The following is a 72,089-nucleotide window of genomic DNA, read 5'->3' on the forward strand; positions in this document are numbered from 1 at the left end:
ACATTTTCCTGAAATATATTTGTATTTTGTAATGTTTACAGTTTTTAATTTACATTAATATGGGTTGAGACCTTACAACTGGGGATTCATAAAGCTGGAGGACTTCAACCAGAAGTTCTGGGTTTTGATGTAGGAAGTACTTGGTGAAATTCTTACAGCCTGTGTTGCCCACAATGGTCAAAATCTATGAATCTATGAAAAGCTCAGATCAGCAATTTCATTTCACAAGGATTAGTGCAAATGTTTTCTTCACCAATGTGTATGTTAATATTTGCATGCTGCTTCTCTTTTACCTTGCATTTCATTTAGAGTATCAACACAGCCAAAATCAACATTTCATTAGACTTTTGTATCAAAAAGTGAAATTGTGAATTTCAAATGATTTTTCAGACCTGTTCAATCTTTAATTCTGAGTTTGCAATGACACCAATTAAATTTAATGTAGTTTTACCTTTCCTTGTGATTACAAGAGATTGTGCTTCTACTGATCTTGTCCTAATTAGCCTTTGCAAAGTCCTCATGCCTGAATTAATAGGAGAAAAATGAACCTTGTCTGGAATTTTCTTCTTTTTGGCATCTTAGCATATTGCTCAAAATTAAGGAGTGCATTACACAGTCTCAAAATCTACTCTATCAGCCTATAAGTTGAAGTCAGAATTACACACAAAATACCAGCATCTTTCTTCTGTTTTCTAGATCTCCGCAGTCTCTCAGCAATGCTGAAATCTGCTTTCAGTGTAAACAGGCTTGCACTGCTGAGAGTCATTAACAAGTCTCCATGACTTTTGCACAGCTTAGAAGAGAGGTAAGAATAACTGCCCAGCCACTCTTCAGGACTTCTGTTCCCAAGGATGTAGCATGACTATGGGGCAGGAGTACTATGCAGTGTTCAAAGGCTGCACCCTTTAGAAGTGGTGATTTCCCTGAAAATTATTCTTATATTTTTGTTTGACCTAGGCTAAATGACATCAACAAAAGTAAACTTCTGAAAATCAGGCAGAGTATTGCTGATTGTTCTACTACTGTAGTGATGTATAATCACTCAACTTAAATGAGTCATGCGGCTCATGGCTGGTTCTGCAGATTGTTGACAATATCCTTCCCCTTGCCTTCAGGAGAGATCTTTGCCTTATCTGGATTCGTTCATTATTCAGTGTCTAAAATGTCACTTGAAGCCTAGCAGGATATAATAGGGCAAGTGGAATAGTCAAGTGCTTAGGTCTGTCCATCGGGAAAGGATTCAATTTATTTTTCTTTGACACCTGGTGCCAAATTTTCAAAGGTATGTTTCTCAACGAGCTAGTTGTGTTCTTTCCCAATAGAGCAAGGTTTTCTCAGGAGGACACAGCAGGTGTGCAACAATTATACAGATTTTTGTAGGTGTTTTCACTCACATTCAATCAAATGCTAATTTTTTTCAGGTAATGCAGTGCCTACCATTCTAGGTTCTGACATTGCCACGTCATCATAGTATTTGAATGTCAGGTTTATAGCTATGAACCAAATAACAAATTAGCATAATTATGCCCAATCTTGGATAACAGTAAGTGGTCTCTGCACTGTAAGTAGACTTTTATTGCTGCTATTTGCTATAGATGGGTCAGCTTAATTTGTAGATTTTCTCTGCTTAATTCTGTCCCCAATCCTTTCTTTCTAATAGCTATTTATCATTCCCCTAGCAAAACAAATGAGAGAAGAGATAAATATAATGCATCCCTCTGAGGCATGCGATAGGAGCTTGTTTCAATCTGACCTTCTGATCAAGATTTTATAGCTCCCTTTTTCATAAATGAAAAGGTCTTTTAGCTAATTAAGAAAGAACTCTTCAATAACTGTACAAAGCTGAAGCATTGATGTAGCTTTTTGCTCTCTAGGTGGCATCTAAGCTCCACAGAAAAACTTTATTTTTTATTGAAATATGACATATTGCAAATGAGACTCTAATGGCTGGAGTCTGTGATCTACTAAGGTCACTTTGTGTTGCATGTGCTTTCCACTTAAAATGGCTGCAGATGGGTAGCGGGGAATTCCCCTTGTTCAGGGGACCTCTCTGCTGGTGGAGGTGGCTCTGCCACCTCCTGTGCCAGTTGTTCCATCCCAGTTACTCCTGCACAGACATCAAGTTCTGCTTCCCTTGGCAGTTTGTTTCAATGGTTAATCACTCTTACAAAAATGTGGCTTTTTAATTTCCAACCACTGCTTCTTGCTATGTCTTTCTTGACTGGATTAAAGAACCTGCTAATGTCTGCTACTTTCTCCTTGTGAAGGTACTTAAACATTGTAATAAAGTCATCTTCAGTGTCGCACTATAGGGCATATTTTCCAAGTCCTCAGATCATTTTTGTGGCTCTTCTATGCACCCGCTCCAATTTTTCAACTTTATTTTTAAAATGCAGACCTCAGAACTGGATGCTGTATTCCCGGGTCAATTTAAACAATACCATCTGATATGCTGCTGCCCCCATGAACATTCATAGTGGCAATTCATAATCATTCATTGTCATTATGAATGGTTATGAACTGCCACAGTGAATGACAATGAACAATCATTGGTCCAGGAAATGCAAGCAAGAATGATTCTATAGCCTGGTGGTTCGGGCACTCCCTTAGGATGTGGGAATACCCAGTTCAAGTCCCTGATCTAATGACTGTTTATAAAAAGTGGAACAGCTTCAACAGGGGAACCAGATAATCCCATGCCAGAATAGCCTAGTGGCTAGGTTGTTTCTTGCAATATGGGAGATCCGAGTTCAAATTGCTTTTCCACCTCAGGCTAAATTGAACTTGGGTCTTCCACATACCAAGAGTATAAGCAAGGTCCTCTTCTTCCCTACCACCCACAACATTTTGTGAATCTAGTCCTCCATTACTTATGTCAAAATGCCCAAAATTGAAATGAAACCTTTTGAGTAGAGTTAAAACTGAATGTATAAGTTTGACATACCTGAAATGTTTCTTTTTTTTTGGTTCAGTCAAAATTATTAAGTGAATTTGTGAATAATCTGGATCAACCAAAATTGCATTTTTTGTCAAGTAAACAATTTGAAGAAAATGTTTGTCCAGTTCTAGTTATCAGTGGCTGAATGTCTGGCATATCCCAAGACAGGGAATACCCCTGTCTTGCGATATGGTATGGGACTCATTCTCCTGGTCTGGTGGTCTATAGATGACACCCACCACAACATCACCCTTGTTTATCTCGCCTCTAAACTTAACTCAAAGACTCTCAACAGGCTTTTCTCCAGTTTCATACTGGAGCTCTGAGCAATCATATCGTTTTCTTATGTACAGTGCAACTACTTCATCTTTTCTCCCCCGCTTATCCTTCCTGAACAGTTTATACCCATCCATGACAGTGCTCCAGTCATGTGAGTTACCCCACCAAGTCTCTGTTAGTCCAAGCATAGTTCTTTGACTGTGCCAGGACTTCCAATTCTTCTTGCTTGTTTCCAAGGCTTCTTGCTTTTGTGTACAGGCTCCTAAGATAACTAGTTGATTGCCCTGCTTTCTCAGTATGAATCAGGAGGCCTTCCTTGTTGCACTCTCCTCTTTGTGTTTCCTCCCGGTATCCCACTTCCCCACTTACCTCAGGGTAAATCAAATCCACCGTGGGAGTGAGTCCCCGACCACCATCCTCCATCTCCTCCTCTTGGGAGTCACGGAACTCCCATCACTAGGACAATGCATCCCAGGCCTTCCGGTTGATGGAGTCTTCTTCTTATGTCTTCCCTCAGATGACTCTTCCAAACCATTCTCTGCCATAGTACCTGTGCAGAGAGCTTGAAAATGGTTTCTTACCCCTATCTGCATTGGGGGTACATGAGTTCTCCTCTTTCTTTTTCTGGAGGTCACATGCTGCCAATTTTCTTCCCCATTCTGCACTGCCCTCTCTGATTCTTCAGCATGCTGTGCCTCCAGTACTAAATGCTGACTTCTATCAACGCAGTGTTGATATTTGGGTCTCTAGTCCTTCAACCTTCTCTTCCAGTATGGAGACAAGTTGCACTTGGTACAGACGAAGTCACTTCTGTTCTCTGGGAGAAAGACAAACATGGCACATCCTGTGCAGGTCACAACAGCTGATCACTCACTATCCATAGTCTTCCTTCTAAGAGCCTCTTCAGATGTTATATTTACTGCTCACAGAAGCCTGAAAGGCAAAAATTCCGTGGGAACTCCCCCCAGATAAACACCCTCTGATTGCTTCTCCTCTGTTCACAGCTCACTCAGGCCTGGTCTACACTAGGACTTTAATTCGAATTTAGCAGCGTAATTCGAATTAACCGCGCACCCGTCCACATCACAAAGCCATTTAATTCGACCTAGAGGGCTCTTTAGTTCGAATTCTGTACTCCTCCCCGACGAGGGGAGTAGCGCTAAATTCGACATGGCTATGTCGAATTAGGCTAGGTGTGGATGCAAATCGAACTTAGTAGCTCCGTGAGCTATCCCACAGTGCACCACTCTGTTGACGCTCTGGACAGCAGTCCGAGCTTCGATGTTCTGACCAGCCACACAGGAAAACCCCCGGGAAAATTTGAATTCCTTTTCCTATCTGGACAGTTTGAATCTCATTTTGTGGTTGGACATCGGGGCAAGCTCAGCAACACCGGCAGCAATGCAGAGCTCTCCAGCAGAGGAGTTCATGTAATCTCTGAATAGAAAGAGGGACCCAGCATAGACTGACCAGGAAGTCTTGGATCTGATCGGTGTGTGGGGCAAGGAGTCTGTGCTTTCAGAGCTGCACTCCAAAAAACGGAATGCAAAGACCTACGAGAAGGTCTCCAAAGCCATGAGAGACAGAGGATACAGGCGGGATGCAACGCAGCGCCGCGTGAAAATCAAGGACCCCAGACAAGGCTACCAAAAAATCAAAGCAGCAAACGGACACTACGGAGCCTGCCACCACTGCCCCACCAGTGACCATGGACTCTGACGATAGGACAGTGTCGACGGACAGTTCCTCGGTGATGTTCACGGACGGGGAAGATGAGGAAGGGTTTGTGGAGGACGAGGCAGGCGACAGCGCTTACAACGCTGGTTTCCCCGACAGCCAGGATCTCTTCATCACCCTCACGGAGATCCCCTACCAACCCTCCCCGGCCGTTAACCCGGACCCTGAATCAGGGGAAGGAGCAGTCGGTAAGTGCTTTAAACATGTAAACTTTTATTCTTAATATTACAGGAATCTGAAGTATGTGAAAAGGAGGTCTCTATATATATGGGGATAGAACAGAAATCCTCCTGGGAGATCTCCACGAAGCTCTCCTGGAGGTAATCGAAAAGCCTCCGCAGGAGGTTCCTGGGGAGAGCTGCCTTATTGGGTGCTCCATGGTAGGGCACACATTTCCGCGCCAGGCTTTCATGAGGTACTCAGGGAGCATTGCCTCCCCGAGCACGGCTGCATAGGGCCCTGGTTTGTGCTGGCTTTCACGCAGCATGTGCTCTCTATCTCCTTCAGTGACCATCCTCAGGGTGATCTCGCTCAGAGACTCCTGCATCTAATTAGGGGAATTACTGTAATGTTATGCCTGGTCCAAAGTATTTTTAAAAAAATCTCCGGACAGACGGCGTAGCAGAGACTCAGCACGCTGCTGCATGACAAGCGTAACAGAAAGCCAAAGAATCACATCGACGCTCCTGGAGGGAGGGGGGACTGAGGACGCAAGGTATCCCACAGTTCCTGCTGTCTCCAAAAAGCATTTGCATTCTTGGCTGAGCTCCAAATGCTTCTAGGGTCTAACACAGTGTCCGCGGTGGGTCAGGGCATAGCTCGGCAATTTATGCACCCCACCCCACCCCCAGAAGTGAAAGGGAAAACAATCCTCTGTTGACTCTTTTACGTCACCCTATCTTTACTGAATGCTGCAGATAGATGCGATGCTGCAGTACTCAACACCAATATCCTTGCTCCCCGCCCCCTGCCATGGGTGGCTGACGGTACAATATGACTGATATCCATCGTCATCATCAGCCTATTGGCACATGGGGCAGTGCAAAAGGATTGGTAACCATGCCGACTAGCATCCGTTAGGTCGATCAAGGGCACCTGCTCCTAATTTTTCCTGGTAGATGGTGCAGTATGGCTGGTAACCGTCCTCATCATAGCAACAGGGGGCTGAGCTCCATCAGCCCCCACCCTTCATGTGTAAAGAAAAGATTCAATTGCCCCTTGACTAGCAGAGAGATGCTGAGCTCCTCTCCTCCACACTCCTTAATGTCCTGTCTGGACTATCATAGCAGCTGGAGGCTGCCTTCCACTCATTTCTCACTAACAAGTCACTGTGTCTTATTCCTGCATTCTTTATTACTTCATCACACAAGTGGGGGGACAATGCTATGGTAGCCCAGGAAGGCTGGGGGAAGAACGGAATGAACAGGTGGGGTTGTTGCAGGAGCACCCCCTGTGAATAGCATACAGCTCATAATTTATGCAGGATCTGACACAGAGCAGCTGTGCTCTCTGGTTCTCTGATACAGTGGTTCTCTAGTACACTTGCCCATATTCTAGGCCGGACTGATTCTATTTTTAGATACCAAAAAGGAGGGATTGACTCAGGGAGTCATTCCCAATTTTGGCTTTTGCACCCCTGGCTGATCTCATCCAGGGGCACTTATGACAGCAGCAAATGGTGCAGTGCAAAAGGACTGGTAACCATGATCATCTTATTACCAATTTATGGTATGGTAGATAGTACAGTATGGCTGGTAACCATCTCTGCTGTCATACAAAAGCAAAAGCATGCTGCTGTGTAGCACTGCTGGACCGCCTCTGTCAGCGGCATCTAGTACACATACGGTGACAGGAACAAAAGGCAAAACAGGCTCCATGGTTGCCACGCTGTGGCGTCTGCCAGGGCAATCCAAGGAAAACGGGCTCAAAATGATTGTCTGCCGTTGCTTTCCCTGAGGAAGGGATGACTGACGACATTTACCCAGAACCACCCGCGAAAATGGTTTTTGCCCCATCAGGCACTGGGATCTCAACCCAGAATTCACAGAGACAGACTAGACTGTGTTCATTGTTCGCAAAAATGTATCTTTGCAAGGAATTCACTCCCTTTTCCCATCACACAGCTTCGACTGTCTCCAGACCTGCCACAGCATCCCCCTCACAGAGGCTGGCAAAGATTAGGCGGCGAAAGAAAAAGACACGGAACGAGATGTTCGCTGAACTTATGGGGTGCTCCCGAGACGAGGCAGACCAGCAGAGCCAGTGGAGGGAGACCCTCTCTCTGTACCAGCGCTCACACAGCGAATGGGAGGAGAGGTGGCGTGAGGAAGACAGCAGGCGACTCAAATGCTGCTTGGACTAATGAGGGAGCAAACGGACACGCTCCGGCGCCTTGTGCATGTTCTTCAGGACTGCAGGCAGGAGGACAGAGCCCCCCCTGCAGTGTATCTGCAACCGCCCTCCCCCGCCACAAAGTCCCATACCCCCCTCACCCAAAATAACCAGAAGGAGGGGCGCCAGGGGCCGTGAAAACTGTCACTGCACCCCAGCAGAGTGCTCAAGTACCCAAAAGCTCTCATACCCTAAATGTTGAGAAGTCCTTTCCTTTTCACCTCACCCAAGCCCCCGTCCCAGTTTCATCCCCTAACTGGCTAGTTGATAATAAAAAATACTTTTCTGTTAATTACTGTTTCCGTCATGTTCTTTTAGAGGAGACTGTGTTGAAGGGGGGGAAGGGGGTTGGTAATTGGACAGGACAATCACCTTTACCAGGGTACAGACACGGGGGCAGGATCAGCAGCAGGTCACACACACAGTGCAGTCAGTAGGCACCCTGGTCAGTATGGGAGGTGGTTTCCAGGTTCTGTGGGGGGGGGGATGTGACTTTGTAGCGGGGGAGGGGGGTTACAGATCTCATGGGGGGTACGTGACTTTGTAGCGGGGGAGGGGGGTTACAGATCTCATGCAACGGTCCCTGTCCTGGACCACAGAGCCACGCAGCAGAGGAATCTGTATCCGTCCTCCCCCGCCGTAAGGCCACATAGCCCCCGCACACAGAGTCCCAAAAAGGAGGGATGGCAGGCTCCATTGAAACAACCAGTCCGGCACTGCAGACTGCTCTGGGAGCAGGAGCCTGTCATTCCTCGAGTTTAGAGGAGGTCTTTACATCACCGCACACCCTACCCAGCACAGTCCGCGTCCCAGTTTCAACCCTTTAACGCAAAGTCATCAATAAAGAAACCTTTGTACAGTTACAGTGGAACATGTATTTTATTTTTAAACGTGTGTTGGAAGTGGGGGAAGCGGGGTGGACGGGGTATGTAACTGCAGATGCTAGTCAACAGTAACTTGGTAAAGAAACAGGGGCAGGCTCAGCTTCTCTGTAAAGAAACTGAACAGTCACAGGTCACGCTGCTCACTGCTCGCTGATACTTGAAGAGTTCCTTGTCGCTGTGCAAGGGGCATGCATAGGGCTTCACGAGCCAGGGCATTAGCGGGTAGGCTGGGTCCCCGAGGATCACTATAGGCATCTGCACATCCCCAAGAGTTATTTTGTGGTCCGGGAAGAAACTACCTTCCTGCAGGCGTCTAAACAGAGCAGAGTTCCTGAAAACACGCGCGTCATGAACTTTGCCTGGCCACCCGACGTTGATGTTGGTAAAACGTCCCCCATGGTCCACCAGTGCTCGCAGCACCATTGAAAAGTAGCCCTATTTCTCTGCAGCTGACTGTGGAAGAGGTGGACGATAAAGTGCGAGGAGTTGACAACGGCCATAACTGCAGCAGGCTCCGTGCTCACAGTGCTGTGGCGCCCATGCTGTCACTGAGCAGAAAAGTGCACGAACAGATTGCCCACAGGCGCTTTCGGGGAGGGAGGGAGGGAGGGCGTGATTGACGGTTCAATGATGACAGTTACCCAAAACCACCCTCGACACATTTTCCCCCAGCATGCATTGGGGGAAATCCCAGAATTCCAATGGGCAGCGGGGAGTGCGGGAACTGTGGGATAGCTTCCCACAGTGCACCGCTTCCAAAGTCGACGCTGGCCCCGTTACTGTGGACTCACACAGTCGAATTCGTGTATTTAGTGTGCATACACAAATTCGACTTCATAAGGTCGATTCCACAAATTCGACTTAAGTTGATTCGAAATAGTCTTGTAGTGTAGACATACTCTCAGTTCGCAACTTTTAGTAATTACAAAAACAGCAGTATGTGCATGGATTGCTCTACTGTGACTTTGTAAATTGCTACAGGTAGGCTTTCCTATGCATTGTGAACTATTATGTAGATTTTTTGGGATAGGAATTGTTTTAGCTAGATACTGAGCCTTTTGGCTCATACAGGTGATCAACAGTATAGATGACTTGATCTCTGAAATGCATATTACTTGGTATTTGTTTCTAATCCAGGAGATGTGGACAATCTATTTTTCATGGCATTCCACTTTGGGGTAGATAAATGACTTCCTGGGTGTGACCTTGATGATTCTGTTTGAGGATGGTTGTTTTATTACAGAAATGGACCATGTGTTGGTAAGTGTACTTCAAAAAATTCAAACATGCTAACATTTGTAATTTCAAGGACTCTTAAAAAAACAAGGCAGATTAGAACTAGATTGAAAAGGTCACAATAAAGGAAAAATCCTGACACAATCTTAATTGACTGTCTGTGACTCCATCATATTACTCATTTGGCTAGATCTGCAAAAATATTCCTCACTATAAGAATTTTTTTGTGGACTCTTAAACAAATATATTGAAATAGCACAAACTTGAGCTGTGACCTTATGTTTAATTCTCTTGCTTCAAAATTAGTCCCCAAACTTATATTTTGCATATTCAAAGTCTAAATAATCTCTTATTTACAGAGTACATAGGAGATGTCTGTTCAGCTGTTAGGGTACATGTGGGTGAATATTTTAGTTTTGTTTTGCATATCATTATATTAAAACAAAGTTGAAAATCCCTAGGTTTCTCAAATATACTTGCATCAGAACATTATAATTTAAGATTACTGAAAGTTGTAGGCTTCAGCGAACTGAAATTTCTGAAGGATTTATCTGTACAAGAATGTGCATTAATTTATGGATACCAATTATCAGATGAAAAGTGGTAGCTCTCAGTAACTTAGTACACTGGCAACCAGCATGTTTTTACGGTAAATTCATTATTAAACCTTCATTTTTGAGCTTATTGGCCCTAGAAAGGTTTAGATGAACCCTCTTGATCACATTGCCAAAAAAAATTGTTAGTAACTCTAAAAGAAAAGCCACAAGCTGACGGTAGAACACTTACAGTGGTAAGTTTATTCCTACTAAATGTATGTGAACTTGACGTATGGGTAAATGTAGACTTGCAAACTGACCCGTGCGGCACCTCCTGCTGGTCTCTCAGGGAATTAGCTCTTTTTCCAGCTCTGGGGTGCCCTCTTCAGGCCAGTGATCTGCTGCCTTTTGGCCCCCTTGTCCCTCCCAGGACCCAGTGCCCCTTTATCTGGGGTGCTGCCCCCTGTCAGTATCCCACCAATCTGGGTCTCCCCTCCCTGGAGAACCCCTAACCCACTATCCCCACTTTGCCTCAGTTTGGGCTACTTCCTAATCTCCATCTAGCCCCCATTCACTGGGGCAGACTGCAGTATCAGCCACTCATCATAGGCAAAGTGGTTTGGACCTGCTGCCTTTGCCTACCCCTTGGGCTGCCCCCTGCAACCCCCAGTACCTGTTGGCCTTATGCTAGGCTGCAGCCTGAGGCTTTCCAGGCAGGAGCTCCCCAGCTCCTCTGCCTTTCCCCAGCCCTGCTCCACTCAGGTACTCTGTGGCTAGCTCCCTGCAGCCAGGCCCTTCTCCCTCTACAGGCAGAGGGAGACTGTTTGTTGCTGGCTTCCCTGGCCTTTTTATACAGGCCAGCTGTGTCCTGATTAGGGTGTGGCCCAGCTGTGGCTGCTTCCCTGATCAGCCCAGCTTTTAGAGCTGCAGCTTTCAAGGCCTCCCAGGCCGCTTTTTAAACCCCTCAGGGCAGGAGTGGGTAATCACCCTGCTACAGTAAAAATCAAATTGGAAAAAATACAATTTGTAATAGTACCAGAAAAAAGAGCAAATGGGGTTGCAGGGGGGCTGACTTTCCTCTTATGTACTCCACTGGAAATCAGGCTTTTCCAGTTTTCATTAACTGTTTGTCCATTGGTGCCCAACCTTATTACACATAGGTTGACCAGATAGCAAGTGTGAAAAATTGGGAGGGGATGAGGGATAATAGGTGCCTATATAAAACAAGGTCCCAAGTATTGGGACTGTCCATATAAAATTGGGACATCTGGTCACCCTAATTACACAGGAGGGATACATACACCTAAGTGCAACCTTGTGTGGGCCAAACAGATTCTACATATTTTAATAACATTTTAAGTCTTCTGTATGGATTTATATTTTAAGTTCAGCTTGTTTCGTATGTGTTATATAGGTTGTATCTCTGCACAATCTTGGATGTTTACATACTTGTGTCAACTAAAATGATGTAAACATGACAACAAAATGCAAATGAATCAGGCGTTAGTAAATTGTTTTGAAGCAGGCTGAGGGCCTTGTGAAATGCTCTGTTGGGCCACGTATGGCCTCCAGGCTGTAGGCTGGGCACCCCTGGCCTACCCCTGGCCTAGAACATTCCCTAAAATTTTGGAATTGATTGGGTTTGGTGGGCAAAGCTGATCATGTTACAAGCAGATGGACAGAGAAATGCCAGTGAGCTGAGTGTAGGGCTCTGTCAACCTCAGCCAACTGTAACTTAAATTTCCCCCCAAAACCCCAATTAATTAAGCTGCCACTGAGCTTTGATTATAGTATTGTTATATTTATGTGTGTGTGTGTGTGTAAAATATATAACATAGAATGGTTCTTGCAGCATTCAATTAACTTGTCACAGTATTTCTGCAAAATGCCATCAGAGTCTGAGGCATTCTATTTGGTTGCAGAACCATGTGAGCTAACAAACCCCATCCAGTTGGATATTACACCCACACACAGACTTCTTCTCTTCAGGCATCAGTGTATTTTGGTGCACAAAAAAATATCCGTTAGCAGCATTTGCCTGTAACAGGAGAGAATCCTTCCTTCATCCCAAGAATGGATGCAGGCCTGTCTCGAAGGGGATAATAGAAGCTATTGGGGGCAGGAGGGCGGGGGATTGGAAGCCCACTTGAAGACTGAGGATTCACGCCCAGTGGATTGGGAGTGGCATTGGAAAGGCCATCTTATGACTTCTTTTCATGTTTCATGGGCATCAGTGGCAGGCTGAAGAGCAGTTACTCTGAAAGCCTATAGAATTGAATAAAGATGCAATTCTTTCTGCAGAAACATCCCTTATGGCCAGAATATCTGCTGTTATAGACACTGGATCTCAAGTGACTATTATATTTCAGTCATTCTACCAACAGATGCTTAGGCATCTGCCTATACAGCCACTGACTGGCCTTGGTCTGTGTGGCCTCAGCATGGATGAATACCCCTAAGAAGGGTATGTCATAGTGAACCTGGAATTCCCAGAGGAGGTTGCTGGGGTAAGAGAAGAGGTAGACACAGCTGCCTTAATATGCCCTGACCCTAAAGGGACCTCTGATGTGTCTGTGCTGATAGGGACCTACGCCAGTCTCTTCAAGGTACTCAAGCATTACTGCAGATGACGTGCTGGGGACCAGTACCTGAATACCCTGAGGATCCATACGTTTTGTGCTGAAGCCTATAGGAAAATTGAGAGTGCTAAAAAGGAGCTATCTGAGCTACTGACTGGGGCACTGAAGTACGTGGGCACAACCCCCTTAGTAAGGCTGGAGTAAGAAGTGCTTGTCATGAGTACCAGGCTAAAAGGCAGTAAATGGGCATTAGCAATGGTAGAGCAGCTGGTTGAAGGAGAGCTCCCGGAAGGAGTGCTGGTCCCCAGCAGAGTCATAACCCTACCTGCTGAAGCCCAGGAAAAGGTGACTATACTGATTGCTAATGAAACAAGTCGTGATGTTGTTGTGAAGCAAGGACAAAAGATAGCAGACCTCTTTGAGCTTGAATCAATTGCAAAACCCCAGTGTGAAACTCAAGTTCCGATAATAGACCCAGCAAAGTTTGACTTTGGAGATTCACCATTGTCTGAGGAGTGGAAAGATCGCCTGAGGAGGAAACTTCATGAAAAATCCAAGGTGTTCTCACTGCATGAGTGGGATGTGCAAAAGGAGTAGAGCACAACATAAGACTACATGACTCTCGACCTTCCAGGGAGAGATCTAGGAGGATTGCTATCTCCGAGATGGAAGATATGTGACGTCATTGTCAGGAGTTGGCTGCAAATCGCATCATTACAGAGTCCCACAGCCCATACGCCTCATCCATTGTGGTGGTTTATAAAAAGAATTGGAAAATCTGGATGTGTATTGACTACCGCACCCTAAACAGCCATACTGTGGTTGACCAGTACACTATGCCTTGAGTCCAAGATGTCTTAGATTGTTTGCTGGGAAGCCAGTGGTTCTCTGTGTTGGATCTTCAGAGTGGATACTACCAGATCCCTCTGGGTGAAGAAGATAAGGAGAAGACAGCCTTTATCTGCCCATTAGGGTTTTATCAGTTTGAACGCATGCCTCAAGGGATTTCTGGAGCACCTGCCACATTTCAACGTCTTATGGAGAAAGTTGTGGGAGACATGAATTTACTGCAAGTGTTAGTTTATTTGGATGACCTGACTGTGTTTGGAAGAACCTTGGGGGAGTATGAAGAAGACTTCTTAAAGTGTTTGACAGGTTGGAGGCCTATGGACTGAAGCTTTCAACTGACAAATGCCAGTTCTGCAGAACCTCAGTGAAGTATGTGGGTCACATTGTGTCCCAAGAAGGTGTGAGTACTGATCCTGATAAAATAGAAGCACTCACTACATGGCCATGTCCAAGTAACTACAGAGAACTCAAGACCTTTCTTGGGTTTAGTGGCTACTACCGCAGATTTGTGAAAAACTATGCTACAATTGTAAAATCTCTGAATGATCTTACCAGGGGACACCAGTCCAGCAAGAACAAATCTAAGACCAAGAATAAGGAGAAGTCCCCAAAACCTCCTGTGCAGAGACACTATGGCTCCTTCAAACCACTTGGGCCACGGTGAGATGAGAGATGTGAAAGGGCTTTTCGAGAAATCATGACTTGCCCAACTCATGCTCCAGTCCTAGTCTTTGCTGACCCAAGGAAGCCATTTATCCTGCATACTGTTGCTAGTTTGGAGGGTCTGGGAGCAGTACTATACCAGGAAGTGGAAGGCAAATGTAAACCTGTAACCTTTGCCAGCCAAGGACTATCTGACAGTGAAACTCGCTATCCCATCAACAAGCTGGAGTTCTTGGCCTTGAAATGGGCCATCACTGAGAAATTTCAAGACTACTTGTATGATGCTCAGTTCCAGGTGTGGACAGACAACAATCCACTGACTTATGTGTTAACAAGTGCTAAGCTGGATGCTACAGGGCAAAGATGGGTGGCCGCTTTGGCTAGTTATGACTTCTGCGTTCAGTACTGATCAGGGAAAAGCAATGTATATGCAGATGCATTGTCCAGGCACCTGCAGGCACCGGAAGTTTCTGTGATACCCATGAATGGAGTGAGAGCTATTTGCAGTGTGAGTCGTCAAGAGCCAGAGGCCTGTGAGAGCCTTCATGGATGTGTTGCAGAAGCTCTGGGCCTGCCCCCTGAAAGTGTGCCTTCTGCCTCAGTTAACTATATTGCGTCGGACCAATCTCCGTTACCCGTGCTCAATGTGGCTGACTGGCTAGAAGTCCAGGTGCAAGATATTGACATTCATGATACTCTACTTGCCAAAAGGGAGGGGCGAAGCCCAGCTGTGGTTGTGCCACCTAACCCAGAGGGTAAACTACTATTGAGAAAATGGACCAAACTAAAACTGATACAGGGAGTGCTACACCGAGTGACCATGGACCCGTTACAAAAGCAATGAGCACAACTAGTGCTGCCAAAAGAGTACAGAGCCCTGGCCATGAGGGCCCTGCATGATGACTTTGGACATTTAGGGATGGAGAGGACCCTGGAATTTATTTGTAGTAGGTTCTATTGGACCCGGATGGCTGAAGTTGTTCGCAGGAAATGTAAGACATGTGCTCAATTTGTTCAGAGGAAAACTCTGCCCACGAGGCTGCATATCTGAAGAACATCACCAGCAGCAAACCTTTGGAGCTGGTGTGCATTGATTTCTTGTCTTTAGAAGTAGACGAGGAATGTCGGGAACATTTTAGTAGTGACTGACCATTTTACGCAGTATGCACAGGCATAGCCCACATGTGATCAGAGGGCCACAACTGTCGCTCGAGTATTGTGGGAGAAATATTTCTCAGTTTATGGATTCCCAGCTCGGATACACTCTGACCAGGGATGGGACCTTGAGAGTCACCTTCTGAAGGAGGTGCTAAGGATAGCAGGAATTAAAAAGTCTAGGACAACGCCTTATCACCCGCAAGGTGACCCTCAACCAGAGAGGTTCAATCGAACCCTGTTAAATATGTTGGGGACTTTGCGACCAGAGCAGAAGGCAACCTGGAGCCAGCATGTGGCATTTCTGGTGCATGCCTACAACACCACAAAGAACGATGCTATGGGAGTCACCCCATAACTCTTGATGTTTGTGCGAGAAGCAAGGTTACCCATATATTTGTGCTTTGGTGTATCAGAGGATGGAGATAGTTATGGAACTCATCAGCAATATGTATTCCGACTAAGAGAAAAGCTGCGGGATACTTATCACTTAGCTATGTCTGCAGCTCAGAAGAATTCAGACTGCAACAAACATCAATATGATGCTAGGGTGTGTTTGCAGGAGCTCCAGCTGAGGGAAAGAGTCCTGCTGCAAAATTCGGGTATTGCTGGCAAACACAAGATTGCTGACAGATGGAAGGCAATACCTTACCTGGTGATGGAAAAGCTGGGAGATCTACTGATCTACAAGTTCAAACCTGAAGTGGGTCCAGGGCAAATAAAGACGGCTCATAGAAACCTTTTGCTCCCTGAGGGTGAATTGGTGGTAGGCACACCTTATGAGATGGGCCACAACAGGGCAACCGGCAGAACAAAAGTGCTAGACCAAAGGTGCCATCCAACATGGACAGCGGGCCCCCTGCAGCTAACCTACCCCTATTCAGCACATCTGAGAGTGAGTCTGAGGAGGAAGACATGATCATGGTGTATCCTGGAATGGAGACAAGATTTTAGTCTCGATCAGCTGAACCAAGAGAGAGCTCTCCCTCCTCAGCTCTAAACCCCATGGCATAAGTATTTAGTCCTGTTTACAGGAACCCCCTGTGATGACACACACAGGTTATTGGACAGTGCAGACATACAGGTGGAGTGTGTCCTGGGAACCTTAGACTGTCCACTGTTAGTACCAGGAATGCAGGGGTCTATCCCAGTAGCTGAGGGACCCTCAAAGGAAACCTCTCCATCCGTCACTCAAGAGGACGTCCCCCCTACCCCTGCAACAGAGATTCTCAATAGATGGGACAGGGTAATAAGACCAGTAAAACGGTTAACTTATGATGCACCTGGGGTGATTAATGAGGAGCCAATACATTTAGCACACAGGCTTGTGGAAGCCATAGTGGGCTTCCTGAGGCCCTTTGGAGGGAACCAATAATAGGGAGTGTGATTTGTCGGGACAAGAAGTTCTTGGCTGGGGGAAGGATGTAAGCAGAGTCAGAATGAGCGCTACCCTGACATCTGGTGGTGAGCTGTGGAAAAGGAATTCAGGGGCTGATCTCATTTGCATGGGCACACCCACTCTGCCTAACATGATGGACTGCCTGCCCAAATGGTCATTTTGGCTGCTGGGGGATCTCTAGTCTCTTTGTTATTGGGGCAGGAGTAATAAAGGGTTGTTATCCTCATTATGTGAATCAAGGACAGTAGGACTGTACTTGGCATTGTATGATGGTGGGACTTGCCCTCAACTAAGCAGCACTCACTAGGCAAGGGACATGGATTCCAAAGCCCAGTGAACTGACAGAGGCTGGGGATAGGTATGTGTACCTGGTGGTGTGGACCCCTTCTAAGGGTCCTAAATGGCACTTTGATGACACCTTCTTTCTTCACTGTATAATAACAAAGCTAATTTTGACTCCATTAGGAGTCTTGTTACATGCTACATAGCTGAAATCACTGATACCTAGGTCTAAACATTAGATCTACTTTGGGCTAGTGGTGCACCAGCACTAAGGATCCCCTACTGCCAGCTAAACTCACTGAGAGCTGAAGGCACTAAAGAGCTGAAGTTACTAAGAGCTGTGGTAAGGGGGGGAGCTGAAGACAAGCTGGTGAGTGGCTACCAGGATGGCTAGAGGAGAGGAGTGGAGCAGATAGCAGGGCGGCTGGCAGAAAGCAGAGCAGAGTGGATAGCAGGGCAGCCGGCAGAGAGTAGAGCGGAGCGGATAGCAGAGTGGCTGGTGGAGAGGTGCAGCTGGCAGTGAAGATTGCTGCAGAACCCCATGGAGAGGCGTGGCACTCAGCCGTCAACCCAAGCAGTGGAGCATGTAGAATGACCCCCATATTTCCCTCCACTTCCACCCAGGCTGGGAGGTAAGCTCTGCAGATGAACTTCTGAACTCTGGGGGCTGCACTGACCAAGGTCAGAAACTGTGGGTGGGGGTGACTGTTGGGTTGCTGGACTTAAGACCCTGAGAGGAAAAGGACACTGCCAAACTTACTTGGGGGTGGGTCTTTTGCTCACGGTTTGTGTTATGAATCCTGTTTGTGGTGTTTCCCCAAGATAATGCTGCATTGTTTCCCTCCTTTATTAAAAGGCTTTTGCTACACTCAGACTCTGTGCTTGCGAGAGGGGAAGTATTGCCTCTTAGAGGCGCCCAGGGCGGTGGTATGTAATTGTCCCAGGTCACTGGGTGGGGGTTCGAGTTTTGCATTGTGTTGTTAAAACGGAACTCCTAGATACTGAACCCGGCCCTTGTTGCTGCCAACTCTGACAGGCAGAAGGATTACATTTAGGTTAAGAACATAAGAATGGCCATACTTGGTCAGACCAAAGGTCCATCTAGCCAGCATCCTGTCTTCTGACAGTGGCCAATGCAAACAGAAAGGTAGTTATCAAGTGATTTATCCCGTGTCACCCATTCCCAGCTTCTGGCAAAACTGAGGCTAGGGACACCAGCTCTAGACATCCTGGCTAATAGCCATTGATAAATGTATGCTCCATGAATGTATCTAGTTCTTTTCTTAATCTTATTATAGTTGTGGCCTTCAGAACATCTTCTGGCAAGAAGTTCCACAGATTGATGGTGCATTGTGTGAAGAATACTTCCTTTTGTTTGTTTTAAACCTACTGCCTATTAATTTCATTTGGTGACCCCTTGTTCTTGTGTTATGAGGAGTAAATAACACCTCCTTATTTACTTTCCCCACACCAGTCATGATTTTATAGACCTCTATCATATCCCCCCTTAGTTGTCTCTTTTCCAAGCTGAAAAGTCCCAGTCATTAATCTCTCCTCAAATGGAAGCAGTTCCATACCCTTAATCATTTTTGTTGCCCTTTTCTGAAACTTTTCCAATTTCAATATATATTTTTGAGATGGAGCAACCATATCTGCATGCAGTATTCAAAATATGGGCATACCATAGATTAATATAGAGTCAATATGATATTTTCTGTCTTATTATCTATCCATTTCTTGATGATTCCCAGCATTCTGTTCATTTTTTTGACTGCTGCTGCACATTGAGTGGATGTTTTCAGAGAGCTATGCACAATGACTCCAAGATCTCTTTCTTGAATGGAAACAGCTAATTTAGACCCATTATTTTATTTGTATTATTAGGATTATGTTTTCCAATGTGCATTACTTTGCAGTTATCAACACTGAATTTCATCTACCATTTTGTTGCCTAGTCTCCCAGGTTTCTGAGATCCCTTTGTAACGCTTCACAGTCAGCTTTGGACTTAACTATCTTGAGTAGTTTTGTATCATCTGCAAATTTTGCCACCTAACTGCTTACCCCTTTTTCCAGATCCTTTATGAATATGTTGAATAGGACTGGTCCCAGTACAGACCCCTGGGGGACACCACTATTTACCTCTCTCCATTCAGAAAACTGACCATTTAAAAAGGTTGGTTTAAAAATTCTATAGAAAGCATACACTTTTATTAAATTCTTTGCGAAAAATCCACAAAGGTATGCAAAAAGTTAAACTGTGTTTTTAAGTGTATGTAATATATACATATATGCAGTATTGCAGGTATGTATAGGATGCAGAAGGATCCAATTAATGGGATAAATTGATAGTGTAATGTTTAGGTGATGCCTTGCTATATTATAGCTCCCTTTTTTATACCCAGGGAAGTGAGATAGGTGAAATTTTCAAATGTAGACTCCAAAATTGTGCTTGTAAAATGAACACATTGTGTATTTGTACAAACCAGATCCATATTTTGATAATTAAATCAGGTACTCACAGTAGAGGGATATTTACCAGATTGAATGTACAGGCTTTGCATGCGTAAAATTTGTGTACAATTTGTTGCTGGCCTGAAATTTTGCCCTGTTATGTCAGGATACTGAAAAAGACAGTGTAGCTCCTAGTTCCATTGGTTTGGATGATGTGATATTTGAAAACAGTAAAGTTAGAGAGACAAATACCATTAATTTAACCTTATACTTCTTGCCTTTCATTCCTTGTAGTTTGTAGTGTTGCTGTAGCAGTGAATGGTTCATTCATCTATATACTGTGTTCCTTAAAATTATTAAATTATTTTGTTTCCCTTTGGGGAGGGAAAGAAAACAGTATTAAAAGATCTAAAATGTTTGAGGAATAACAATGTTATCTACATTAACATTGTCTGGTCATCAAATCATAATTTTAGTTTGCGATTTGTATTGTGACTAATACTTTAGAGGAAAAGCTGCAATGAGAGATGGTGAAGTACGCAGAATATCATCAAGTGAAGAGGTAAGTCTACTCCTATCTAGCTCCATGCATTGTGATCACTTTCATCTCTTCTTTGTACTGGCAGAAATGAAATAAGTGTTCTTTATAAATTAACTGAATATGAAATATATCAATGGTTCTGGAATTAGTTTTATCAACCATTTTCATTGATTAGTTGTAAATTCAGACCTCTTTTGCTCATTTTACCTTAATCTTTGTGAAGCATTTAAGGCAATTATGAGCTCCCTCAGGACCAGTAGCTTTCAGTGTCTTGGATCAGTGCTTTCCTCCTTTCCTCCCTGCCTTTTGCTGATGCATACCAGATTACCTTTAGACTCACCTCACACACCAACAAAAATTGCCTGCAAAATGAGGTCATGAGTCTCCCAGGGTATGTCTACACTACAAGAGTAGTTCGATTCAACTTAATTCGAATTTGTGGAATCGACCTTACGAAGTCGAATTTGTGTATCCACACTAAGGACAGTAATTCAACTTTGTGATTCCACACTAATGGGGCCAGCGTCGACTTTGGAAGCGGTGCACTGTGGGAAGCTATCCCACAGTTCCCGCAGTCCCTGCTGCCCATTGGAATGCTGGGTAGAGCCCCCAATGCCTGCTGGGGGAAAAATGTGTCGAGGGTGGTTTTGGGTAACTGTCATCATTGAACTGTCAATCACATCCTCCCTCCCTCCCCGAAAGCGCCTGCAGGCAATCTATTCGTGCACTTTTCTGGTCAGTGACAGCGCGGACGCCACAGCACTGCGAGCACGGAGCCCGCTGCAGTTATGGCCGTTTTCACCTCCTCGCACCTTATTGTCCACCTCTTCCACAGTCAGCTGCTGAGAAATCGGGCTACTTTTCAATGGTGCTGCAAGCACTGGTGGACCATAGGGGACGTTTTACCAACATCAACGTCGGGTGGCCAGGCAAGGTTCATGACACGCGTGTTTTCAGGAACTGTGGTCTGTTTAGACACCTGCAGGAAGGTAGTTTCTTCCCGGACCACAAAATAACTCTTGGGGATGTGCAGATGCCTATAGTGATCCTCGGGGACCCAGCCTACCCGCTAATGCCCTGGCTCATGAAGCCCTATACAGGCGCCTGGGACAGCGACAAGGAACTCTTCAAGTACCAGCGAGCAGCGAGCAGCGTGACCTGTGACTGTTCAGTTTCTTTACAGAGAAGCTGAACCTGCCCCTGTTTCTTTACCCAGTTACTGTTGACTATCCTCTGCAGTTACATACCCCATTCACCCCGTTTCCCCCACTTCCAACACGTGTAAAAATAAAATACATGTTCCATTGTTACTTAAGAAAGGTTTCTTTATTAATGACTTTGCGTTAAAGGGTTGAAACTGGGACGCAGACTGTGCTGGGTAGGGTGTGCGGTAATGTAAAGATCGCCTCTGAACTCGAGGAATGACAGGCTCCTGCTCCTAGAGCGGTCCGCAGTGCCGGACTGCTTGTTTCAACGGAGCCTGCCATCCCTCCTTTTTGGGATTCTGTGTGCGGGGGCTATGTGAGCTTGTGGCGGAGGAGGACGGATACAGATTCCTCTGCTGCGTGACTCAGCGGTCCAGGAGAAGGACCGCTGCATAAGATCTGTAACCGCCCTCCCCCGCTACAAAGTCACATCCCCCCCCCCACAGAACCTGGAAACCACCTCCCATACTGACCAGGGTGCCTACTGACTGCACTGTGTGTGTGACCTGCTGCTGATCCTGCCCCCGTGTCTGTACCCTGGTAAAGGTCACTGTCCTGTCCAATTACCAACCCTCTTCCCCCCCTTCAAACACAGTCTCCTCTAAAAGAACATGACAGAAACAGTAATTAACAGAAAAGTATTTTTTATTATCAACTAGCCAGTTAGGGGATGAAACTGGGACGGGGGCTTGGGTGAGGCGGAAAGGAAAGGACTTCTCAAAATTTAGGGTATGAGAGCTTTTGGGTACTTGAGCACTCTGCTGGGGTGCAGTGACAGTTTTAACGCCCCCTGGCGCCCCTCCTTCTGGTTATTTTGGGTGAGGGGGGTATGGGACTTTGTGGCGGGGGAGGGCGGTTGCAGATACACTGCAGGGGGGCTCTGTCCTCCTGCCTGCGGTCCTGCAGAACATGCACAAGGTGCCGGAGCGTGTCCGTTTGCTCCCTCATTAGTCCAAGCAGCGTTTGAGTCGCCTGCTTGTCTTCCTCACGCCAGCTCTCCTCCCGTTCGCTGTGTGAGCGCTGGTACAGAGAGAGGGTCTCCCTCCACTGGCTCTGCTGGCTGATGTGGCTGATCAGAACATCCAAGCTCGGACTGCTGTCCAGAGCGTCAACAGAGTGGTGCAGTGTGGGATAGCTCCCGGAGCTACTAAGGTCGATTTCCGTCCACACCTAGCCTAATTCGACATGGCCATGTCGAAGTTAGCCTTCTCCTCGTCGGGGAGGAGTACAGAATTCGAACTAAAGAGCCCTCTATGTCGAATTAAATGGCTTCCTGGTGTGGACGGGTGCACGGTTAATTCGAATTAACGCTGCTAAATTCAAATTAAAGTCCTAGTGTGGACCAGGCCCCAGACCTCTCGTTCACTATGTTGCATTTTGTTCCAGAAGTTCTGTTGATTCCAGTGGTTGGAACAGAATGTCTTACTGGCCAGAGGGCATTTTTATTTGAAAATTTGTATTGATTTTTCATGTTCAGAAAAGTCAATATTTCAGAGTACAAAATCATTAATGAATACCGTGACCAAATATTTTCTATTTAGCTAATGAGGGGAAGAGGCACCACAGCGCTCCAGAGCTGTTCATTCTGTTACTCATGTGATGTACTAAGCTACTATTTAAATTTTTATACCACGCTTGTTACCATTGTATCTCAGAACCTGTATACGCAGACTGATTTCCATCATGAGTTCTTTCCACTCTAAGCAAAACCCTTCTATATGTTCAATGTCTCAGCCTCATTTATAGCATGGACAATGTAGAACAGTGTTTCCATTTTTTCTAATAGAATTCACAGCTTTTCTTTATCTGCTTCCTTGCGGGGGAATTCTATATTACCTTTGATTTTTACCTCTAATAATGTACCAGCTAAATAAATACCTTGTTAGGTAAAACCTTGATGTTGTCAAATAGCATATAATGTTAAATAATAGCTGCAGAGCTGAGTAAGGAATTTAGGAGTCTCTGTGTTCTCAGTTTTGTTTAACCTCTAAAACACTGTCTCCTAGTTTATATTCTCTCTACTAGTCTGTGTTCCTTCCCTATTCCTGTGTAATGTGACATGGTTTCTGTGTAATGTAAATACTTTGTAGCATATTAACATTTATCTGCTGCCCATTTCCAATGCAAAAGTGCCTTCCCCTCTCTTCATCTGCAGGAATGTGAACTGGAGATATAGCTCTCTATGCTGCCCTCTCTTTAAGTAGATTTGGAATAGCTGCTGCAATACTCATTATATAATACAATATTAACACTTGCTGATTACCAGACAACTCTTTATACACCTGTCCAGTTAATTGGAATGAGGAGTGGGAGGAGTCTCATTATGGGTGGTACTTGTTTACTTCAGTCGCACAGCTGCGAGGATTGAAGGAACTTTTTTTTAAAGTAATTCTTCTAATAACTATTGAGCTTGTATAAAAATATTGAGCCAGATTCATACCTGGTGTAACTCCATTGACATCAGGAATGATTTTAGCCCATAGTCAAAAATACCAATGGGTACTATAGTGCATCCAATTGACCCAGAAAAAAGAACTAACGTGACTTAAAATTGGTCCAAATCTGAAACATTTCTATATGACTTTTCATAACTGATACACAGATCTAATTGACTGAAATATCTATATTTAATGTGACCAGTAGTTATTTGTACTGGAGTCTTCAGGCTACTTTTTAAAAAGTTCTTAATTAAGAATAGCTTTTACTCAGCCTGTTTCTTGACTTTTTCCACACAAATTGCTAATTGAAATTGCCTCAATTGTGTGGCAGCAGGAAACATTTGTTCTTCTTTGAGTGATATTCCATATATATATTCCACACATGGGTACACCTGCACGCCATCTGCCTGTGTCCAGAAATTCTTCAAAGTAGTGTAGTGTCCATCGGCCTGCACACATGCAGTAGCTCTCCTCATGCTCCCGACTGAGGGTATAAGAGACAGTATGGAGTGACACCTCCCCAATTTCTTCTTACCACTGCATGTCCTAAGCCAGAATTGTATCCTCCTTCATTTTATTGCATAATTTACAAATAAAACATTTGTAAATAGTTATATTCTTAGATATGTAGTTTGTTAAAGTTTATAGTATAGAGTGTTTCTATTTCCCCAGTTGGGGAACCCCCTCTTTGGCTCCAGGACTATGCTCAGAATTTGAGCATTTAATGTCAGTGGTAGTTTCCATTGTAAACTACATCCATTCTAGAGGACTAAAACATAGGACATTTCGAGCCTTTCTTGAAGGGGTAGACGCCAAGTGCAGCAACTTAATCTACCATATGGAAGTGAGGTGGTTGAGTTGAGGAAGAGTGCTCCAGCATTTCATTGCTTTGAAAGAGGAGGTAGCAAAATTCCTAGAAAATGGGCCAATAAAATTCCCAGAGCTTGAAAATGAGTCTTGGAATCAAGATCTCTTTTTCTTTTGTGATATTACAGCACACCTGAATGATCTCAACATTCAACTTCAGAGAAAAAATCAACTTATATTTCAAATGTGTGCAGCAGTGAAAGCTTTCAAAATGAAATTGAAACTTTTCAGAAGTCAGCTGTCAAAAGGTGAAATGTGTCACTTTCCCACTTGTGCACAGCGTATCCCTCAGCACAAACACGCCGAGTTAGGAGAAAAATACGCAAAGCACATTAATATTTTGATTGAAGAATCTGACAGAAGACTTACTTTGTCTAAAGAAGAAGACATCCAGTTGAAGCTGATTGACGATCCCTTTTCTGTGGATCCAGAGGAAGTGCCACTAGATTTGCAGTTGGAGGTTATTGAACTTCAATGTTCGGCAGTTTACTGAAATAAGCACAGAGAAAGCAGCCTGTGGGATGTCTACAAAAGTCTGGACAATGAAAAATATAAAAATCTTATCGAAGTTGCACTGAAAACGTTCAGCATTTTTGGAAGCACTTACATATGTGAACAAACATTTTCCATCATGAACATGAATAAAAACAAGCAACATTCTTCTCTGACGACCATTTGGAAGACATTATGAAAATATCCACTTCAAAAATGACCCCCGAATACGACAAGCTTGTTGTCGAAAAGAGATGTAATATCTCTCATTAAATTTGCAAGGTAATTATGAAAAGTACAAATGTTTTCTTTCAACGGAATGGATGTTTTTCATTTTTCCATGATTCATAAATTAAAAAAAATAAATTAAAAAAATTGTTTGATTTAATTGAAATTTTCTTAATAAAGTATCCCCCCCAACCTTCCTTTTTGGCCCACAGCTGTTTTGGCGGGCTGGCGCTGGGGAAGGAGGGTTTGTTTCCGTGGGGCCAGGCAGCGCTGTGAGTGGGGTTGTTTCGGTAGGGCGGCGCTGGGGAAGGAGGGGTTATTTCTGTGGGGCCGGGTGGCGCTGGGGGGGGAGTTGTTTCCGCTTAGGGTTGTGCTGGGAGGTGGTGTGTGTTTCCGCGGGGCCAGGGGGTTTCGGCCCTCAACTGTTTTCTTTGGAGTAATATGGCCCTCACCGCTTTACGAGTTGTGCAGGCCTGATCTAGAAGATAATAAGGTGATAAGTAACAGTCCAACCAACCTGATAGCTTTCTTTGACAGGGTAACAAGCCTTGTGGCTGGTGGAGGGGAAGCAGTGGTGGTATATCTTGACTTTAGTAAAGGTTTTGATACTGTCTTATATGACCTTCTCATAAACAAATTAGGGAAATGCAATCTGGATGGAGCTACTATATGGTGCATGCAAAACTGGTTGGAAAACTGTTCCCAGAGAGTAGTTATCAGTGGTTCACAGTCATGCTGGAAGGGCATAATGAGTGGGGTCCCGCAGGGATCACTTCTGGGTCTGTTTCTGTTCAATATCTTCATCAGTGCTTTAGATAATGGTATGGAGAGTAAACTGATAAATTTTGTGGACGATACCAAGCTGGGAGGGTTTGCAAGTGCTTTGGAGGATAGGCTTAAAATTCAAAATGATCTGGACAAACTGGAGAAATGGTCTGAAGTAAATGGGATGAAATTCAATAAGGACCAATGCAAAGTACTCCATTTAGGAAGGAACAATCAGTTGCACACGTACAAAATGGGAAATAACTTCCTAAGAAGGAGTACTACAGAAAAGAATCTGATGGGGTCATAGTGGATCACAAGCTAAATATGAGTCAACAGTGTAACACTGTTGCAAAAAAAGCAAACATCATTGTGGATGTATTAGCAGTAGTGTTATAAGCAAGACATGAGAAGTAATTCTTCAGCTCCACTTCATGCTGATTAGGCCTCAGCTGGAGTATCGTTTCCAGTTCTGGGTGCTACATTTCAGGAAAGATGTGGACAAATTGGAGAAAGTCCAGAGAAGAGCAACAAAAATGATTAAAGGTCTAGAAAACATGACCTATTAGGGAAGATTGAAAAAACTGGGTTTCTTTAGTTTGGAAAAGAGAAGACTGAGAAGGGACATGCAAATAGATTTCAAGCACATAAACAGTTGTTACCAGGGGGGAGGGATAGCTCAGTGGTTTAAGCATTGGCCTGCTACACCCAGGGTTGTGAGTTCAATCCTTGAGGGGGCCACTTAGGGATCTGGGGCAAAAATTGGTCCTGCTAGTGAAGGCAGGGGGCTGGACTCAATGACCTTTCAAAGTCCCTTCCAGTTCTAGGAGATTGGTATATCTCCAATTATTACCTTTTTTTTATTTTTTAGGAAGAGAGAGAAAAAATATTCTCCTCAACCTCTGAGGATAGGACAAGAAGCAATGGGCTTAAATGGCAGCAAGGGAGGTTTAGGTTGGACATTAGGAAAAACTTGCTAACTGTCAGGGTGGTTAAATACTGGAATAAGTTGCCTAGGGAGGTTGTGGAATCTCCATCATTGGGGATTTTTAAGAGCAGGTTAGACAAACACCTGTCATGAATGGTCTAGATAGTACTTAGTCCTGCCATGAGTGCAGGGGACTGGACTAGATGACCTCTAGAGGTCCCTTCCAATCCTATGGTTCTGTGATTCTATGAATATCCTTATTTAATAGGAGGCACTCTAGTTCACCCATAGAATCATACAATATCAGGGTTGGAAGGGATCTCAGGAGGTCATCTAGTCCACCCCCCTGCTTAAAGCAGGACCTACTCCCCAACTAAATCATCCCAGCCAGGGCTTTGTCAAACCTGACCTTAAAAACCTCTAAGGAAGGAGATTCCACCACCTCTCTAGGTAACCCATTCCAGTGCTTCACCACCCTCCTAGGGAAAAAGTTTTTCCTAATATCCAACCTAAACCTCCCGCACTATAACTTGAGACCATTGCTCCTTGTTCTGTCATATGCCACCACTGAGAACAGCTGAGCTCCATTCCAGTGCCATCTTATTAATTAGACTTCTAGCATTTGTATATAAGCACTTAAAAAAATTATCAGTTTTTAGCTGTCTGCCATTACATGATGTAATTGAATGGGACTCTTTTTCATTTGACTGTTGCTCATCAGATCCTACCTGTATTTTATCATCTTCCATTCTCTCCTCTTTACTAGGACATAGGTAATAAAAAAAAAGGTAATAATTGGAGATATACCAATCTCCTAGAACTGGAAGGGACCTTGAAAGGTCATCAAGTCCAGCCCCCTGCCTTCACTAGCAGGACCAATTTTTGCCCCAGATCCCTAAGTGGCTTCCTGAAGGATTGAACTCACAACCCTGGGTTTAGCAGGCCAATGCTCAAACCACTGAGCTATCCCTCCCTCTCTATTAATAGAGAATCTCCATTAATAGACCCTCCTGTAGCAAGGCCGTGGGACACCCCACCGCCCCACTGGGGACAAACCTTCCCCAACCCCGCTGTGGGCGGAGCCACCGGGTGCTGCGCCCGCCCCTCAGAGGTCACGGCACAGACCCGGAAGTATAAAAGCTGGCCTGCAGAACTCAGTAGGGGCCAGCCACCGCAGGGACCAGACGTCTGCGGCGGCGCATGCCTGCCCAGCCAAGCCTGCCCCGCGCTTGCTACCTGGAGGAGGACCGGCCGAGCCTGCCCCACACTTGCTACCCGGAGGAGGACTGGCCAAGCCTACCCTGCGCTCACTACCCGGAGGAGGACTGGCCGAGCCTGCCCTGCGCTCACTACCCAAAAGAGGACTGGCCGAGCCTGCCCCACGCCAGCTACCCCGAGGAAGACTGGCCGAGATCACCCCGTACCGGCTGCCCCGCGGAGGAGCCGAGCCTGCCTCTCACCAGCTACCCCAAGGAGGACCCGAGCCTGCCTCTCACCCACTACTCCGAGGACCCGCTGGACCTACCCTCGAACACTTACCCCCGAGGAGCCGATGGTGATTGAGACCGCCGGTGACACCACAACGACACAGGTACTCAATGAGGGGGAGAGTGGAAGTAGCCCAGGGGTAGCCAACCCCAGTCTGGCTGCAGCACTGCCAGAACCAATGTCAGTGTGTTGCGGCCAGGATCCCCACTGACACAGCAGCAGGCTGCCTGCTGCTGTTAGGGCCCCGGGCTGGAACGCAGAGGAGTGGGTGGGCCTGCGTCCCCCCTGCCACCCCACTTATGGGTGGCAGTCTCCCCCTCTCCCTGATGCTCAGGCCCAGGAGCCTGGGCTTCTTGGGCTTACTTAAAACTGTTGCTGCTCAGCCCTGCCTGAGGGCCTGAGCATATTGACTCTGTGGTTGCTGCCCCGCCCTGACCTAAGGGCCGGGCTTATAACTGTACTGCCCAGCCCTGCCTGAGGGCCTGAGCCTATTGACTCCGGGCCTGTTGCCCTGCCCTGACTGAAGACCGAGCTTCAGGCTATTCGTAGCGAGGCCATGGGACACCTCACCGCCCTGCTGAGGGACAAACCGTGGCCGAGCCGCATTACACCTCCCCTAAGGGATGCCTCTGTCCAAAACACATGCTACACTGCACTGGTCAGCTTTCCCCCAGCCCTCAGTTTAAAAACTGCTTTATGACCTTTTTAATTTTAAGTGCCAGCAATCTGGTTCCATTTTGGTTTAGGTGGAGCCCATCCTTTCTGTATAGGCTCCCCCTTTCCCAAAAGGTTCTCAAGTTCCTAATAAATCTAAACTCCTACTCCCTACACCATCATCTCATCCACGCATTGAGACCCTGCAGTTCTGCCTGTCTAACTGGTTCTGCGCATGGGACTGGGAGCATCTCAGAGAATGCTACCATGGAGGTCCTGGACATCAGTCTCTTACCTAGCAGCCTAAATTTTTCCTCCAGGATCTCTCTCCTATCCTTCCCTATGTCATTGGTACATATATGTACCACAACCAATGGCTCCTCCCCAGCACTACACATAAGTCTATCTAGATAGCTTGAGAAATCCACAACCTTTGCACCAGGCAGGTAAGTCACCATGTGGTTTTCCCAGTCATCACAAATCCAGCTATCTAGATTTCTAAAGACTGAATCGCCCATTACCAATACCTGTCTCTTCCTAATAACTGGAGTTCCCTTCCCCTGGAAAGGTATCCTCAGTATGAGAGGATTCCATAGCATCATCTGGAAGGAGGGTCCCAACTATGGGATCATTTCCCTCTGCTCCAGTTGGATGTTCTCCTTCCCTGAGACTGACACCTCTGTACTGTTGAGGAGGATGAAAGACTGGGGGTGGGAGCACTCTACTGTGTCTCGGAAAGTTCTCATCTATGTACCTCTCTGTCACTCTTAGCTCCTCCAGTTCAGTCACTCTGGTCTCCAAAGCCCATACATGGTCTCTGAGGGTCAGGAGCTCCTTGCACTGAATGCACACTTATGCTACCTATCCATAGGGCAGATAACCATTCATAGAATTATAGAAGAATCATACAAGATTAGGGTTGGAAGAGACCTCTGGGGGTCATCTAGTCAAATCCCCTTCTCATAGAAGGACTAACACCAACTAAATCATCCCAGCCAGGGCTTTGTCCAGCCAGGCCTTAAAAACCTCTAAGGATGGAGATTCCACCACCTCCCTAGGTAACCCATTCCAGTGCTTCACCACCCTCCTAGTGAAATAGTGTTTCCTAATATCCAACCTAGACCTCCCCACTGTAACTTAAGACTATTGCTTCTTGTTCTGTCATCTGCCACCACTGAAAACAGCTGAGCTCCATCCTCTTTGGAACCCCCCTTCAGGTAGTTGAAGGCTGCTATCAAATCCCCCCTCACTCTTTTTTTCTGCAGACTAAACAAGCCCAGTTCCCTCAGCCTATCCTTGTAAGCCATGTACCTCAGCCCCCTGATAATTTTCATTGCCCTCCGCTGGACTCTCTCCAATTTATTCACATCCTTTCTATAGTGGGGGGCCCAAAACGACACACAATAGTCCAGGTGTGGCCTCACCAGTGCCAAATAGAGGGGAATAATCACTTCCCTTGATCTGCTGGCAATGCTCCTACTAATGCAGCCCAATATGCCATTAACCTTGGCAACAACAGTACACTACTGACTCACATCCAGCTTCTCAGCCACTGTAAGCCCTAGGACCTTTTCTGTAGAACTGCTGCTTAGCCAGCTGGCCCCAAGCCTGTAGCAGTGCATGGGATTCTTCCATCCTAAGTGCAGGACTCTGCACTTGTCCTTGTTGAACCTCATCAGATTTCTTTTCACCCAATCCTCCAATTTGTCTAGGTCACTCTGGACCCTAACCCTACCCTCCAGGGTATCTACCTCTTCTCCTGTCATCAGCAAACTTGCTGAGGGTGCAATCCGTCCCATCATCCAGGTCATGAATAAAGATGTTGAACAAAACCAGCCCCAGGATCGACCCCTAGGACACTCCTCTTGACACCGGCTGCCAACTAGACATCGAGCCATTGATCACTACCCATTGAGCCCGGCAATCTAGCCAGCTTTCTATCCACCTTACAGTCCATTCATCCAATCCATACGTTTTTAACTTGCTGGCAAGAATACGGTGGGAGACTGTATCAAAAGCTTTGCTAAAGTCAAGATACATCACATCCACTGCTTTTCCCCATATCCAGAGAGCCAGTTATCTCATCATAGAAGGCAATCAGGTTGGTCAGGCATGACTTGCCCTTGGTGAATCCATGTTGACTGTTCCTGATCACCTTCCTCTCCTCCAAGTGCTTCAAAATAGATTCCTTGAGGCCATGCTCCATGATTTTTCCAGGGACTGAGGTGAGACTGACTGATCCCCAGGTTCTCCTTCTTCCTTTTTTAAAAGATGGGCACTATATTTGCCTTTTTCCAATTGTTTGGGACCTCCCCTGATCACCACAAGTTTTCAAAGATAGTGGCCAATGACTCTGCAATCACATCAGCCAATCTCTTCAGCACTCTCTGCATTAGATCTGGACCCATGGACTTGTGCCTGTCCAGCTTTTCTAAATAGTCCTTAACTTGCTCTTTCACCACTGAGGGCTGCTCACCACCTCCCCATACTGTGTTGCCCAGGACCGCAGTGTGGGAGCTGACCTTGCCTGTGAAGACCAAGACAAAAAAACCACTGAGTACTTCAGCTTTTTCCACATCGTCTGTCACTATGTTCCCTCCCCCATTCATTAAGGGTCCCACACTTTCCCTGACCTTTTTTCTTGTTGCTAACATACCTGTAGAAACCCCCCTTCTTACCTTTCACATCCCTTGCTAGCTGCAACTCCAGTTGTGTTTTGGCCTTCCTGATTACACCCCTGCATGCTTGAGCAATATTTTTATACCCATCCCTAGTCATCTGTCCAAGTTTCCACTTCTTGTAAGCTTCCTTTTTATGTTTTAAAAGAAGATTTCACTGTTAAGCCAAGCTGGTTGCCTGCCATATTTGCTATTCTTTCTGCACATTGGGATGGTTTGTTCCTGTGCCCTCAATAAGGTTTCTTTAAAATACAGCCAGCTTTCCTGGACTCCTTTCCCCCTCATATTAGCCTCCCAGGGGATCTTCCCCCATCAGTTCCCTAAGGGAGTCAAAGTCTTCTTTTCTGAAGTCCAGGGTCCGTATTTTGCTACTCTCCTTTCTTCCTTTTGTGAGGATCCTGAACTAAACCATCTCATGGTCACTGCTGCCTAGTTTGCCACCCACTTCTACTTCCCCTATCAATTCTTCCCTGTTTATGAGCATCAGATCAAGAGGAGAATGGCTCCTAGTTGGTTCTTCCAGTAGTTGCACCAGGAATTTGTCCCCAACAGTCTCCAAAAACTTCCCAGATTGTCTGTGCACTGCTGTATTGCTCTCCAAGCAGATGTCAGGATGACTGAAGTCCCCCATTAGAACCACGGCCTGTGTTCTGGAAACTTCAGTTAATTGTCCGAAGAAAGCCTCGTCTACCATATCCTCCTGGTCCGTGGTCTAAAGCACACATCCACTATGACAGCACCCTTGTTGCTCTCACTTCTAAACTTAATTCAAAGACTCTCAACAGGCTTTGCTCCAGTTTCATACTGGAACTCTGAGCAATCATACTGTTCTCTTACTTACCGTGCAACTTCTCCAGCTTTCCTCCCCTGCCCTGTCATTCCTGAACAGTTTATACCCATCCATGACAGTGCTCCAGTCATGTGAGCTACCCCACCAAGTCTCTGCTATTCCAATCACATCATAGTTCTTTGACTGTGCCAGGACTTCCAATTCTTCCTGCTTGTTTTCCAGGCTTCTTGCGTTTGTGTACATGCACTTAAGATAACTAGCTGATTGCCCTGCTTTCTCAGTCTGACTCAGGAGGTATTGGGTGCAATAAACTGCATAGCCCCAACTCTGTTGCTGGACTTCTACCTGAATACTCTTTTTACTCCTGAAGCTCGTTCCTTTGCTGCTGATTTGTTTTTTTATCAAGGGGTGTTTTTGGTTTAAAGAATGTTAAGTGTATCTAGCCCCCTTCACACTGCCACTCTAAACTTCCTTGCAAAACTCCCCTTTAGCTGTTCCTGTTCTCTAGCTCCTCTGGTTGCTTAGGAGCAGTTTTTTTTTTTAAAGCCCTGGTCTCCTGAGTAGACTCACCCCCTGGCTAAGACAGGGGCCAAAGTGGACCTATGCAATGGCCATGACCTGATAACAGGAACTGCTACAGCATTACATAACATAAGAACGGCTGTACCGGGTCAGACCAAAGGTCCATCTAGCCCAGTATCTGTCTACTGACAGTGGCCAATGCCAGGTGCCCCAGAGGGAGTGAACCTAAGAGGCAATGATCAAGTGATCTCTCTCCTGCCATCCATCTCCATCCTCTAACGAACAGAGGCTAGGGACACCATTCTTTACCCATCCTGGCTAATAGCCATTTATGGACTTAACCACCATGAATTTATCATTGAGTGGAAGCACAGTGGTTTTGTTTATTGCATGGTTGGGATTGTGCTGGGGAATTTTGTGTTGAGTTGTACAGGTGGCGAAGCAACCTTTGAAGATAGCTGGGCCAAGCACCTTGTTTGCAGTCTTTCTCATCTTAGAGACTCATTATAACCAATTGTTGCACGTAAATTTAGCTGTAGAGTCAGGGTGGTGATTGGTTGAGTTATCTCTGATATAACCGTGTTTTAGGAGTCCTGGCATAGATGCATGTCTTATTGTTTTGCTATATGTAGATGGTCTGTCTGATTGTTCTTGGAAGTGATGGGATGCACTCTTAAATCTGTGTAGACCCTTGACTTCAATTTAACCCCAAACATTTGAAGTGGAGTATAATTTCCAACAGGGAGCAGTGAATAACCACTTCCCCACTTCCTTCCTAATCTTTAGCCCTGGTGCTGTGGAGAGGAGATGTAAGGCATGCTGATGGCCTCCTGCATAACTAGTTCCTGGCTGGAGTTGGAATAAGTGACATGGTTGCTGCATGGTCTACTTTCAGGTGTGCAGGCATGTTTTGGGGCATGCCACATCTGCTTTGGCTTTGAACATGTCCTCTTCTATATTATCACTTATGCTAGCCAGGAGTTGTATGTGTATCTTTACTGAGAGATACAGCTTTATACATGGGGCTCAAGTGTCTGAATGATTCTCTGCTGTCTTTCTCAACTGTACTTCTCTACTTATTTGTATGGCGAGCTGGACTTTTGTCCTTCCACAGACAGTTTTGAAAGTCAATCAAGTGTTGTGCTGCAGAACATGTTTGGCTTCCTGTCTCCCGCTCATCACAAGGATTTCTGATGCAGCAAGATTGTTAACATTCTGTTCCTGACACTCAGGGCTCTTTGAGTAAGTGAGGCTTATATTTTACATACGGTACTGCTTGATTCAAAGGCCTTTTTCACTAATTTTAATGTTATTTATTTCTTTAAGATGGAAGAATCAGGATTTAGTATTTCTCTCTTCAGTTGATTTCTTTTGGAAATCCAGAGGTGGTGGTGGGGTTTATCCGGTAACTTTGACAAGCATCCGACAACACTAGCGCAATCCTCCATACAGCTCAATAAGTTATCAAACTTTATGTATTTCAAACTCTGTATATAACTTGGAGCTTAACAGGCCTAGTTATGCTGTTTCATACAGTACTCTAGTGCAATAATACTCTATTTGGGATCTACATGACATTTATTATTGCAACCATGCCTAGACTATCTGTATTCTTAGTGTTGAAAAACACTTACATGGGCTCTGATGTTGCTTAGCTGACTAGCATCCACTTTTTAAATTGATTTGAGTTAGTATGTAAATTCTACCATTTATCTCATAATTCATGTCATGAACACAATGAACATATGATGAGTGGATTGCTTAATTATTAAGATGGGTGGTAGCTCAGAGGCCTCAGGCAAAATATCAAAAACAATGTTTTTAATATGCTGCTGGAAAGAAGACATAAATCTCAGTAAAATGCCACTTCCCTTGTTGTATTCTTGTGAGGCTGCCAATGATTAGTGTCCATTAGCTGATTTACTTTTGGTTGTTTTATGTGCTCAGTTCAGTATGAAGAATGAAGAAACCACTAGATAATCATACTCTTGTTAGGATTCTTGCCACACTTAACAAATAAGGACCATGAACCAAAAATACTCTGATTAATGGTTTCATATCCTTTTATTGAAGATTTAATTTGCCAGGCAATAGCTTTTTTTTCTGATTCATCTGAAAAGCTGATTAGCTGTTTCTTTAACTGCTCAAATAATGCAGATTCTTTTTTTAATCTCTGAATACATTTGACAATCAGGAGACTGCATTTTCCCACTGATTCAATTTTACAATTAAATTAATGGTTTAAAATAGTAATTTTTCACACAATGACATGCAAAGTGTAGAATGATAGCTGAAACAATACAGTTTGTGTGTATTAGCAATGGGCAAACATCAAAAGGTTCAGAGCTTTGTAAGGACTCTCAACAATTTGAGAGCTTCCATTTCCTTTTGATCTCAAAGGTTAAAGAACTGGCTCACCACACTTATTGAAGATCTTTTACTTAGAATTGGGGTCAGTGCACCAGAGAGCTACATTGTGCCTAGATAATTTATATCAACACTTTGGGATGGTATTGACATCAATTGTTTTGATTATATGCAGTGCAGGTAGCTCTGCGTATAGATAAGGATGATCAGACCTTTCCGTTATGAAACTATGATTTCAGTTATTTGTATCTTTGCCAAACTTAAACAGTTCAGGTTGAAAATTCCCATGCTGGATGTCTGCCTCAGGTTGAATTTTTGGGAGGAAATTTTGAGACAAATCTGCAAATTTGGCCTAGCTGTAAACCTTTGAAAAAATTCAGTGACATGTTGTACATGGGCAGGAGGAAAGGTAAAACAAAATGGAGATTAGGAACAAGTGATGGGAGGCAGCAACAGGAGTTGGGAAGCATAGGAGTGGGGAGGAGTAACATGGGCAGAAGCTGGGAATGGGGCCAGAAGTCAGGTGGGGCAGGGAGGCAAGAACCGGACAGGATTGCAACATGGGAGGGGACAGGGGCAGGACATGGGGAGGGGAATATGTGCAGTAGGGGACAGAGGCTGGGGGTAATGGGCAGAAGAGTATGAAACCACTAGAGTACTTTCCCCTACAAAACTGGAATTCAACCCACTAGTCCTAAGTCTCAGTATTCCTTTGCTGATTAGCAAAGCTTGTGTCTCCATCCTTCTGTAGTGGCAAGTCCCTATAAAAGATAACAACCTTCTATTTCTACCAATTACTCCATTAGCTCAAGTGGCGGATCATTTAAAGATCTCAGCTGTTTTGATAATCCATGTGAGATGTCAACATGGTGCCACATATTTCTTTTATTAACTGTAAGTATTTTAAAAACCTAGGAAATTACATTGAAAAAGTTCATTAAAAGGACATTAAGGTTGCAAAATCAAGCATTCAGAAGATAGACTCCAGTTTACAGGGGCAATCTCTACCTCTGCCACAGAGTTCTTGTGTGATTCTAGGCAAGTCACTTAAACCACACTTTTCACATAGTTTTTGTTAATGTAATTTAATATTTCCATTACAGCAGTGCCTAGAGGCCTCAGTCAGGTCAGGGTCCCATTGTAGTAGGTGCTGTACAAACACGGAGAACATAATAATCCTTGCCCCAAAGACTTTACAGTCTGGAAGGCCTAAAAAGGCATGTTCTGTTGTTCTAAAGCTATTTCTAGCTATTATTGTATGGCTATTAAGACATTTTGTTGCCACGCCTGCTTAGAGATGGAGCATGTTAAGCTAATGCCCAGCCCTCCCTTGAAAGAAGTGTTGCGATTGATGCAAGTGAGGGAGTTTTTGGCCTAGCAGACTCTTGCATAAGCTATGTCTGATTACCTCTCTTCATGAACAAGCTTCATAAAGTTCATATGATAGTTTCATTGTTTTCATTTTTGCTGGCATGACTTGTCAGCTCAGTTCTTTATCAGTCATCACAATTTGGCTGTTCTTAACCCAGAAATATACAGAGGTACTTGATCCTCTTAATCCTCTGGAAGTCATTGTGTTCTGCTATGCAAGTGATGAACTACACCATTCTGAGAGGCCACGTGGCATGGCATCAGAGACTCATGGTTTCCCCAGATAAACCCTTCTCCTACTAACTGTGAAGACTGTATGTGGCATGTCATGTTCTGGGAAAAATGGTATAGAGCTAGTGTAACCATAAATCACAATTAACCCTAGGTGAAATTACTAAAATGCAATTTGGCCATTTTCCTTCTTCTTTATGCTCACTTGGCTTTACTGTTGTCAGTGCCAAAAAAGCTCAGGTTTAGAATAAAATGTTACCAGGAATATATGTTCTCATGCTGAAAAGGAGATGGAGAAAAAGCTACTGGGAGAGGGAGAAAAAAGAAAAGCATCATCATTACTTTTTCATTTTGTTTTTGCCATTCTCTTTCCTCACCTCAATTTTCAAAGATGACTGCTGTATTAACATCTTTGTTCAGACTTCCATGAGCACAAGAGACACTTAAAAGCTGCATTGCACTTGGAAGGTAGCTTTTTCAAGTAACCTACCCTCCACAAACCCATTTTGGCATGACCAGAAATGTCCAGTAATCATCAATCCAAAATTCTGGATAGCAAAAATCTCGTGAAATAAAAGTGTCAATATTCTGATGAAGTGTCATGAAAGCACCAACAGTGGTATATAACCATAACTTTAGTATGAAGCTGTTCTAATATCTTCTCATATTGATTCATCCTTCTATAATGCTGAGTGCTGTGCGATTAAAGCCTTATAACATTGTGGGAGAAAAAACGAGTCCTCACTCTGAGGTTGGTTGCAATGTCAGAGGCATATGTCAGCTGTTGGAGGGTCATCTTGAGGTGGAGGGGCCTTCTTGCAGTGAGAAGCATGGGTCCAGGCAGTCAGTCCTTGGCACTTCAGAGCGATGTTGGTAGTTAACAGGACTTGGTAAGGACCTTTCCAGTACGGGGTCAGAGCGGTCTTTTGTTGATGGACCTTTATGTAGACCCAGTCTCCTGGTTCCAACGAGTGGCAGGGTTGCTCAGGATCCTTGGGTAGTGCTTCTTTCACCTGTGTATAAAAAGACCTGACACATTTCATTAGTGCCTGGCAGTAATTAAGCATTGTTTCATCCATTAAATGAATGTCCATCTGGGCAAGGGCCAGAGGGGCACTGCTGGAAGTCGCATTAGGCACCCTGTCAGGATCTCATGTGGGCTAAGTCCAGTCTTTCGGTTGGGAGTGGCCTTCATGCTCATCAATGCTAATGGTAGGGCATTTGGCCATTTTAAGTTTGTTTCTGCACAAATCTTGGCCAGTTTGTTTTTCAGAATCCCATTCTTACATTTCACTGAATTCGTTTACTATCTGTCCAGTAAAATGAAGTCCCACAGTCACTGTTGATATTCACAGGTATGCCAAATCGTGGTACAAAATCCTTAAGCAAAAATTTCACAACAGTCTTGGCATCTGCCCTTCTGCAAGGGAAGGTTTCAACCCAGTTTGAAAATACATCAAGTAAAACTAACACATACTCATAATTACAACATGTAGGCATTTGAATAAAATCAATCTGAATATTTACAATAGGTCCCCAGGAAGGGTGTGCTGCTTTTCTAGCTGTAACTGCTTTTTCAATATTATGTTGCTGGCGGTGGTATTCCAATATTATAGTGCTGACCCTCTTCTCTCCGTGAGCCTACAGGAAAGGCAGAGCAGCACTGTATGTGGCCAACACTATTGCAAGCAGGTATGAGAGGTCGAGGGGAAGAGAAATGAGAAAGGAGCAGAGAACAAATGAATTCATCACTACAACTAATAAACTCAATGCAAAAATAAGAGAACTCCAGCCCAAGGCCAGCTGCTACCCTCCAGGACAGAAGGCGGGGAGGTCCAACCCCACTCAACCAGCTGTGAGGGGGGAAAAAAAGAACCAAGTGAACACGGGGCTGCAAAGATAACAGTTGGACTAGTGAAGGCCAAGGCGGAAAAAACAGTCTTTCGGTGCCGGGATGTTTTGGAAAAGGAAAACAGATTTAAAACTACAAAGATGGAAAAACACCAACTACCAGGCAAATTACTTTTAGGTGCATGCCAATCTCATTAACTGCAGCAATCATCCCCCTCTTTGCTCGAAATAGGGCACTCCAAGAACATTTCTCAGCTTGGCACAGCCTCTGTCACATATATTAAAACCTTAGTATTTCCTGATTGTATCTAAACCACTTTGTATTCCAAGTTGGATAAAACAAGTATCTGCATTAACTCTAACCCTTGTATTTGGTTTTGAACTAGACTGACTTATAGAAAATTAAACAACAATTCTAGCCACAAGATAAACACCACAAGGACATAGACACAAAACACAATTTCTATTGTGCCAGTAAATGCATGGTATGTTGGATTGCTCTTTAGCTGGCATTAGCTTTCTCTAATTTTCTAAAAGACAAAACATATTCCTACCCTTTCTGGGACGATCAGTCATTGTTTAAAATATTTCTTTCTTATGCAAATACCCTTGATTGCAGGCAAGACAGAGGAATTACTCCCATATTTTCACTTTTACTTAAAAGGAATACAATTAACTTTTACCAGAGTTCTGATTGCCTGTTACCTTTAACTCCTATTTTCAAAAACACACAGTAATTCAAAAACACCAACTATTGTAGCCCCTTGGAGCCTAATAGGATTTTAATTAAGTAGCATTGCATATTTCCATTTTCCTCACCCCTTTTACAATATACACTACACATTCTTTTCCTTGACATTCCTTTCATACATTTTGGGTGGTTAAATTCCAATAGACACCCCATATGTTTTCTCTAATCTGACTAAAATGTTCATAGCCAAATGATTTTAATTAAATAGTCTCTTTGCCTGGATTTATTTACAGACATTTCTCTGGAAAAGAGCCCATTTTTCCTTCAGAATGGCTGCAAAGAAACCAAGAATTCTTTCATAACACCTTTTCTTTAACATTTGTACAAAGTTTCACTGCTTAATTCCCTCCAGTAACTACAGAGTTAACTTCTCACTTTCTTTCCTTAAATCGCTTGCTTATTTTCTCAAAATGACACCTCAATCAACTCAGATTTTACCATTCCAATTATTATTTTAGGGATCTGAATTTCCCATGTTTGCATTGACTGCATCCTTTACTTCTGCCACTATGCTTTCAAGGTTTCCAACCCGTTTTCCAATTTTTTCTTTCTGCTCTCTTTAGCAAGGAGGGTGGGCTTCTCAACTAACCCCCACCGCCTTGGTCCTTTTCCTTAACAATATCACTCACAGGGGTCACCCAAATCATTCCCCATGAGGCTTACCACCTGGACAGAATGCATTGCCAATTGGCATTTTAACTGTTCAATTTTTCTCTAGTGGTCAGGTACACATCTCTTCCCTTTTTCCCCAACTCCTCTTCCCTGGTCCTGCTACAGACAGGGGTAGACCCACCTGCACCCCCCCTTTTTTTTTCTTTTTTTCTTTTTATACTCACGGACATGCTGCCTGGGCTGTCCAGGCCTGGGGATAGGAGAGACATAGAGAGAAAGAGAGATGGGCAGGAGGTTATCCTGTGCACAGGTTGAATAGAGGTATGCTGCGAAAATCTCCAACTTGCTTCCACTCTTGGGTTTTTCTCTGCCCTGGGGTCTCTTGGGGTGTCCCTTTCAGAGATCTTTGCTCAGTATTCCAGTTCAGGCTGGCTGCCTGTGGCTTCTTCAGCATCCTCAAACCACACCGGCTCCAGGGTTGCACTGGGTGGCCAACCTTTGCAAATGTAATCTCAGTCCTGTAACTTGTGTTGCCTTTGGTTTGCCTCTGTCTATATTTTTTTCACAGCCAGCTGGGGCTGAAAGCAGTTTTTTTTTCTTTCTCTGTATTTGGCATGGTCTATGTTAATTCTTGACCTTGAATACAGAGCAGCTTTCTCTTTATCTCTGGGCCAAGCTGAATTTTCAAATTAACCCGTTCCTTTCCCCAATAGACAAATTGCTCCCACTATGTATCAGAGGCTTTTGTTAATGTAAGGGTTCCTCTAAAGTATGTGAGTTTAGCTAAATCTCGTATCAGAGGGGTAGCCGTGTTAGTCTGGATCTATAAAAGCAGCAAAGAATCCTGTGGCACCTTATAGACTAACAGACGTTTTGCAGCATGAGCTTTCGTGGGTGAATACTTGCATCCGACGAAGTGGGTATTCACCCACAAAAGCTCATGCTGCAAAACGTCTGTTAGTCTATAAGGTACCACAGGATTCTTTGCTGCTTTTAGCTAACTCTAAGGTACCTTCTAGTGGGAATTGTTTAGATGCGTTATCACACGTGCAATAATTCCAATCTCTAAATGCCTGCAGGTTCTTGGGCCATAGGGCACATACATATAATACACAGGGGTGCCCTTTGGCAATGAGGGGGAATTCTTAGACTGTCCCCCACCCATTTTCCAATCACACACTCCGGGGGAGGCGCCCTGTCTGCTAGCAGCTCATAAATTAGGGAATCTCGGGATGGGGGGGCAACCTGTCTGCTAGGTTAGCGGCTCATAAGCTAGAAAGGATTTCCCTCACACTCCAGGAAATGCCCTGTCAGCTCAGCAGCTCATGAGCTAAAAAAAGATTCACACTCTCTCACTTCCCAGGAAAGGCTCCATTGGGGCCAGTGGTGCATAAATAAGGAAAAATTCCTATCTGCTGGGTCACAAGTTTCGGCTGACCCCCCCTTGCTTTCAGAACTCCCACATTGGGTAGCCCTGGTATGGCTGGAGTCAGCTTAGTCTTAGATTTGGTCAGCGGCTCATACCCAGCCTTTCTTCATTCAGACACACATATTCACACACACACTCTCATTCCCCATATCTAGATGCATCTTTTTTTCTTTCTTTTTTAAACTGAGGGCATCACCACAACCCCTCTGTCCAGACTGAACACACCTATGTTCTTCTCTGAGGGCGTTACCACAACTATAAATTATGGAAGGGATCTCAGGAAATGTGATAAAATGGGAATAAAGAGAGAATAGGAAGAAGGTGGAAATGTTATGGAGCTGTAGGGGAACTCTGACATAAATAATTCTTCATGGCATATTGTGGGATTAATAATAGAATGTAATTATCTACCCTAATGTATGATATCTATTAAACATATTGTGAAATCCTGTCTATCTGTGCATGTAGCAGCAGATATATGCAAAAGTGCTGTATATGTGGTATGATAATTAATATCTGATAATATTTGTATTTTTTGTAGCTGTTATACTTGACTTAGTATATCTTGTGTTTTAGCAAATTTGTGTAATGTGCATAGTTTTTGTGGTTTTAATAGTATTTTTTATATACACAGCTGTGGAGAATAATAGTGGAGTATCTAATTTGTTTGTCAGATTTATGTCCTTGCAATTTGTTCCACAGAGGTTGTCAGACAGTGCAGGAGAGCATTTGTTGTGTTGACCAGCTTGATGCAGTTGTGATTAACAATTTGCACTGCTTTTCAACAGAGGCAGACATTAGGAGTTTGGGTGACTGGACTTACTAGACTAGAGGGGATAGGCTGGCTTGATGGAGTGGGCTCATTTAGGGGGAAGGAGGCTGAACTGGGAGGAGAATGACCTGGAACCTCAATTACTGAGAAAGGGTTGAATGAAGCTGCCAATTGAAGCTCTGCTCCCAGTGACAGAGAGAAAGGCGGGCAGTAAAGAGTGGAGGATGGAGGGGAGGAGAATGACAGGAGATGGACTCTATGATGAACCTGGAAGCAAGTGTTCAGGATGAGGCCACAAGGAAGAAAGGAGACAGAAGAAAATGGAGGGCAGACTTCAGAAAAGCAGATTCTGACTCCTGAGGAACTGATGGGGAGGCATGGATGGGAGAGAAACAAGAGCTGTATGAAAAGAAGAGTTAGCTAGCTTTTAAAAAAGAAAAATCAGAATGCAGAGAAAAAAACATCCTAAATGTCATGAAAGAACAGTGTAGTAACTAAAAAACAAGCTGAGTCTTAAGTGAAAAAAGAGCTCTGTGTAAGGTGAAAAGTAAAAACAATAAAAGGACATACAGACAAGTTGCAGGGAAAAAGAAGAAGGCCAAGTAACAAGAAGAACAGCAGGTGTGTTAAGGACAAGAAATTAGAAGAAAGTTAAGTCAGAAGTCCTATAAGAAAGAGGGCAACAAAGGTAAAACCCAAATGTGGAAAAAGTCAGGGCAACAATAGTGACAGAGAGGCAGCCAAAAGTGTAAAGTAGGAGCAGGGCCTAGAACCAGGCTATGAACAAGGTCAATTTTTTTGCCTCTGCTCTATCCCAGAAGGTCAGCCGAAGGCAGCCAGCCTGGGAGTGGAGTGGAGAAACCTCTGTGGAGAAAGAAGTGGTTCGGGACTATTTAGGAAGAAAATTTATGGTGCTGCAGGGTGGGCTGCCATGTGGAGGAGGGTGGAGTGGTGATCTTTGTTGGAAAGGATGCATGGAATGTGTTGGGAATCTTTGAAAATTCAAGAAAGGGAAGACGGAGGATGCGGGGTGTGAGATGACTTTATGCAATGGATATCGCCTGGAAAATCAAAGGGGAGGGGAGAAGGTCAACCTCACCTCCTCAAGGGTCCAAGTGACAGTCATCCAGGAATCATGTCTGGATCTGGAAGAAATCACTGCACGAGGGGAGAGGGAAGTTCAGGAACAGTCAGCATGGATTCACCAAGGAAGTCAGGAATGGGGATGCCTAATTCCTTCTATGAGCAGTAAGTTGGGTCTGTGGATGAGGGGAAAGCAGTGGATGTGTTATTCCTGTATTTAGTAATGAAGCAAAGAGATATCTCCCACAGTATTTGGTCGAAAGGTGCCAGCAGGTTAGGATGGATGAATGGACTGTAAGGGATAGATAGCTGGCTAGTCAGGTCGTCATCACTGGCTGGAGGATTAGCTGTCTAATGTCTTCAAGTCAGCCAATATAAGTGGTAAGTGTGCTGAGGATGTCATAAGGCTGGATTTTGACAATCACTTCATTAATGATCTGAGGATGAGAAGTTTGCAGAGATTACTAAACTGGGATGAGTGGAAGATATGCTGGAGGATAGGGATAGGATAGAGAGGACTAAACACAAATAGAATGGCCAAAGGAAAGAAACCTGATGAAATTCAACAAGAACAACTGGACCTTCACTTAGGAACACTCAACAAGACTGGGTGCAACAGTTGATGAATAGCTGGCAAGCAGTGTTGGCAAGCCTGCTGCCTTGTTATGGATTGCTGCCAAGCCACTCTGCAGAAGGGTTAACCCCTTGTATGCTGTAACAATGCTGTGGGGGCAAAAACACCATAGAAGCCTCAGCACAGGCCCCAAAGACACCAAGTGCTCAAAGGAAGGGCCAACTAGTGAGAGGCCTCAGGAAGTCAAGCCCAGGGAGAGGACACAGGCCCCTGGTCAACCCAGGTAAAAACTCCCCTCCAGGTGACCATTCCAAAATCTTCTAAACCAGCCCAGCCTGAGGAGCCAAACCTAGTAAAAGCCTTTTAAACCAACCCCTCCAACTAACTCTTCCCTAACCCATTCCAGTCCTTCACCACCCAACCAGTACCACCTTTTCCCTAATGAACAACCTCTACCTCCACCACATCTCTAGACCCACCTTCTTTCCATATCAATCTTCCTTCTCCTCAGCTCTATCCCCCCATCCTTCTTCTCTTCATATCTTAGAACTCAATCATCAGTCCCCTCATTCTTCTCTTCAATGCAGGCTAAACACTCTAGTTCATCTAGTCTATAGAACTTAAGGATAGATCTCCCATTATTTATCATCTAGTCTGACCTCCCACAAGATGCAGGCCACCAAAAAAGACACACCACCCACTGAAATAATTCTCTCCCCTCTCTCCAGCTGGTTGAAGTCCCCAAATCCTGATCAAAAGACCACACCAGCAAATAAACTCCAGCAGTAGCCCTCTGCCCCATGGCAAAAATCCAGCCAGAAACCTCCAGGGCCACTGCCATCTACTCCCCTTGAACTGCCCTCCAGACCTGACCGAAAATATCTATTGAGAACCAATGAGCATGCGGCAAGAACTCCCCAGCCCCCAAAGATAACACTAATACAGACACATCTTCATTGACCCTTATCACCCCAACCCGCACTCCTCGAAACTATAATATCAATCACCCCACCCCATACCTCAACCTCTTCAAACTTTTATCTCCTAAACTTTCCCAATTTCTGAGGTCCGCCCCTTCTGTTCTTTCCCCTGCAAGGTCCTCGGTTCAGAACTCTGATGGTTAGAAACCCTGGTTAATTTTCCTCCCCCTTCTGTCTAAGAACCTTATCCTCTGATTCTTTATATTTCTAATTTCACATTTCCTCTACCGATTCTCTCCATATCTCTATCTCTCCTTATATCTATTTGTTTCCCCTCTCATATCGAGTCAGAGCTCCCTTAGATCATCTCCATCTTTTATTAATCCCATCAAAATGGTGGGCTCCAGTCTTTTCTCAACACAGTTGCTTACATCCATCTCTTTCAATCGACCTTCTCCTCTCTGTTCCAGCCCTCATATGTCCCCATCCTTGCTCGTTGTATGCTTTTGTAATTAATTCATCTACTTTAAACACCTTCTCAAACATGGCAACACACAAATGCATCCCCTTCTCGCCTAGACAGTCAGAACTCTTTCCATCTTGCATATAAAACTTTCCTCCCTCTCATCTTTACCCCCCATACATTCCCCCAACGGCCATCTAACTGCGCCGACTCTCATCTTCTTCCAATCCCTCCTGACTAACTGGTCCTTCTCCTCTGCTAACTTCATCTGTCCTCCTATATCCCATAAAATTAACCTTCTCATTCTTCCTATTCCTACTCAACCTATTGTTCTCCATCATGAAATCACCTCCACTTATTCTCTCCTTCATCCTCCCACAAAATCTCCCAACTCTTGGTTTCCTCTAAATCTATCCAAATCAAAATACTTTTGGTTCGTGTCATCAGTAAACTTTATCAGCTCCCTACCGGACTCCCGTCCAATAGATTGACCATTCCATAACTAACCTGGTCCCGAGGAACTCCCCTATCCCACTCCTCTAGAACTCCCTTAACCAGACTTTACACCACTCCTTTACTTCCCATTTCCATCCAGTTCTTTCTTTCCAATTTAATTTTTTTCATCAAGATCCGTATCCATTACTTCCCATCCATCAGAAATCAATTTACTTACTTATCTTTTAAATCAATATAAGATCCACACATTTTTTTTCTTGTCTAAAAATCTGTTACTTTCAAAGAAGGAGATCAGGTTGGTTTGGTTGACTCTTTATTTTCCTTATTTATTAAAATCATTTTGTCCAATACTACTACTCTTCAAATTCCATATAACTCCATAACTTTCAATCTTTTTTATCCAACTTTTTCCATTACAGATGTTAAACTAATATAGTTTAAGACCCTACAAAACTTTTTTTCCTTTTTCCCTGGAAAACTATTAACTATATTCCATTAACAATCAGTTTATTATTACAAATTGAATTCCATGCAAATTCACTAAAAATTATCGCTTACTAGGCCAATTCCTTTTTATTCGGCTTATATTGTTACTTCCGCTAAGATTTACAACTTATTTCCTTCATTCCTTTAATATTAACTGATGACCTTCATTTTATTCATTAATTTCATTCCCTGACCCTTCATTTCTCATATCATTCCTGCCATGTTTAAGTAGCCCTTCCTTAGCCTTATTTTGTTTAGCTATGAATATGGCTTCTTTTTATTCTTTCTCGCCTTCTTTAGGCTTTCCTACCTCTCCACCTACAGTTTTCTTGTTTTCCCGTCTTCTTATCCTTTCTCTGTTTCTTTTATATGTTTTAATTCTTCTTCTCACCCTCTTTTTCACCTTTCTTTGGCCTCTTCTCTGCCCATCCCCTCCCCTCTGGCCTGTTTCCTTACTTTACCTTTCTCTTAATCACCCTCTGAGACTTGTCACTTCCGCTTTCTGTTTTAATCACTCCCTCTGGTTGGCCTTGCTTTCTCTCTCATGGCTAATCTCCTATGCTACTCCTCTCTTCTTCTTTCCTTTCTTACACCCCTCAACTCCTCCCCTCTGATCACTAAAACAGCCAATCCCCTTCTAAAATCTAGTCTTATTATATATGTCATGTTAATCCCTTTGACTACTCTAACCTTTTTATTTAATTTAGTTAAGTTTTGAAAGATCTCTCCTTTTAACCAGAGATGCAATTTTGTTTATCCTTCCATTTATTTTGAACCAGATTATTTCATGATCACTGAGCCAAGGTTGTCCCCTACAACCATTTCCTCAACAAGGTCCTACCACTGTCACCAAAACCAAATCTAAAATGCCATCCCCTAGTCATTCTCTACTTACTACTTCATGAAGGAATTCATATTATATCTCCTCAGAGAAAAGCCCTTTTATTATATTATTATTCTTAAAATATTTGTCTCCAATCTATCTTAAGCCCCTCTCATCCCATCTTCATTAGTATTTACATTTACTATAGCATTACCCTATCTCCTATTATTATTTCCCAATGATCCCATCCAGTTCCTCTTAGTATTCCAACATCCCATTCCATTAGGAGTTAGTTTTACAGTTTTCCATTTCATTATGTTTTAACATTATCGACATTATCCATTCCATTACTAGTTATTTCATTACATTACAGTTTACCATTTCATTCCATTACATACCTACTCTCCACCTTTACCTTCCATTTTCCATGTCTTTTCCACGTACATCCATACCCTTATACTCCTCCACTCCAACTACAGTTCCATGTTTCCCAATTTTTCCACTATCTTCTATCCCACATCCCAATTCCCCAAAACCTCCTAATTTTTGTTACCCCTTTTATATTTTTGCTGGTTCCTGAAACAATTTTTTGTTTGCTGCTCCTTTTCTCACCCTCCCTTATCCATCCCCAATTGGACTCCATACCCCTCCCACCATCTTATATTGTTCTAGTATCCATCCCCTTCCTTATGTCCAAACCTTGTTTATCTCCTCATCCCGTCTTCCCTGTTTAAATCCTTCTTTTTGGCTTGTTTTTCATATCATGGAGCCCTCCTCCATCTCCCCTCTCCTTCCCTACTCATTGTCCTCCCTTCCCTCTAGAGTCCTCTCCTTCTTCTCCCTAAAGCTCTTCTCCCGTGTGCTCCCAGCCCTGAGAGCCCATCCTCCCTCCCCCCCTCAGCCTCCTTAAAGCCCATCCCCCCCACCCCTCCCCAAAGCACCTCTCTCCTCACCCTCCCTAGGTGCCCTCACAATCTCAGCCTCAGTTGTCCCTTTGTCCTCCCCCTCAAGTCCTCCAGCCTCTGCTCCCTCTGTCTCCAGCTGCCTCTCCCCACTTATTATGTGTCCTAATGTTTTCCTCATTTGGCGCCCTTCGCTGACTCTCGCTGGGCTTTTATCCAACTCCTTCCATCCCTGTGAGGCCTATTCAGTGCTGAATAGACTAAAATGATCAGCCCTCAAATGAACTGGAAATTCTACTATCAATTCCTCCTTTCTGATACCATGCCAAATGCCCCCCTTCTCTACCCCCTTGGGGCATTGCCTACTGTCCAAGTCCCTATGCTGACAGCCTATCTGCTCTACTGCTGTGCTGCCTGCACTCCTCCCAGCTCTGCTCTCCACCATTCTCCTGTCCCAACTTTCCTTAATGTCTTGCTCCACTTCTTCCCAGATCTGGCACCCTCTGGGACCTAATTTCTTGAACCTCCTCTTCTCCTCATCCCTCCCCCTCTCCCTATCCTCCACTATTCTAGTCCTCCAATCATCCCTCCCATTTATATCTAGTCTGAATCCTCCCAACACCATCCTCCTCTTTCCACACCCTCCCAGTGAATCTGCAAATTCCCATTGATTACCTTGGATATCACCACAATCCACCCCCAGCACCGACCCTTGGATCACAGTTACCCTAGACCGCATGCCATCGACCTTCTACCTCCAGAATACCATCCAACGATCTGATCCACCCTTTTTAACTGAGTTCCTCCAATCCAAATCCATCTCCCGAGACTAGATCATCCACAGAGCTAAATCATCCATACTGCTAAAGTCCAGTCCAGAGCCGAAAAGTCCAGAAATTCCATCATTAGGTTGCTCTGTTCATCCACAGAGCCGGTGGTTCCATGCTGGATCACCTTGGGATCTTTTAAGACTCCTTATGCTGGTTCCTAATTGAGACCTTTCCTCCTTGTAAGTGGTCTTTTCTGAGGCTTGAGGTGAGGTTCCTTATTGGGACAGAGGGACTTTTTTGAGGGACTTTCCCATGGTTGACCTTCTTTTCCTTTTTTTTTCAATTCAACTGGTTAATTTTTTTCATTTCATCCAGCCCATCTCTCCAACCCTCTCATGGATTTCCAAAGATGCCTTCAAGAGTACCTGCATCAGGCTCCCGCCTTTTAAACTCTGCACTCTTTAGCTTTTGGCCAGCAGCTGCTCTCCCCTCTTTCCAGCTTTCATGGCAGTCCCAGTTCTCCCCTTTCCACTGAGAGCTGGTCACCTGCCTCCCTCTGCTGCTGCAGAAGACATGGGCAACAAGGCCCTGTACTTGTCTGTCTCAGCAGAGGCAAAACACAGTGACCTTACTTTTCAGTCCTCTGTCCACTCTTCCACTACCTTTCCTCCCTCATCAGCACAGCCCCACACTTCTTTTGACTTTCTTCTCTTTTGCTTCCTACCTTAAGCTCCTAACATCTTCTTCCTAGCAACCCCTCCTGCGCTGCAACTCCAAGCATCACTTCCTTCTCCCCTTGCAATACTGTTTTGCCCTGATACTTGTATTTGCATGCCTGTCCAAGGCTCCAAGCTTGTTTTTTTTGTTATTTAAGACGAGCAAGGATTTCACTGTTAAACCAAGTTGGTCGCTTGCCATATTTACTGTTTCTTTTTCTTCCTACTTCGCCTTTGGTTTTTTTTCCCAATAAGGTTTCTTTGGTTTACAGCTTCTTCAGGACCTGCAATGCCCATCTTGTTTCTCCAGTCCACTCCCTCTTTCTCCAATCCCCATATTCTGTGGGATTCCTGTCTCTTTCTTCCTTCCAGGGTCTCCCTTTCTCTGTTCCTCCTTTCTTCCCTGTGTTTGCTCCTCTACTCCACTTTCTCTTCTGTCAGGTCACTGATCCTTGCTCCCATCTACTCCCTTCCTCTCTTTCTTCTCCTCTGTTTGCAGAAGCAGGTCACCAAGAGCTTTCCCCTGTAGTTGGTTCCCAGAGCACTGTGCACCAGGAAATTGTCCTCTATTGCTCTCCAAAAAACACTGGATTGTGCTCTCACTCAGCTGTATTGCACTCCGCAGCCTGTCGGGTGATTAAACTCACCCAGTGGAACTCGTCCCCTGTGCTGCTGCAACTGGTCTGGCCTGCTAGCAGAATCCCACCAAGTCACCCTGGTCTGGTCTCACACCTCAGACTCCTCCTTTTCATTTCATACTGTTTTTTAAATTCATACCTCTGTTTTTTCTGCAGTTTCATTTTCCTCTTTTCATACACTGACTACCCTATCTCCTTTCTGCTTTAACTCCAAAGCAAACCCCCCATCCCACCTGTCCTCTCCTTATTCCACTACATGTTAGTTTTATATCCATCCATGACAGACCCAATCCATCCAAGTCTCTTTCCCTGACTGTTAGTCATCCCTCCTTGACTGTGCCAGGACTTCCATTGATCATTGTGTGTTCCCCAGTTCTGCTTGGATAGCATTCCTGTATGTCCTCACTGTCTGCTTAACCTTCTAGTCCTCCCCTGCTGCACTCCTCTCTTCCCCCCTCCCCCTCTCCCCCACTTCTCATGCTTCTCCTATCCAGGTCTTCGGTTCTTGGGCTCCTTCCCTGGTCTCTTTCCTTAGCCAGCCCTCTTGCAAAGATGCTCTTCCCTCCTGCTTGCCTCCTGCTCTTCCTTCCTTCTGTGAGGTCCTTCTTGCTCTGCAAGCCTTCTTCTCCTCACCTGTCCCTTCTCTCAAAGAATCACCATCCTTCTCTCCTTCTCTTTCTGGCCCCACGATCTAGCGGTCTTTCCCATTCTTCACCGAGGTCTCTACCCCTACCCTTTTCTCCTCTACTCACCCCCTGCCAAACTCTTGCGGTTGTGATACACCACCACTTTCTTCTTCCTTACTGCCAAGAATGACCTGACGTGAGAAATGACCTTTGCGGTGAGAAGCAGGAAGAGTGGAGAAGCAGGAAGCCGTGTGATGATGAGGAGGAGTGGAGGTAGATAGTCTAATTCTAGCCCAGGGCAAGCAGCCCTCTCAGCTCCCTGGCAAGCAGCACACCTCTCGGTCAGCAACTCAGTGTCCTCTGAGGAGAGAGTCCAGATCAAAGAGTCCCAATCAAGAGCCAATGAGGAGTAGTGGGAATGAGGGGCAGGCTGAGAGCTATAAGAGGGCAGCAGCTCTTCCTTCCAGAGCAGTCTCCAAAACAGAGAAAGAGTGAGAGATGCACCTAAGGAAGAGCAGTGCTGACAGAGGTCAGCAGAGCAAGAGAGAGCTGAGCTGGGAGAGTCACTGAGAGACTGGGAGAAAGGGATGAGATGGAAGGAGAGGGTGGAGGGAGGAAGGAAAGTAAGCCCAGGAAGTAAGTAAGATGAGAGGGAGGAGGGGAGGTGGTAGTAAGTAAGTGTTTGGCTGCTACAGGATCCTCCTGTTGGGGCTGGGTGGGCCTGTCCTTCCTCCTCCTTCTCTCCCCTCCCCCTCCCAGCCTAACTTCCCTACCCAACTCAGAGCTCACTGGACTAACAAAGACTTCTCTGAACTAAGGTGAGCTAAGGAAAGGACTGGCAAGAGCAACTGAGGTGAGAGGGAAGCCAGCGCTGCCAGAAGCTGCTGCTGGGGGAAGGAAGCAGGAGGGGAGAGCTGGCAGAGAGTGGGAGAGGAAGCAGATGCTGTGGTCTGGGAGTGATGTTGGTCTGGGAGTGACGTGGGTTCAACTGTGAAGATGGTGGAGACAGAGTAATGGTGGAGAGAGAGTAATGGTGGAGAGTGAGACTTGAAGAGCGAAGGTGCACTGTTGAAAGAGAGGAGCTCAACCAAGTGACAGCCTACTGTGAGGTGTCTGTCCATCAAATAAGGGCAGAAATCATCAAATATTGAGGGCAGTAACTCCCTATATTTAACTCATGTGGAGTGTTCTCATCGCAGGGAGCAGGGAGGCAAGCCTGGCTAATGGCAGTGTGGACATGGTAACAATGGCTAAAATTGGGGTGTGGGTGTGGGGGTCTGAGTCTGGGCTGTCTGTTCTGCTGCTGCAGTTTAGTGCACTGTCCAGCTGCATTTTGAGCACTCCTTCGAGCCTGCTTTCCTGGCTGATTGGCTGCTGTGGGGCTGTGTGTAGACATATCTTGCTGGAGGCCTCAGAGTGGGCAAGGGGTGGGGAGGGCTTTCTGTATTTGCCAGGCTTGCTAGGCGCTTTGGCAAGCAGCTCATGATTCCCAGGAGCAACCACACAGCTCACACAAATCCCAGGGATAGAACCGATTGCTCCATAACCTTCCATTGCTGATGGACATTGATGATGGACAAGGCAGAGCACCACCTTCCATTCTTTCTCTTGATTGTTCCCTTTTTCTTCTCTGTAGCCCTAAACTCTTGTCTTCTGCTGTGAAACAGATAGGTCTGGAGCAGAGTTAATGTACATAGTAAGAGTTGTGAATCCTAGTAGACTTACTGCACCTTAACCCCTTTCCTGTTTGTTTCTCTTTTTTTTTTAAGCTGCTGCTTTTAGGTTGTCAGCTGTTTGTTAGGGGGCTGTCGTGTGGCAAGGCAATAGGCTGCTGGCAGGCAGCAGTGCTGCATAGGGGGAGGGCATATAATATAGCTGGGTATGGTGCCAGCTGGGGCTTACAATGTGGCATGATAGAGCTGTAAGTCAGAATGCCCAGAGACAGGGTCTGGAGGAGGGGGCTGAGGAGGATTGAGACCTGGAGACCTGATTGGGGACTGGGTGAGGAGGCAGGGTGAGGCAGAGCGACTTACCCTGAAACTAAATGACACTACCCACAATACACATAATTATAATACAGATACCACACCAACAATAACAACCCAAGTGTGGGGTACAAAGTGTGTGTTTGGGGAGTGGGAGAGAGAGGAGGGGGATAGGGGGGAGGCCAAGGTTCCCAAAGGCAAAGGTTTGAAAGGGAAAAGTTTGGCAAGAGAAGAAGAAAAGAATGTCTGGCAAGAGAGGAGATTATGGGAGATTTGAGAGAGTCCCATTTGCTAGAGAGGAAGGACTTCAAGGAGAAAGTTTTTCCTTTAGGGCAGGTTTGATTGAACCTTGACAATTCAAAGACAATTAAAACTTCAAAGAAAAAACAAAAACCCCCAAAAAAAAAAAACCAAAAAAAAGACAAAACAAAAGCCGAGGTAAAAAGCGCCTGTGTGACAGCGAGCTTCTCCTGCCAAGGAGAGAGTCCTGCCAGTGAAAACCCCCAAACCCAAATGAGCAGTGGCAGTGGTGTGTGATAATGTAAGCACTGGGCAAACAGGTAAGCAATGTAAAAGTTGGTTGTTGGGAAAAAGTTTTTGTTGTGAGGATGTTTTTTTTTTTTTTAACACTTCTAAATGACAAAAGTTTTCTCTTTCAATTGCCAGTGTAGACAAAACCTGAGCCTCATTTGGTAACTTGCTCCAGGAAAAGCCTTCCAGTCTAAGTCATTTAGAGTTAAGTCATCCTGAATCTCACAAAAGCATTTTTTTTTTAGACATGCAAGCAATTTTTTTGCAAGCACCATCTGGTTAACTTACTCCCACCCTTTGTAACTTTTGCCCTGTGGTTAGGGGCACTCTTGATGGGTGGAGGCCATGATGTGGACAAAGGATTTGAAATGATTTTTCACTCTCAGGTGAAATTGCTTTTCACTGGTGACTGTGACTGACCACTGGCATTCAGTCATTCCCAGTTCTCTTTTTTTGATGCATTTTTTATTGATCCAAAAGGAAAGGAGATCTTCAAGGAAAAGGATCTAGAGTTATATAGTGTAGTGGTTTGTTCTTAGGAGTCAGAAAGGTCAGAGTTTCAATTCTTCACATCAGGTCTGTCTCCTGTGTGGTGGGGTCTGCTGTGGGTGAGGACTCTAACCACAGGAGGACATTACAGCTACAAGGAACAAATTCCCCCCCAGCTGTCTTGTGTGGGTTTAGACATGTTCAGTGCATGTCTCCTGGGTCAGGCCCAAAAACAAGATGTGTGGGAATGCTAGTTTGTGAATCATGCTGGGGCTTAGGCACAAAACTGCATGGCAGTGTCAGGAGTTAGGTGGCTATGTGCATGCTCAGATGCTGAAATTTAGGTGCCTTGGGGACATTAACAGTGGAAATTTGGTCACCTAGGGACTTTGCCTGCCTCCAGCATTAGGTGGCAGCTGAGCATTAGGTGGCAGCTGAGCAGGTTCCTACAGCTGGTGGCTAGAATGTTCTTGGTGGACTGTCATGGCTAAAGTCATATTCATGACTCTAAATTTCTATTTCTTTCTGTGTGTCCATCCAGATTGGATTGACTGTGTGGGTGCTGAGGGAATTTGAACTGGGGTGCTGAGAGCCATTGAACCAAGAGGATGAACCAAGAGGTGAATGTGTGTGTTGTGTGTGTGTGTGTCCTCCATCCAGCATGATTGGTGAGATGAAATGGATGAAGATGCCTTGCTGAATGCAGCAGCAGACCTCACACATCCTGTAAAGACATGTATCTCAAAAGGGAAAAAGGGAAAAAAAGACCTGAGTCAAAACAACAAACCAAAAAAAAAAAAAATAAGGGGGTCTACTTATCCAAAATTCATAATAATGACTGGCAAGGGCTGACTGGCTTAAAAGCCTGACTTGCAGCAGCAAAGAATTTTGGCTGCAGGGCTGAAAAATGGTTCCAAACTTCTTGGCTTGGGCTAATCCTCAATAGACAATAGAAACTTTTCCTCCAAAACCAGCTACTGTTCCAGACAAAAACAGGGTAACATTTGAAATCCTATGAACTTTTGGGGATGGAGATGATAGAGACTGAGATGAAGTGGTTGTGGTACTTGGGATTTTTTTTATATTTTATTTAGATGGGAATTTGTAAAATTTGTTAGGAGGTTTTTAAAATTTGTATGAAGATTTATATAATGGTTCTGAGCTTTGCATTTTGTTTCGCTTCTAAGTTATCAGAAGAGAACAGAAGTTTGGAGTGGGACAGATGACTATCCCTAATGGTCCTTTGCCCTTTGTCCTTTTTTGTGTGTGCAGCTGCAGTGTCCCATCAGTGTGTCCCATGCATTAGGTTTGGCCAGTATATGGGAACATGATGGGGATGGGGTGGCTGTGACCAGAACCAGAAGGGTAGAAGAAACCACCAGATCATCTAGTCTGACCCCCTGTGTATCACCAACTCCACCCAGCCTCCACACACTAACCCCAGTGACTGAAATGAGACCCAAGTGTGACAGCGCACCAGAGACTAGACTGTTCTGTGCCACAGGCAGAGCGGAGGGATTGTAGTGTGCCAGTACCTGAGCCCTCCCCAATGGCTGGGAAATGGTGACCTGATATACTCCCAAAGCATCCCAGCAAGCAACCCACACACTGTAGAGGAAGGTGAAAAGTACCAGCCAGCCCAGCACCTGAGAGAGAGGATGCTTGATGACACCTCAAACCCCTGACCCTCCCCATCCAATGTCCCACCTCCAGCCATGGCTGTCCCTGATGCTTCCAAGGAAGGAGGTTAAAAAATCTTCCCAGAATACACTAGGGGGGAAATCCCTTCCTCACACCTTCTGGGGGCCAACTGAAACCCTGAAGCATGAGCTTTTAGAAACATAAGACACAAACTGGAAGAGGCACCCAGAGCCATTGAGCCCTGCCCAGCACCATCACAAACAACTGTCATATAATTCCACTCAAATTTGTCCATCTCTCTTTCTGAAAACTAATTAAGTGGTTTGCCCCACAGCTCCCGTTGGGAGGCTGTTCCAGAACCTCCACCCACTGCTGGTTACAGGGACTTGGATTCTCCCATGCTGTCAGTAGAGGGAAAGGGGAATAAGGCTGAAGGAAATATGGGATGAGGCACAGGCATGAATGAAGATGAGTAGTTTCAGTTATGTTAGTTTCAATGTTTTCTCTCAGTGGGTGTGCAAGTTAGTAGGTCCAGTTTCATTGGACTAGAACAGGTGCTCCCAGTTCGGCCAGTCAGACAGGTGGGGCAGTACCTGGGAGCTATAAAAGATCAGGAAAAGAGATCAAGGGAGGGCTGCTGGAGTCCGGAGACTGGAGAAGGTCTCTGGGAAAAGCTGCAGAAAGCAGAAAACTCTCTGCAGGCCTCCTTGGGAAGAACTGTCAGGGAGAGCAGCATGAGGGGTTTGCTGGCTGGTGTGCTCAAATCAGACAGTCATGGCCAAATGGCTTGAGGGGGCTGAAGGCCAGGGAACAGCAGAGGAGCTTACCTGCTGACATCTCCGGGGCACAAGAGCTGGACCAAGAAGAACTGAAGGGTCTGGGGGAGTGAGGAATGCTCACTTGGCAAGGATGCTCCTAGTAGAGAGGCTGTGGGGGCCCTGCTGGGAAGAGCAGGGTTGTACTGCTGCTAGAAGGGCTGGGGTGGCTGTCCTGGTACAAGGACAGGAGAGGACTGTTCTGGAGAGCTAGGGGGTGGTGAGCAATGCCAGGACTGTGTGTTGCAGGCACTGTTGGGACTATGATGGGGGAATTCTTGAATGTGGTTGTGGAGAAATTTGTGGTGGTTTATGTGCACAGGAATTTTGTAATAAATGAACCCCACAAGGGGCTATATTTATACTCACATGCTTTGGACTATTTATGGGGACTCAGAAGGGGGAAAACTGAGGCATACAGTCAAACCCTCCCCCCCCCCGCAAGATGCTGATGGAGTTTGCCACCAGCCTCCAATCCATCTAATGGATGAATTCTCCCCGGCCCAGATTCTGGACAGCAGCTGGCTGGGTGATTGACAGAGGGGGCCTATAATACTGTTGATCAGCACACGTTGCTCATGCCCTATAGACCCAGTATCCAGGCATGGACTTTGGAGACCAAGAAGAAGGCTATCACAAAAGCCTGGTCGAGCTGGGGGAAGATTGCCACCCACTTGCTGTGCTTTGATTACCTATAACCTCCACTTGGATACTGGCCAGAAACAGACACAAATGCCTCCGCAAGCCTGGGCGGACATAACATTGCCCCTTGCCATGTGAGACACAGAAGCAGCCTGGCAGTAAGTGGCTCAGCTTCCATGGCTGGATTCTCTGCTCTCCTCCTAGCCTAAGGGATGTGGATAGCAGTGGATGTGCTATTTCTGGACTTTAGCAAAGCTTTTGATACAGTCTTCCACAGTATTCTTGCCAGCAAGTTAAAGAAGTATGGGCTGGATGAATGGACGGTAAGGTGGATAGAAAACTGGCTAGATGGTCGGGCTCAACGGGTAGTGATCAATGGTTCCATGTCTAGTTGGCAGCCGGTATCAAGTGGGGTGCCCCAAGGGTCGGTGCTGGGGCCGGTTTTATTCAATATCTTCATTAACGATCTGGAGGATGGTGTGGACTGCACCCTTAGCAAGTTCGCAGATGACACTAAACTGGGAGGAGTGGTTGATACGCTGGAGGGTAGGGATAGGATACAGAGGGACCAAGACAAATTAGAGGATTAGGCCAAAAGAAATATGATGAGGTTCAACAAAGACAAGTGCAGAGTCCTGCACTTAGGATGGAAGAATCCCATGCACTGCTACAGACTAGGGACCGAATGGCTGGGCAGCAGTTCTGCAGAAAAGGACCTAGGGGTTACGGTGGACGAAAAGCTGAATATGAGTCAACAGTGTGCCCTTGTTGCCAAGAAGGCTAATGGCATTTTGGGTTGTATTAGTAGGGGCATTTCCAGCAGATCGAGGGAAGTGATCATTCCCCTCTATTCAGCACTGGTGAGGCCTCATCTGGAGTACAGTGTCCAGTTTTGGGCCCCACACTACAAGAAGGATGTGGATAAATTGGAGAGAGTCCAGCGGAGGGCAACAAAAATGATTAGGGGGCTGGAACACATGACTTATGAGGAGAGGCTGAGGGAACTGGGATTGTTTAGCCTGCAGAAGAGAAGAATGAGGGGGGATTTGATAGCTGCTTTCAACTACCTGAAAGGGGGTTCCAAAGAGGATGGATCTAGACTGTTCTCAGTGGTAGAAGATGACAGAACAAGGAGTAATGGTCTCAAGTTGCAGAGGGGGAGGTTTAGGTTGGATATTAGGAAAAACTTTTTCACTAGTAGGGTGGTGAAGAACTGGAATGGGTTACCTAGGGAGGTGTTGGAATCTCCTTCCTTAGAGGTTTTTAAGGTCAGGCTTGACAAAGCCCTGGCTGGGATGATTTACTTGGGTTTGGTCCTGCTTTGAGCAGGGGGTTGGACTAGATGACCTCCTGAGGTCCCTTCCAACCCTGAGATTCTATGATTCTATGATCCACTGGTTGAATTATCCAAACCCTTGGAAGATCTGCTAAATCAAAATTGCTTTATATGATTGTTTAAAGGTCTTAATGTTTATCCCTGTGCAATGAATGAGTGAGACTTCCTTTTGCCTACCCTCTGCCAATACCCCCTCCTCCCCCAACACCCCTCAAACTTTTTTTATTTTTTTGTATCTGATAAAGCTACACCAGAAAAATCTCATCCACATGAATGAGAGCATTCATGGAGACATCAGATGAATGATATGAAGTAAAACAGATGATATCTAGGGCTCTGAAGAGGTTCGCAGCATTGTTCAAATGGCTTTATTTTTACTTTTCAAAATCTAATTTTATAAAGAAAGGCAGATGTGACGAATAAATGTCATAAATCAAAATGCAAGGAAATCAATAGGCTAGGATGGTAAACGTTACTGTAAACTTCCTGGGGATGACAATTTTTGGGGAAAAAAAACCTCAAATACAGTTTGGGAATTTTTTTGGTCTGGAGAGTTTATCTAAATGCAAAGCAAGCCTTTCTGTTCTTTTTGTCTTGGGTGCTAATTTTGAAATGTTTTGAAAGATAGAAAAATCAGTAGATTTTAGTAATCAAAGTGTTCAGAGTAGTCTTGTGAATCTACTGCATTACTCCTTTCAGTGTATGTTCCAAGTGTCAGAAAAGCTGTCAAAGAAGAAAGTATATGTTGAAGGTTACATCAGGCTGAAGTGTGTAAGTATTTTCCTAGTTGGCATGGCAAAAGTATTTTTTTCTCTTCCATGATTCAGGTTTTATATTATGTATTAATTCATCCTATATTTCTAGGTAGGGGCTATCTTCTCAATTGCTATTCTGCCTAAGAAAAATGAGTGAGGAAGTATTTATTTCCACTGCAGGGTCCAAAGTTCACATTAAGGACTTATTTAGATAGAAAAATACTATTTTTCCTAACTTATTTTCTACAATGGAGTACTTAAAACCAGAACATTTTCAGGGTGAGTTAAAGGGCACTCAGGGCTGAACCCATTTTACAAAATGATCTGTCCATATCTGATCTTTCAATGCTTGTCTTCAAAGTAAACCTGCACAACACCTTCAAAAGGAGAGCCTGCGAACGTAAATTCACAACTCTGCTAGACACCAAAAAACAAGGATCTAACTGGGTTTTATGGCTCATTACAACAATTTGTAACAAGCTACACTGCCTGCTACCCCAAACTCTTTATGCACAATAATCTAACCCCCAGTTGCCCACTTAATTTCAAGTGACCACCTCCAGCATAACACTTTATCCCAACTTCTATTTACTGCACAGACTCTTCTTCCTTCCCCAGACCTGAAGAATAACTGTATACCTTGAAAGCTGGTACCCTCCACCACCACAAGTTGGTCCAATAAAAGATATTGTCTTACCTACCTTGTCTCTACAATATGTGTTCATTTGGGGCAAGATAATGTAGGTGCTCAAGTTCACATGCCCATAAGTGGGACTCACCTTTCAGAAAACAAGACTGGTGCTATTTCAGTGAGATCTACACAACAGCAGTATTTGTACTCTGGAGTTCCCACTCTGGTTCTACTGAGGGATAGCTCAGTGGTTTGAGCATTGGTCTGCTTAAGCCCAGGGTTATGAGTTCAAGCCTTGAGGGGGCCATTTAGGGATCTGGGGCAAAAATCTGTCTGGAGATTGGTCCTGCTTTGAACAGGGGTTGGCCTAGATGACCTCCTGAGGTCCCTTCCAACACTGCTATTCTATGAAGAACTCATAAAGAATGCTCTTTCCAAAGCTGAAACCATTGATTGCAAAACAAAACCTGAAAACGTAGTGACTTTTCTATTTTATTATAAGACAGGAGGAATGTGTAAGAACCCCGTAGTGGGATAATCTGCCCCCAAATTAAATCTCATCCAATCCATAATAGAGATTAGTTTAAATTTGGAAGCATGAGGTTTCATTAGCCTTGACATTTTTGCTAGCATTAATTATTCTACTTTGGATATTCTTGATATCCCTATAAATGCCCAATATCTCAGTGCCTTCTTATAGCAATACATTCCACAGTTTAATTACACATCGTGTAAATATATACATAAATTTATTTTATCAGTTTTTAATTGGCCTTGGCCACATTTTAATTTCACTGAATGGAACTTTGTTCTCCCTATTTATCTTCATTAGACTATTCATTATTTTATATACTTTTATTCTTCTCCTTTCTAAGGTAAACAGTCCTCGACTTTTCTGTCTCTTCATAAGAGACTTCTTAATGCCTTCCCTCCAGTCATTCTAGTAATCCTTCTTTAAACCGTCTTTTATTCTGCAATATCTTTTTTTGAAATGGAGTAACCAGTACTGTACATAATAGCCAAATGCAGCCACACCATTGACTTACTTAATGGCATTATCATATTCTCTGTTTTCCATTCCATTCCCTATTCATCTAAATATCTTGTTTGCTTTTTTTTACCACACTTGCACATTGAGCTGTGGTTTCCATTGAGCTGTCCACAATTCATAGATTCTACAGCCAGAAGGGACTATTGTGATCATCTAGTCTGACCTCCTGAATATCACAGGCCATAGAATTCTACAAAATAATTCCTAGAGCAGAGCTGTTAGAGAAAAATCCAGTCTTGATTTCAAAATTGTCAGTGATAGAGAATCCACAATCCTTGGTGAATTGTTCCAATGGTTAACTACTGTCACTGTTAAAAACTTATGGCTAATTTCTAGCCTGAATTTGTCAAGCTTCAACTTCCAGCCATACGGTAGTGTTATACCTTTCTCTGCTAGACTGAAGAGTCTATAAGTGCCTACGTGGGGAATAATGGACTGTGATAAAGTCACCTCTTAACCTTCTCTTTGTTAAGCTAAGTGGATTGAGCTCTTTGACTCTCTCCCTATAAGGCATGCTTTCCAATCCTTTAATCATTCTCAGGGCTCTTCTCTGAACAGTCTCCAATTTATCAACATCCTTCTTGAATTATGGTGGCCAGGTCCCTTAACTGAGTGAATCAGTTAATTTAGAACGTGTGAATAGTTTCATTTTTTCCATCCAATGTGCATTACTTTGTATTTATCAACACTGAACTTTATCTGCCATTGTATTGCCCATTTATTTATCTAGTTCCCTCTGCATCTGTCTTCTCTGATCCATACTAACTGAAATAACGGTCATCTGCAGACTTCCTTCCAGACCATTCATAAATGTATAAAACACAGGATCCAGTATAGAAACTTGAGGCCACCATTGTTCACTTTTTAACAGGATGACAATTTAATACTTTGTTTCCTATCACTAACCAGTTTTTTGATTCTTGGCAATACTTTGTCTGTCATGACCACCTAGTTTTGTTAGGAAACTCTCATGAGGGAGGGACCATGTCAAAGACCTTTTCAAAGTCGAAATAAATTGTGTGAACCAGTTCTGCTTTACTTGCTGCTTTGCTGCCACAGTCAAACAATTCTAGTACAGTGTAAAAGGAGCTGATGGAGCAAATGTCTGATTCTCTCCAATAAGACTGAGTGCCCTGAACTGAGGAGCTGACTCTGCAAATCCTGACTCCCTGAAATAGTTCATATCCCACCAGAAGCTCTTCTGGGCCAAATACTAATGTTTTTTAATATATTTTACTCAATTGAAGTCAATGGGAGCTTTGTCTGAGTAAGTAAAGGTGGGTGGAGAGAAATCAGACCAGCTGGAGCCTTGCCCAGAGCGAATGCTCCTCATGGGAAATCTCCCCTAAGGTGGGGTCTGAGAGGGTGACTGCACTGTATGGCAAGCGCTCCACAAACATGGAGTCTATGCAAGAGGAGTGCATGTGTTTGGGGAACACACTATCTCTGCTAAGTTTAACTGGAAAAGAGAATAGACTGGCTGACTTGTTTTCTCTGAGGAGCCTCCTCCTCTCTGGGAATAGTTTCAGTGGCCAGGTACCCCTGGTAGTGAGCTTTTTGGAACTGCAGAGGCTCTGGTTGGGCCCTTGGGCCTGTTCCATGCATGGAGACACTCTGCTTGGGAGCTCCTGGATATTTCCTTCCCTTGAGCTTCTTGCCATGGGTTTTCTACACGAGGGTGTCCTTGCAGGCTCAGCATTCAGGGGTTTTCCATTGACAATGGTGGAGCTGCATGTGTGAATTAAAGGGTGCGCACCTGGGTAGACCTAGACAGGAGTGGCCCAGTCAGATGTGGGTGTAGATTCAGTAGCTGCTGTTAACAGCTGAACATCATCTCAAACAAGAAATCTCTTTGCCTGGAGCTAGAGAGAAAGCACTGATTGCCTCATTAACAGATTCAATCCTAAACCATAAAAAGCCAAAGTCCTAAACTGCCTGAAGCTTGACTGATCCTGCCATAAACCCTTCTCATATGTATTGTACTTACCACTGGCCGTATGGATTTATTAATGTAGCTATAACTCAAAGTGACACTGTAATATACTAATATAAATCTCTGGGATGGATATTATGCAGGCTACATAGATGTAAAAATCAGGACATGTTCTGAAAGAGAGCTTTTATTGTTTAGATGTGCCTGACTACTGCTCAGCGTGTTTTATTCTTTTGTCACCCTCACCCAACCCCCACATGCTGGATGATGCATCTCCATGCTAGTAGTGGTGCAGTGTGTTTGTTGTTTGATTTGATATTTGCGTACAGTCTTTTAACCAGCTATGCATCTGCCTTATAGTAATTTCATCTAGACCACATTTCCCCAGGTTGCTTATGAGACTGTCATGTGGGGTTTGTCAAATGCCTTACTAAAATCAGAATGTATCAGGCCTACTGCTTCGCTTCATCCACTAGGCCAGTCAAAGAAGGAACTTAAGTTAGTTTGGTATGATTTGTTTTTGACAAATCCATGTTGGCTGCTATTTATAAAACTTTTATACTCTGGGTTAGAAACTGATTGTTTAATAATTGGTTCCTTTATTGTTCCAGGTACTGAAGTTAGGTTGACTGTTCTATAATCCCCCAGGTGCTCTTTGTTCCCCTTTTTAAAGATAGGTACTATGTCTGTCCTTCTCCAGTCTTCTGGGACCTCACCCATCCTCCAGAAGTTCTCCGAGATAATTGCTAACTGCTCTGGGATTCAGAGTAGCAGCCGTGTTAGTCTGTATCCACAAAAAAAACAGAGTACTTGTGGCACCTTAAAGACTAACAAATTTATTTTAGCATGAGCTTTCGTGAGCTAAAGCTCACTTCTTCGGATGCATAGAATGGAACACACAGACAGGAGATATTTATACATACAGAGAACATGAAAAGGTGGAAGTATGCATACCAACAGGCAGAGTCTAATCAATTGAGATGAGCTATCGTTAGCAGGAGGAAAAAAAACTTTTTGAAGTGATAATTAAGATGGCCCATAGAAGGTGTGAGGAGAACTTAACATAGGGAAATAGATTCAATTGGTGTAATGACCCAACCATTCCCAGTCTTTGTTTAGACCACAGTTAATAGTATCTAGTTTGCATATTAATTCAAGTTCAGCAGTTTCTCTTTGAAGTCTGTTTTTGAAGTTTTTTTGTTGCAAAATTGCCACCTTCAAGTCTGTCACTGAGTGGTTAGAAAGGTTGAAGTGTTCTCCCACTGGTTTTTGAATGTTATGATTCCTGATGTCAGATTTGTGTCCATTTATTCTTTTGCGTAGAGAAAAATGCTCCTATAATATCATTTTACCTTCAGCAAGCATAAAGTTACTCACAAGACATGAGACAGAGATACAGGTTATAACATCAGGTCAGGGGTCAATGGTCAACAAATGAATTAATCCAGTTGAAGTTATTTATATATAGTATGGTTTTCCTGTCACTGCCACAGACAGCAGCTCAACACTAAGTGTGTGTGAGAGAGAGAGCATCTAGTGCATGAATTCATAGAGCAACCCACTAATGTACCACCAAGTCCCATACGAGATCCATCTGAGCACATTGGCTTGCATAGCACCGTTATGGATGCAGTAACAGTGGTCTGGTGCAGATAGCACTTTGTAGTGGGGATGCTCCACCCACATTGGTTATCCTGAGTTAATGCTGCAGTGAAAACATACCCACATTGAGGGGCTGGGAAGCAGTACATAGAAAGATGGTGGGCTCAGAATAATAGCCGTATGTATCCATGAGATAGTTTCTGGATTTTTTTAGTCTACTTTATATGATGTGACTGAGATTGGCCAGGAAGAATAACCATGTGGCTCAACCCAAAATCAAACTCTGTGCTCTTCAAGTTTCCCTCCTGACATCTGTACAACTTGCAGACTAGATCCACAGGTGCTGATGGGAGGTGGAGAGGACAAACTCCACCCCATTGTGAAAGTTTGGTGAAAGAGGAATCTCACCAGTATTTCCTCACCCTGGGTTCCTTATGGCAGTATTTACTGTGGGAGACCTGGCCCCAAATCAAGTAGCTAGTTTTTTAATTAATAAATTAAAACTTTGGGGTGCTAAGAGAATGCATGTGATGCAGGGATTAGTCTCTGGTTTTACTGATTAGTGTGGAAGAATAACACAGTCTTCGCTCTTAGGTTGGTTGCAAGATGTCAGAGGCAGTTTATTCTCAAGCAATATTGCAAGGGGGAGAGTGCACAATGGCAAAAAGATAAACAATTAAGGCAAGCATGTATACCTTTTGTTATATACAGTAATGATCAAAAACTGCATTTTGTTTATACATATTCCTTCCTGATATCTTACTTTTCTCAGCAGTTCTTGCTATAGTCTGTATTCCATTCTTATTTAACGCAAAGTCAAAACAACCTCTCTTACAGTTCTTTTCCACTTGCCCAGGCCCTGTCTGGAAGTCTCATGTTATTAGCTGTTAGAGTTATAAGAACGGCCATACCGGGTCAGACCAAAGGTCCATCTAGCCCAGTATCTGTCTACCAATAGTGGCCAATGCCAGGTGCTCCAGAGGGAGTGAACCTAAGAGGCAATGATCAAGTGATCTCTCTCCTGCCATCCATCTCCATCCTCTGACAAACAGAGGCTAGGGACACCATTCCTTGCCCATCCTAGCTAATAGCCATTTATGGACTTCACCACCATGAATTTATCCAGTTCTCTTTTAAATGCTGTTATAGTCCTAGCCTTCACAACCTCCTCAGGTAAGGAGTTTCACAAGTTGACTGTGCGCTGCGTGAAGAAAAACTTCTTTTATTTGTTTTAAACCTGCTGCATATTAATTTCATTTGGTGACTCCTAGTTCTTGTATTATGGGAATAAGTAAATAACTTTTCCTTATCCACTTTCTCCACATCACTCATGATTTTATATACCTCTATCATATCCCCCCTTAGTCTCCTCTTTTCCAAGCTGAAGAGTCCTAGCCTCTTTAATCTCTCCTCATATGGGACCCTCTCCAAACCCCTAATCATTTTAGTTGCCCTTTTCTGAACCTTTTCTAGTGCCAGTATATCTTTTTTGAGGTGAGGAGACCACATCTGTACACAGTATTCGAGATGTGGGCCTACCATGGATTTATATAAGGGCAATAATATATTCTCAGTCCTATTCTCTATCCCCTTTTTAATGATTCCTAACATCCTGTTTGCTTTTTTGACCGCCTCTGCACACTGTGTGGACATCTTCAGAGAACTGTCCACGATGACTCCAAGATCTTTTTCCTGCTCATTGTAGCTAAATTAGCCCCCATGATATTGTATGTATAGTTGGGATTATTTTTTCCAATGTGCATTACTTTACATTTATCCACATTAAATTTCATTTGCCATTTTGTTGCCCAATCACTTACTTTTGTGAGATCTTTTTGAAGTTCTTCACAGTCTGCTTTGGTCTTAACTATCTTGAGCAGTTTAGTATCAATTAGCCTGACTCTTGCTCTTCCTAGAAGACTAAGATGTCTGTGCTTTTTTCCACTTCCACATTAGTTTTGAGAGAGGACATTAATTTTAGGAAAATAAAAATAATACTTAGCCTTGAGCAAATCTAGCTGCACAGGCTTTGGGGGAGACATCAGGGCATTTCTCTGCAAGCTCAATTCTGAGATTTTCTTGGTCTTGTCTTTACTTCCGGCTAAATCGGCACTGCTACTATTGATACAGTGGTGTCAATTTAGCGGGTCTTGAGAATACAAGCTAAGTCAATGGCAGAGTGCTTTCCTGTCAGTGTCTGTACTCCACCTTCCTGAGAGGTGGAAGGTAAGTCAGTGGGAGAGCATCTCCCGTTGACATAGCACGATGTAGACACTGCTGTAAGTCAACCTAAGTTATGTTGATTTCAGTTTTGTAATTGAAGTAGCATAACTTAGTTTGACTTACGGGCTGGTCTACACTGAAGCTGTTATTAGCTACTCTCATGTTGTCTTAAAATTGTATTGGGCCTGACTCTGCTTCTGTTTACACTGGTGTGATTCTGTTGCTTTTGCTTTTGTCTCAGCTCTATGTTGTGCAAGAGGTTGGTAGCTGATGATAATGGTCCTTTCTGAACTGCAAAGCATCTGTGATAAAGCACAATGCCACGAAGCCCCATTACTGATCCAGAAATATGCGCACGTGCTAAAGCCACAACAGCCTTCCCAGCCAGCTTCTCAGTGCCATGTGGCACATGGTCAGTCTCCTCACTGGCTCACCAGTTTGCTGGACCTGAATATTTCACCTTGCTGGATCATGGGTAGCAATGCACCATATGCCACAGCACTTGATAGCTCAGCCTGGTTCTTACAACATTTATTTGTGCCTATATGATTCCACTGCAGTCCACAGACTACTTGGAGAAATCAAAACGAGCTCAGGGGGTAACTAAGAGCCTAGTTCCTGACCATGCACCTACTGAAACCACTGGAACCAGTGGCATATTAGCCACTTGGCAACAGGGCCTATGCCCAGGGGCCCTGGCCAATTGGGGGGCACCCAGAAAATTGGGTGCCCCCATGTGCCAACCCACTCAACCTGCCTGCCCAACATTCCTGCTGAGGAGCGGGGTCAGGGTGTGGGGGTTTGATCTGCTCTGCCTGCCCACCCAGCACTCCCGCTGGGGAGTGGGGTCAGGGCGCAGAGGTTTGTTCTGCTCCGCCCACCTGCCCAGCGCTCCTGCGAGGGAACGGAGTCAGGGCACATGGGACTTGCCCTGCTTTGCTCGACCCCCCCCCCACCTGGCACTCCTGTCGGGAAGGGGGAAAAGCCCCCAGGCGCTGACTCCGCTCCCCAGCAAGAGTGCCAGGCAGGTGGAGCAGGAGGAAAGAGTGGGGAGGGGCCCCCACTTTCTTTGGCCCAGGGCCCCACAAACTCCTAATCTGCCTCTGATTGGAAGTTATGCCACTTGCTCGAATATCAGGTGGTTCATGCCTTGATCCTCTAACCCTTACTCTTGTGAATAGCCTTGTAGACTCAAAGACCAGAAGGTACCTTTATGAACATCTATTCTGACCTCCTGCATTACACATGATAGAGAACTACACCTAGTAATTTCTGCATGAAGACTATATAGCACATCTTTTGGAAAGAGATCTCGTCTTGATTCAAAGGCTTCAAGTGATGGAAAGTCCTCTGAATCCCTAGGGAAGTTGTTCCAATGGTTAATAACCTTCCCTGTAAATGTGTACTTAGATTATTTCCAGTCTGAATTTAACATCAGCTTCCAGCCACTGGATCATGTTCTGCCTCTGTTTGCTAAATTAAAGAAACCTTCACTAACAGAAATCTCTTCCCTGTGTATGAATTTGTAGATTGTGATCTAGTCACTTCTTAATCTTTTAATGGATAAATTAACCAGAGAGCTTCATAAGACTCTCACTATAACACATGTCTTCCCAAACTTCAGCATGCATGCAGTACAGCTTTCCAATGTTTCAGTATCCTTTTTAAAGTGTGGGGGCACCAGAACTGGATGTGATATGCTAGTAATGGTTTCACTAGTGTCTTATACACAGGTAATACCACCTCCCTACTCCTACTTATATTATGTTGCTTATACGTCCAAGATTCTTTGCACTCTGAGGCCATGTCTACACTATAACTGCTACAGCAACACAGCTACAGCACTGCAGACTCTATTAACACTGTGCAGACACTTCCCCCGTTGTCAGAAGATGTTTTTCTGTTAATGTAGTTAATCTATCTCTCCGAGAGGCAATAACTAGATTGACAGAATAATTCTTCTGTCAACCTAGCTGTGTCTACAACAGGGGTTAGGTCAACCCAACTACAGTTCACAGGGCACACAATTTTTCACAACCCTGAGCAATGTAGCTAGGTTGATCTAAATATATTCCAGGCCTTAGCAACTGTATTGCACTATGAGCCCATGTTCAGTTGGTTTTCTACCATTACACCTAAGTCCTTCTGAGTGTCCCTGCATTCCAGGATGCTGCCTCCCATTTTGTAAGTGTGACCTATAGTTTTTGTTCCTCCTAGATGTATGTCTTTGCATTTGGTTATATTAAAATGCATATTGTTCAAATGAACCCATCTTATCAAACTGATCCAAGTAATTCTGCATTATTGACCTGACGACATTGTTTGCCACTCTACCAGTTTGTGTCATCTACAAATTTTACCAGCAATGACTTTCTATTTTCTTCCTGAGTTGATAAAGATATTGAATATCATTGAGCCAACAACAGGTCCCCGCAGGACCTCACTAGAAATAGCAATACAGGAGTATGATTACTTATTCTAAATTACTTTTTGAGATTTATTAGTTAACCAGGTTTAATTAATTGTATATGGTGTCATCATTCCAGATCTCCCTTGTACTCCTTCTTGCAGGCAGGTGTTGTGTTGTGGGAGAGTCCTTACTTGATTTTTGTCTCACTTAAGGTATCAACAAGTCATAGAATCATAGAAGATTAGGGTTGGAAGAGACCTCAGGAGGTCATCTAGTCCAACCCTCTGCTCAAAGCAGGACCAACACCAACTAAATCAACTAAATAATTCCAAGTCCAGACAGTCTGTTAGATGCTAACAAGCACCCCTTTTTGCAGGGCTTAATTTTTTAACAGAAAAGTCAAAACTTTCACCCCAACATTTTAGCTGGGTGACCAGGTTGTTGTGGAGTCCATTTGTCCCCGACCTGAGACCAGTGCTCACTCTATCCACGCTTTTGCCTAGGGGTTCTCTTGGTTCTGGGCTTTGCTCCTGGTGTTTGGCCTCTTGCCTTAACCAGAGTAAGATCCTTCTCTGCAGTCGTGGACCGGGAGATCTGTCCACTGTGACTCTTCTCCAGGGACAGCCAGTGAGCCTTGTCAGGCTGGGCTTCTGGCCAGTCTCTGGGAGGCCCTTGGCTGAGATTTCCCTCTCTAGGAGTGCCTCTTACGGGCTCGCCATTCTGCTGGGTTCCCAGAGAGCTCCCATTCTAGACTCCCCTGCTCAGGTGTCTCAAGAGAGGTTGAGCTTCCTGTCTCCTTTGGGAGCTCCCCTCTAACTGAGCTTGAGTAACTTTTGTTAGGATCAGATGACTGGTTACTAATGAGCCACCTGGGGCAGTTACAGGCTACGCTGACTTTTTTTTTTTTTAATGATTTTTTTTTAGCAGATTATCACGTGGGACTAAGCCAAATGCCTTACACAAGTCTAAGTCAAGACAGTTACCTTCATCAACCAAACTTGTAAACTATCAAAAATGATGACACCTTTGTCTGACAAAACCTATTTTCCATAAACTCATGTTGATTAGCATTAATTATATTATCCTCTTTTAATTCTTCACTGATTATATTCCATATCAGATGTCCCTGGACTTCCTGGTATCGATGTCATGCTGACAAGCCTATAATTACTCTGATCATTCCCCCTTACCCTTTTTAAATATTGGCACAACTTTAGCTTTTTGTTCATTCCTCTGGAATTTCCTGAGTGATCTAAGATTTGTTAAAAATCATTAATTGTTCAGAAAGCAATTTTTGGCCAATTCATTTAAAACTCTTGGGTGCATGTTAGTTGACCCTGCCAACTCTAAAGCATTTACCCTTGTTAGTTACCATTTAACATCCTACCTAGTTACTGATGGAATAGAAAGTATTTCATTATCCTATAAGATATGTATATCTCATCCTGCTTCTTTCCAGATACACAATAGAAATATTTGTTGAACACTTCTGCTCTTTTCTGCATTGATTCATGATTGACAATTTTGCCATCCTTATCTAGTATCATACCTATACTAAAGTTAGGTTTTTCTTTCTTCCTGATATATTTAAATAATTCCTTCTTATTGTTCATAACCCTACTTGACAAGAGATTTTTAGCTATAATTTTAGATTGTAAGATACCTTTAGCTTTTCTTATTAGTGGCCTGCATGTCATAACTGACAATTTGTACTCATTACTATCAGTTTCCCCATTTCTTCATTTGTTATATTTTAAAAAAAAATACTTTCATTTTCCGCTTTACCAGGTTGTTTTTTTAACTGAAGTAGACTTCTTACAGGATGGCAGAATTATGTTTCTTTGGGCAACTAATAAGGCATTCTTAAATAATTCCTAATTATCTTTCATATGTTTATGTTTAATTTTTTTCTCCCAATTAATTTTTCCCATAACTGTTTTCAGCTTTGCAAAATTGGGCCCTTTAAAGCACCAAGTACACGTATTACTCATTTAGATTAAATTTTACTGTTTGGGACTACATTCTGTTTACACATAACAAATGAAATTAGGTCATGATCACTTGCATGTGGGCCACAATCAAATTTTAGACCAGTGATCAATTCATCTTTAGCTGTCAGAATGAGGTCTAAAATAATGACCACAATGTAGTTGCAGACCTTTTAAAGCTAGAACATTGTCTATAATTTTTAGAAGCTCCAAGCATTTTTTATTAGTGGTAGCATGAGACCTCTAGCCTAAATCTCCTGACTGAAATTCCTCGTGATAACACACATTTTCTTTCTACACATTATAGACAGACATTTCAGGAGCTGTGCAGCCTGTCCCCTCATTTGATATGGTATCTGTAACAGCCCCCACTACCACCCCATCCAGGGCCGGCTCTGGCTTTTTTGCCGCCCCAAGCAAAAAATAAAACAAAACAAAAAAAACGTGGAGCAGCCAGAGCGGCAAAGCAGACAAACAAACAAACAAACAAAATCCTGCAGGATGGCCGGAGCCAGGGTGCAGGGGGACTCCCTGTGCTGCAGATGTGCAGCGGAGTTTGTGCCTGGTCTAGTGGGAGTAGGGGGAGGGAGTGGGGGGAGAGAGAGAAGGGGGGGCAGCCAGTGCTTCAGCGGGGCACTCGCCACATGGCCCCTCCCGCCGCACCGCCTGCCGGGAGCGCTCTGCGCCGCTCCAGTCAGCTTGGAGGGAAAGACGTGGGCTGCTGGGCTTGCTGCTGGGCTTGCTGCAGGGCGCTCCCCTCCTCCACGTTGCCGCCCTCTACAGGGGGGAAAGAGCGGCAAACCAAAAAGAAAAAAAAAAGGGGCGGCTGGAATGCCGCCCCTTGGAATCTGCCGCCCCAAGCACGAGCTTGCTCAGCTGGTTCCTGGAGCCGGCCCTGACCCCATCTTGTGCTCTGTCGGCGAGAACTTTGATCCATTAGTATCCACGCTCTTCTTCTAAATTGTCAATAACTCGAAAGCGGGTAATGGGTATTTTTGATGTAGAGTTCATACAGACTTCCTTCCCTACTGCCCATTCTGTAGTTCTATTTTGTGCACCCAGTAACCCCACTGACTCGAGGCAGACTACCTGCATGAAGAAAGCTGGCAGAATGAGTGCCAGATGGGAAGGTGCTGAGTGCACACAGCTCCCATTGAGTCCAGTGGGGGGGGGCGTAGTTAATCAGCACCTCTGAATCATGGCCAATGAGCAGTTAATCGGTGTGTGAGCCTATGAACTG

The sequence above is a fragment of the Mauremys reevesii genome, linkage group 4 (genome assembly GCF_016161935.1).
Source record: "Mauremys reevesii isolate NIE-2019 linkage group 4, ASM1616193v1, whole genome shotgun sequence".
Classification (NCBI taxonomy): Eukaryota; Metazoa; Chordata; order Testudines; family Geoemydidae; genus Mauremys; species Mauremys reevesii.